The sequence below is a fragment of the Platichthys flesus genome, chromosome 8 (assembly GCF_949316205.1).
Source record: "Platichthys flesus chromosome 8, fPlaFle2.1, whole genome shotgun sequence".
In the NCBI taxonomy this organism is placed as follows: Eukaryota; Metazoa; Chordata; class Actinopteri; order Pleuronectiformes; family Pleuronectidae; genus Platichthys; species Platichthys flesus.
In genome coordinates, this window is record NC_084952.1 from 10,380,923 (window position 1) to 10,440,315 (window position 59,393).

Sequence of the window (59,393 nt, forward strand, 5' to 3'; positions counted from 1 at the left end):
TTATGAAGAGGGTTAATCATCTTCAGCCGCCGCTCAGCCTTCCCGCGAGTTCAGGGTCGGTGACTTCATGGCACATTGTGAACGTCAAGACCAGCACCGCATCTCAAATAACACATGTAGATAAAACCAAGAATTTCAGTTGAGATGAGGTGTCTTTTTTTATTTGTAATCAACATGATAAAAATCTTGACTACATCAGTTTAGAATAGATTTGAACGTGTTTATATGATAGATTGTTAATAAAGAAGCACGATGTGTCGCTCACTAATTAAAAGCAAATTTACTGGATAAATAAACACCAAGAACACCCTACATTTCACTAGTTGATTTCAAACAAATAGATCAGATCAGATTAGATTAGATTATGAATGTGGGCATTGACATATTGACATTATCTTCATTGGTATATACATTTTTTAGTGTAAAAATATTATACAGTATTTCCCGTTCCAACGCACAGAATGGAACATAAACAAGATATAATGTGCAGTGTGAGGCTTGACTCAAGGTGTAACATGTGCTGTGTGATACTAACATAAATACACAAAAGTTTCTTGTCTTTTTGTTTTGCTGTGTCGCCTCGTGAGGAATCTGCTGGACTGATGTTGTTTTCTGCTTTCCCCTCCAGTCCTGCTATTTATCTTCTGCTTTGATAATTTTCTGTCACAATGAACAGGCTACAAGAGACTTTGCCCGGGCAGAGTTTTAAAATTAGAAACAAATTACTTTGGTAGATTTCAGATTTCAGGTACAGTGAAGGCAGCTTCACCTTTCTAATAATTCTGTTTTTTATCTTAGCAACAAACCTATTTATATTTGCGACCTTAACATAAAATAACAATTACAAAAGACTCTAAATAAGGAAAATAATGTAGCTCATTTTCCTGTTAAAACAAGATTAAATCCGGAATTCTACTAAGTCAGTAACTGAAGTGTGACCACATCCCGAAAATAACCTGTTAAAACAACCTGCACTAACATGAACAACACAGAGAGCATTGCTGTGCATATGCAAACATATTCAAATCAACCCGCCATCTCGCCCTGCAGGAAGAGAGCATTTCACCCCAAAACTCTCTCTCTCTCTCTCTCTCTCTCTCTCTCTCTCTCTCTCTCTCTCTCTCTCTCTCTCTCTCTCTCTCTCTCTCTCTCTCTCTCTCTCTCTCTCTCCCCCTCCCTCAGTCTTTCTCTCCTGTAAGTCATTTGCATTCAATACGAATGGAGGTAATTATGTGCGTTTGCAGCGCTGATAGAGAGAACAGATAAAACTTGTCTCTGCTTGATTTACATTGATTTACATCTATTTCCTGAACAGCGTCTCCCAGCATTCTGGTGCCAATCCTTTCTCAATAATGATGAGAACTGGCAAGTATCTGAAAACGTTTTGACATGAATTTAGTGATGAGAACATTTCAAACCTCATGAATAAAATTGGTATAATTTTGTGTGTGTGGAACTCTTACACTGTCCCCAATTAGCTTTCCCCTATTTTCTGTCTGCATGAACAGCTGAAAATAGAACAGTTCTTATTATGATAAACACTAACTCAAATTACATGATGAAGGAAGATTCATTAATTTAATATTTCAGTAATTGTTTTACAAGGTATAATGTTCCTCTTTTCAGCCTCTGTCTGAAACACTTGGACGCAGCTTCAATCTCTTTGCTCCGGCTTTACCTCACATCCTTATGCCTCTTTTATACCAACATAAGAAGTTGTGTGCAGGTTTTTTAAATGTGGGTTCACTGTCTAAAAAAAGGCTGACTCTTTTCCCATTACCAAGTGAGGAGATTTGCTTCTTTATCTTTTTGTTCAGCCAGGAATGGTCGAAAAGATAAAAAAAAAAAAATACAGTTAAGTACTTTGACGCCGCGCCCTAAAGTCTAATATGTATCATAGAGTCGTGATGGAAAAAGGTGCAGCATCTGCATCGGGTGTTTCCATCACTGCCAATCGGAGCTGGAGCCAATAAAAGCTTTTGACCCACGAGTGAATGACAATTGTATTCATCCCAGTTGAAGAGCAAATGTCCCCAATTTCTACAAAAAGAACCTTGTCGCTCCCTTGACTGCAGAGTTTGGGCTTTTTAACTTTGCCAAGCTTTTACCTTCACAATGAACCACCAGAGGAATAAAAAAAATAAAGTGCTTAATTTGTGTACCCTAAGTTCTTCTTCATCTTCTGAAATATGGAGCTCAGTGTTAGTTTAGTAAGGAAGACTTAAAACCCCATTCAGATCAGCTGACTGCGGGCGGTCCTAAATAACGGGAATGCCCATGGGAGGGCTTAACCTGTATGCGTCAGCTGATCGTAGGTGTTCCCAATCATCTAATCAGGCCCGCGCTGTTTCCTTCAGCCAGTCACACAGCAGCTGTCAAACTTTAGAAATCCCTTCTCTTCTCTTCCTCAGCAGTGTCAATGCAGTGACTCGCACAACCCCTCCTCCACCCCAATCTCCTCCAGTCCCGAGAAGAACATTCATCACCTCTTCCGGATCCCGATGACAACCGATCACGGACTAAGGTGGCAGCTGACTGCCTGACAACAGACTGTTACTCGTGGCATCCATTGCACTTCTGTCCATCCTGGAAGAGGGATCCCTCGCATGCGGGTCTTCCTGAGGTTTCTACGTTTTTTCCCTCAAGAAGGGTTTTTTCGTAGTTTTTCCTTACTCTTGTGAGGGTTAAGGACAGAGGATGTCACACTTAGGAAGTCCAATAAGACAATGCTCATATATGGACCATCTAAACAAACGATTGACCAATGAACCACCACCAGTGTCTAGACCCCTGGGGGGTATTCCTGTAAGACGTTCTGCTACACCCCCTTCTAATCCTGATGACATCACACAGGGGTCTAAAATGCCAAAGACTATAAATATTCGCATTCTCTTTGCACTGTAAAAAAATAAACTCGTTAAATTAAAAACCAAGTCTCTCCTGATTGAATTATCATTATCCCTGGTTGGTGTAGCAGTGAGCGTCGGGCTGCACTTCACACTCCTCAACCCTTTTCTCCAGTATTGCTGTTGAAGTAGCTGCCTTACACCCGCTGAGCCGGAGCCACTAACACACCCTCCTGCAGCACAAAGGCTTTGCAGATGTAACCCTCCACTGTGCTTTGATACATTTTGACTCCGTCTGTCTGTGGCCTTCAAGGTCTGATCCTGCGTTAGTATGTGTGGGCATGCAGGGCCGTCCTCACATAAGGTCACTGCACTGGAAACAAGGTTCTCATTCAAATGCATCCTCATGGTTTGAGTGTTGGGAGTTATTAGAAGAACAAATGCAATCACGTGAAACAAAGCGTGTGTTACATGGATATTGTGAGGTTTGAGTGAGGGACTGGGGAAGTGAGAGAGATCATTGAGAGCCGAGCGGCCGTTGGGGGTTTGTGTCACGACAGACACACACATTGTTGATATGACAACAGCCACTGAAGAGCAGCTTGTTTTCTGTTGAATATTTCTGGATCATTTTCAGTTCTGTTAGCGTGGTTAATCTCTCAGGAAAACAGTAACCGGCCTTAGTAAAATCCACTTTGACTAATTTGGATTTTGAGTTTAGTGTCACAAGTCTGTTCCTCTCGGTGAGTGGTAAATGTTAATGTGTGGATCCAAGTCATTTCAGCTCTGGTCAGGTTTCTTTTGGAAAATACTGAATGCTCACTTTGTAAAATAACTGCAGCTAATTGTTGTATCACAATAAGTTGTAAGTTTACCAATTGCAACCATTTTATTATACTTTTAATGAAAGTCATAGCTAATAAATGATTACTGCATTTGACCCACTGAACTTTTTGTTTTACATGCATGTTTTCAATTGTGAAGCACTTTGTGACTTTGTTTTGAGAAGAGCTGCATAAATACAGATATTATACTGTTATTATTTCTTTTTTTTCTTGTGACAATGCATAAGTGAGTCCTTAAGTGTTATCAGACAAACAGTAATATAATTAGAGCCTCTTTGAAAAGCTGTAATTAAGACTATTTGTGATTACTGCTGTAAGAGGTCCCACTCTTCTCTTTTCCAACTCAGTGGGAACAGTGCTGCAGATGTTCTGGTGTTGAGGTTCAGGTAAGAGGTTTACCAATACATTCTCGTTTCAGCAGTAACAAATTTAATATTGATCAAGTGTCTTACTTTAAGAAATACTCAACATTAGACACATCTTACACAGCAAAAGAGAGCTGAAGCTAGATTATTGCTGCATTCACAGCTGCAGGGGTCAGAGGTGTTGACAGGGTTCATGAAATAAGTTATTGAAGTATGTGTCAGGCTTTTAGCTCTACACGACAGAAGCTGCATCTAAATGGAAGAGCCTAATTACTTTTAAGTGTCTAAGAGGTTTGAGACAAAACACACACAACTCCTGAACACCTGCAGAGAGAGGCACGATGAATGTGAGTCAGAGGGATAAAAGGCATTTAAGAGTGTAAAAGTCAGTATAAGTATAAAAATAACGTGGATACAGATCCATTATGAGGACAGCAGTTCAAGGGCCTCCATTGGCAGCTCCATATCTCCCCAGTTAGCCAGGACACGAGGGTCTGGCAGGACTGTGACCCTACCCTGCTGGATCCGACTGATCCACACTGCACCCACACGATGGACTATCAGCATCACATCAGCTCCAGGACTGTGAATCGGGGGCTTTATTTTCTAGCAAGGAGAGAATGTCACGGAAGTTTCTCGCTCCTCTTTCTTTCGCACACTGCTCTGGAAAAGCCTCCCAGGTCCACATGAGATTCAGCAGGATGATGCAAGCCCTGTCCACACTGCCACGTCTCATGAGGGAGATGGTTGCATCTCATTTACAACATCACAACGTTAAAGGCCACGGCAGGATCAGAGGAGTATGATGAGAGACGGACACTTTTGTTGAAACAAAACGTGTACGTTTGCAGATTGTGCGAGGTCTTTGAACGGGCACACAAATAAAAAGTGTTACAAGAAAGCTGGACGGAAGTTTCTGTTTGGCGGTTACAAACAGGAAACGGTAATTTCACCAAATGTTATTCAGTTTGCGTTCACTTTGATCCTCTTTGTTCAAAGTGTCATTCTTCTGTTTGTCACCTTCACATGAGACCAGAGGATTCTGTTTCCTTCTTCTCTCATCGCCTCCTCAGTATGGAGAGAGTGAACGTTCCTTTCAAAGCATGATCAATTGTCACCGTGCAAAAGCGAAAGCGGCTCATATTATTCACACGTTCAACAACAACACCTCCCGAGCGCACACACTCACCCACTTAGGCGAGCGCGCACACACATGCACACACACACAGGCTACAGCACATTCATACACTCCTTCGTAGATAACATTAAGTAACTAGCGTGGCAATTCTTTGAATGCTCAGCATCTGCGTTTATTCAGTAGCCCACGAACGCTTATATAACAAGTGAGTACGTGGTCTTTTAACACAATAATCAAATGTTTGACCAGGTTGTAATAAATATTATTTTAGTATCAGACTCTGCTGCTCACTACAGAGCTGGTGTGCGTTTACCTCTCTCTTCTCTCGACAAGCACTAAATAAAAAATTGATGAACTTCTAGGACAAAATAAGAGCTGTCAATTCTCACTCTGAACAGAAGCGTTCATATGACTGGTTATTCACTGAATAGGATCCTCGACTGATTATTGGCCAATATTTATTTTTAGTCTTGATGACCACTCAAGCACTTTACAGGAACGTTTTCTGCTATTCACACAAAGTCATACACTGCATCTATGGGATGCTTACCCAAGAACAACTGGGATTGGAAAAAAGGGATTAAACCACCCACTGGTTAAAGGACGACCTGCTCTAACCCCCGAATAATGTAAATACATTTGCATTTGCATTTATACCATAAACACAATTTCACATCCTAGAGAACACTGAATGGCCATCCACACAATCAAAGAAGATCACATTTAAGACGTTAAATTACTTCTCCTACATTTAAGCAGATGAGACACGGATCCAACTAAACATTGCTTCAAGAAAATGTCTGTCATTTTAGTTAGTTCTCATCACACTGTTACAACATCATTTTCCAGTTAGTTAGATTTTTATTAGTTAGTCGATGTTGTAAATACAGGGTGAAACGTCATGATTGACAGATTAGATTAACTCGCAGTTGTTTGAGCCTTGTATCTCTGAGACCTCACGTCCACGGCTCCATCCCCTGTTAGTAATGTGAAGACTGTGGCTCAGGATACAAAAGTGGCAGAAAACAATTTCAGGATATTTTGGTTTAATTTCTTTTTGGAGGAAGTGGTTCTAGTTTCGATCGTATTGATGCTCACATAGTTATAGTTACTGGTATATTTCTAAATGTGAACGACCCTGACAGCAAGGATGTGGGTGCTCCACTAGTGATACCATGTAAGCCTAACTCCATGTTCTTAAATATACATTCAAACATTATTTCACATTTATCATCATCCTTGGATTAGAATTCTTATTGTTGTGTCGCTGTCTGTGTACGTTTGTCTCTGAGACTCACGTCAGTGGAAAATATATTCATACACATCAGCCTACCTGCAAAGCAGCTGCTAGTTTGTTCCCGGGACTGGCCGGAGCTGCCAGAAGGACTGTGGCAGTGGGGCGGATGTTGAGAGGATAGGCCCGCTCCAGACCGATCACGCCGATGCCTGAGAGAAGTGACAGCAACATTCTAGAGTCAGAGTAAACGAGGAAATGTAAAGGCCACTGTCGTCTTCCTGGTGAAATATTATCAGAGCAGCCGCGACTTTCTGATGCACTTGAAACCACGTTTGTGTTAAATTCACAACAATCATCATCTCCTGACAAAAACGCTGTGACACAGAAAAGTGACAGTGGAGATGAAGAACCTCAGAAATGATCCCAGAGTTTGTCCAAATCACACTACACTAATCAACATGCAACAAAAATTTGGAGATCTTTTCCGAGTATGAAAACCTGAATTCAAACCCCAACATTAAAATAATGTCACGAAAATCATGGAGGCTTTCATCCTGGGTTTTAAAAAGAGCCATTTCGACTATTCAAACTATTAGAATCAAATTACACCTAAAACAAATTGTTTGATATGAAAAACAGCCAAAAATAATTAAAAAGAAAACACTGAGGCTGAAACATTACCTTGCCAGAGAAAATGACTAATGAGTGTCAAATGAGTGGCTGCTTGACAGAAACTGACAACTACAGCAAGAAGATTCTGCAGCTGCAGCCATGAAGCTAAAAGTACTGAAATCAGGAGAGACTGTTCGTTCTCTGCACGTTTGTTTTCATTGCAGAATGCACGACGTGGTGAGAGCGAGGGATGAAGAAGACGTAAAGCCAACATCCAGAGGGAAATAAACACATATTTTTTCATCCTCCTCCGTGTGTACGCAATCTTGCCTTTAGCTTCATTTCAAACCAGGTAATTATTCCTGTTTTGAATGAGAAATTATTCCCATCTCCCAATTCTCGCTGTGTAGCAGGCTGATGGCTCTAATTTATCATGCTTCATTTAGCCAGCGGCATATAGTGCTGGTTATGCAACCTGCTCTTTCAAACGTCACAAGACTCAATCAGTGAAATTAAGCAGCATTATGTTCTTATTTGGCCCCAACTCCGGCTGATCAATGGGCTATTAGTCATTAAGGGATTTCAGCAAATTTTCTGGTAAGCAGGAGAGCACAAGGATATTAATCAGTGGATAAATATGTGACCAAAGCAATCGAGTTAACCTTTGGTCAGTGGACTGTTAATTTATCACCGTAGCAGCAAATGTTTGTGGATTGTGATCACATAACTTAAAGCTTGGAGCAGAAACCATTCGTAATAAAAACAACAGCACAGACTCTGTGCTCGCTTACACTGGTAATTACAGGAATGATTGACACAACGAAAACTGAGCTGTTGAAAAGCATAACACGATGACACGTGAAGCGATTTCAAACATCAATTTGCCCAAATCGGAGTTCAGTCAATTGATATGAGTGATGTGCCACCTCTGCACAGCGCTGGCCCGCTGTGACACTCAGCACAGTGCAGCTCTGGTTTAATGAGACATCACAGGAGACAATGTCCCTGAAGGCCTGAACCCACTGAAACAGAGACATGATAACAGCGGGGTCAAGATGAGAACAGACTTCACAACACTCAGGACAAATGCTGGGATCATACACTGGGATTAGAAACAGCATATTTGTCTGAGCTGCCACAACAACAAACTGGAGAAAAAGAAGGGTTCAACTAAATGTTGTATTTGACAGATCACCCATGAGAATGATTGTTTGGGTCTGTCACGGACGTATATAACGATGGATGACGGATCCCGAAGGTGAAGCTAAGTGTTATGATCGTGCCCTGGCTGTGGTACAGGTCAGAAACCTTGCCTTCTCCATGGTAATGGAGGTACCTTTGAGCAAATAAAAATCTATCTATTGTTTTAGAGAAGCTTTATGTCACTATAAAACTTTATTATCACTCTGACGTAGGTCCAGTTGTTCATTTTTCCAATAAATGTTGTTTTAATTACTTTTTTGATACATTATGAAACTGACTCGTGATTGGTTGAGTGAGGTCCATTTCCCAATCACTGCTGTGCGATGGGAAAAGACGTGATCCGAGATAATTTGGCTTCATTTGTGGATAGTGGGAAGAAGTGGAGACATGTCGTCAATGTTCAGGGAATCGGACAAGATCAAAACTGAGATCACTGGTGTGCAGCAAAACAAATAACAACAATTGTATCATCTTGTATGAAATGTATAATATATGAAATCAAACAGGTTTGAAATTGAAAAAAACAAAGACAAGGTACGACTTCAATTCAACGAAAATGAGTGAACCACTGATACCATGTGATGCCACAGACAGCATTGTGTCACATCAGATGGTGTTGTGTCGTGTCACCTATGAGCGGAGTCATGGCTGAAGTGAAGACAGAGCTGCTCTGGACCATGAACGTCACAGCAGCTCCCACGCACAGGGCCACGTATCCCGTCAGCCACCCGAACAGATAAGACAGGTCTGTTGAGATAAAGAGTGGAGAGAGCGAAATGACCCATATGTCCTGAATGCAGCATCCAAACAGCCTCAAATGGCTTTTGGGGTTTCTTGCAGACAACTTCTGTATATGCTACATGCTGGAACGCTGAGTAAAATCTCTCGCAGCTCAATGTAAGCCCACCTGTGATGATGACCTTATGGATGACCTTTGCTACATGGCCTTTAAGGAGAGTGTTGAGCAGCTTGACCAGGAGCAGCAGACTGGAGCAGAGGACAACCAGGGAGGCTGCGAGGAGAATCTGCCCCACGGTGAGGTCAGACAGCGGGGTGGAAACAAAGAGATGCCTACCTGCAGAGTGATAGGACGAACAACCATCAGGATGTTACCCCACAGACAACAGTAACATTAGTGATACCACAATATGAAGCCTTAGGCGACATCGTGTCATATCATATCCAGAAATAGATCATGATAATGAAGAGGAAGGGTCACCATGTCACTGTGGAACTCACACTTCACTGAAGGCTGCATGGACAAGTCAGGGCTGTGACCACAGCTATCACTGCTCACACTGCCTGTGGACTGATGAAAGAAAGAAAGAAGCTATTATGTAGAGTGACAGCAGACACAGGCTATGAGGTGCCGGCATAAGACACTCGGTTCGGACGAGTCAGTACCGGAACGAGGTCAGTCTGGCACCATTCTTTCACCAGGTCTCCTGTTCCTCAGGTCCTTATTTCCCAAGGCAATCCCTGTGATCACACACCGGTCCAGCTGAGGATGGAAGCGACAATATCTTGTTCAGCTCTCAGGTTAAAGGAGTGGAAAGGTTAAAAGGACAAAATAACACTCCTTTTAGCCAGATGCCCTGGGTTCAACTCATTAACCTCATAGACCCTGGCTGGCCCCTAAGCTGCACGCCTCTTACTGGTGGCTATGTCGGTCAAGTTTTCTGTTCTGGCAGATTTACCACTTTGATTCATTTCAGTTATCAAACCAATGGTTGAGTCAGAGATGGACAGATGTAGTTTGTCTTTTCTGACTGATGAGTTCATATTTGTGATCTGAAGGGACAACCGTCACTACTGTTACCAGATGTAGCTACCATAAGTGATTGACCTTATTATTATAAGTAGACTAAAAGAAGGAACCTTGAAAGGCATTCAGTAGAGCTCATACCTCGGCCAAGGCCCAACATTCCCCTTAAATCCGATCAAGCCTTGTAGCTAAGCCAATGAAAAAAATGCAGTTCATGACATCACAAACACCGTTCAGGAAGAGTTTCAAGTTTAAGTTCCTTCTTCTCCCATTTCCCAGCTTTCCACCAAAGAACCTGTTGACAAACCAACCAACCAACCAACAAACAAGCAAACCATCCAACTAACCAACCAGCCAACAAGCAAACTGACAGGGGTGAAAACACAATCATCTGACCCTCTTCTATAACAGGCTATATATAATAGGATTATCTTTATAGATTACACTGATGAACGTGTAGAAATGAATAAAAGGACGGATGCTAACACTAACCTATAGTAGCATCCATTACTGAGTGATAAGCCTGGTGACCGGCTCGGTGAGGACTTTGAGAAGCTCCAGTGCGTCCCCTCCAGGCCGGAGCTGGAAGCTGGTGACCAGCAGGTCGGACAGCCGGGTCATGAACCCCCTCACCGCCTCCAGCGGCAGCAGGACCTGCACCGACAGCCAGTTGAAGCAGTCGTGGATTGTGGCACCAGCGAAAGGCACTAGACAGGGTCACAATCATTTTCAGTGATAAGGTCAGCCATCAGCATGATCATCTACTCTGAATGATTGCTCGGTAATCTGCTTTTCATGGCTTAACTCTTTGGGATGTGTGTGTGTGTGTGTGTCTGTGTGTGTGTGTGTGTGTGTGTGTGTGTGTGTGTGGGAGTGTGTGTGTGTGTGTGTGTGTCTGTTTGTTTGTGTATGTGATGCAATGAGCATTTTACTGTGTTTGGCTATTATCAAAGATTAATAAACCTTGTTTATTTAACCAGATGCAGATTCAGTAACATGCCATCTGCTCGGTGCCAAATGTCTTCATGCCAAAGGGCCACTGGTTTGGGATCAGGGTGATTCTGTGACATTATTGCCACTTTAAAGAATGTAGACTCAAATGGAAGCTGGAGAAGAGGCAGAGAAATAGCTCTTTGTGTTTTTCCTTCACCCTGTCTTCTTTCTCCCCAGCACTTGTATCACCGTTATCATTTGTTCCTCCATGTCCCCACTTATCCTCTTCACTTTTCCATTTCAATCTCAATTTCTCCTCTGCTTCTCCACCTCCCCTCGTCCTCCACCTGTCTCCACTCACCGCTAAAACTCGGCCCTCCCGGCTGCTTGCATCATGGCCACTATGGTGTTTGTGACCCACGTCCCAATGTTGGCGCCCATGATGACTGGAACAGCCGACCTCACCTCTAGCACTGTGGGGTGACACCGCAGAGAGAGATATGATACATGATGAAAACATCATTTACCAAACATGATCTTCCACATTTCAGATGCACCATGAGTTGTTTTTTTGGTGTGATTGTGATTTGCAGGAGAGCGGAGGTAGTTTAGCCTCAGCACTGTGCAGGTGGGGGAGGGGGGGGGTCTGTCTGTAATGATAATGACTCAGAGGACACACTTACACTGAAACACATCCATAGCAATGCATGTTCCTCTCTTTGATAATTACCTATTGTTTCCTTTTTAGCTCTCCGACAGAAAAGCTTTGCAGAGGCAGGGTACTCCTGCAGCATACTGATTCACTTTAACCACATCCAAAAAACCTGCATGGACATGTTGTGACCTTATAAAGCCGGATGAGACATATAAACTGTCGACAACGGGGGGGGGGGGGGGGGGGGGGGGGGGGGGGGGATTACAGTGTGTCAGACAGTTGGATTTGATTATCTGTCTGTTCCCACTCTAAACTGTCGGATGGTCATTTACAGGTAAAAGAAAAAGGAAAGATTAAATAATTGTTTAAATCTAATGGATAAGGTTAGTTATAGATATATTTCCTCACTGCCAAAAAAATCTTAAAAGGTATAAACTAATAAAATATATTGTCACAAAGTATTTTCTCTCTCCTATGAACCCAATTATGTCCCATAGGGCTCCATGGTCATCCACAACAAATCATCCGTCAATGTTTTTATGTTGTCGTTTGCTTTTATGACTGTCTACCACTGTTACTATATTTTTTGATTGTTTGCCCTCATGTTGTTGCTTTTTTATTGGTGAAGCCAAAGAAAATTCTCCACTTTGATAGACAATTCTGTTTTAATCTACTCTATTATATTCTATTATATAATTAATGAGTGACAAATTGCTGTAGTTTCATATCCTTCTACCGGACATGCTCACAAGGGTGGTTAGTAAAGTCTTCAGAAACCATATACCTGGGTTCCCAGAGAGTGGACATTAGACTTAAGCACATATGGATTATTATTTCTTTGAGTAGCCAGCCAAAGATACAAATACTGTTTGAGTGAAGTTTACAAAACTGTTCTTTGAGAAATTAGGTTGTTTCTTAAGTTGTTGATTCTCTGAACAGTTTGGGGGTTTGAGGCAATGACCGGGCTGTGAACTCCAGATATTGCTAAATGACAAAGCAATGTAGATGTGATTAATACACAGTGATATTGGCATCAGCTTCATCCTGTGGTATGAAAAAGCCATTCTGGGCTCCTCACCTGCTGGTTTAATCCTCTTGACTGCTCGAGTATCTATGAGTACATGTACATTAACAGAGCTGCATCTTTAACTGTACTTATACAAATTAATTTGCTCACATCAGTGCATTCAATGAGCTACATTCATTAACTTGTTCCTCGAAGCTGAGCAGCAAAGTGATAGCAACATTTTCTGTATCCTCCAAAGGGAACACAGAATGAAATTGTGCTGGGAGCCAGAAGACTCAGATTAAAACCATAAACTACAAATTAATTAGATCTATTTGTAATTGCCACAGATGCACCATGGGAGTCTCCTGTCTTTTCGGTCTTCACTGCTGCGTCTCTGTTTGTCTGCGTCTTTATATGCAACACAATGGCCTGCAGAGGCTTTATAACTCATAACCGAGGCTGGATGAGGCTGATTCTTGTTTAAAACTCATGCTGCAGGATGGTTACACACACACACACACAAACACACACACTTCTATGTGCCTACTCACGTCCAGAGGCCACCAGACTGACGATGATAGAGGTGGAGGTCGATGAACTCAGAACCAGCACAGTAACCAAGATGCCCACCACCAGCCCTGCCACGGGGTTGGACAGCAACGCGTTGTCCTGGAAAATGTCCCCCGCTACTATACCTGGTTAAACATGCCGCCCACGTACACACAAACACACACACACAAACACACACACACACACACAAACACACAAACACACACACACACACACAGAAGCACGCCGGTCTCATACACGATAGGGACGCCAGGAGCAATGTAAAACAAGAGACCAGCCAGTCGTTTCTTGAAATCTAAAAGGTCACCAGACTAAAACGTTGGAGTAAATTATACAGCAGGGGCCCAGTAGGACAGTGTGAACCCTTCTGCAGTGAATCATTTATTTAACAGACATCAACCGGCTGACTCACTATCAACCTGCTGAGGGGGCAGCGAGGTCAGAGTACTTACCCCCTGCTAACTGGAAGGCAGAGCTCAGCGTGTCCAGGGAGCCAACAAAGAGAAAGAGGAGGAAGAGGAGGAGCGGGATCTTGGACAGACCGATAAGGAGCTGGCCGATCGTAGCTGTGCAAAACAAACAAGGAGCAGGGAGACGGTTAGGCGCACAATGTGAGAGCTGAGCTGACCTATTTTCAACAAACGTATCAAAGATAACAAAAAGCGGTTGGTTTCTGGCGGCAACACAGACCTGTCTTTTCTTTGTTGTTTTTGTGAATTTTTTTTAGGTTTCACGATGAGAGAAAAAGCCTCAGAGCAATTGGAACATGACGAGAGTGAAGCCAGGCAACACATTGCATTACCCATACGCAGCCAAACACTGCAGGAGTTTGCTTTTATTGCCCGGATCCTACTGGTTTTATGTGTCGTTTGAGCATGTCCTTATCTAATAAGCACGAGCTTCAGCCCCTAGTGTTATTATTTGCCTTTTAAAAGAGATCAGAGCCACTGCCTCGATGATGAGCTTGTGATTCTCCTCTCCATGCCCCTTCGTACCATTCTCCGAGGGGAGTGTGTCAGCCTGTGGTGGTGAGGGTTCGTTTGAGTGGTGATCGGTGTGTTGGTTGCAGCCCTCTAAAGCGCCGCTGAGGTCAAGGGTGGAGCGGAGGCCAGACTCCCTGTCCTCCTCCAGGGGGAGTTTGGGCTGCGAGGAGAGCCGAGCGCCGGGCAATCTCATCTCTAACAACAAGGAAGAAGAGCGCACCTTCATGTGTGGGAGGTCACCTGGGACACGTTTCACAGATTGAATCGAACGGAAACGAATGGGTTACCCTGGTGGACGAGCCCCGTGCTCCTTCCAAAGGTCACAAAAGTTATAAACATGGTGCTTTGAATCCTGTGTGGGGACATGCATTGTCATTAAAGTCACCGGATGACACCCCTGCACAGGGAGCCAGTGTGAGAGTGAATGTGTTTATCAGGCCCCTGCAGCAGTAAGAGAAACCAAATGAGGCCGACACGTCTGTGGATGAGCCAACAGACGAGCAACCGGAGGAGAATGAAGGTGGCTGGCGTGTGTTTGTAATTGGCAGCTGACTTTGATTTGAGATCACACCGCAGACGAACCCCTTGTCAGAATCAATAAGGGAACATCAGCATCCGTGAAACTCGTCTCCTCCTCCATTTCCTGCAGCTGCGAGTCATCTCCCAGGGGGACCAAAGGGACAATCCGCCTTCTACGGAGCAGCAAACTCCCCATCAAAGGTTTTCACGCTCTCGGCTTAAAGAGACTCTTCTCTCCCCCTTTTCATGTCAGCCACTTTTCACGTATTTTGGGGACTCCAGCGGAGGAGGGAGCACTAATGTGTCTCTCAAATGCAAAGAGGAGGGAAGTGAGTTCAGTAATTACAGCGGGCGAGATTATAGTAATTACAGCTGCTGCAGTGTTCTCTTTGTGCGCGGCCTCCTCCCTGCAGGTTCTCATGTGCACGGAGGCGCTGGGAGCCTATGTGCATCTGTCTATACGTCCCACAGACTGCAGCTGAATAAACTCTGTGAGTGTGTAGGAGTGTGTGTTTGTTTGTGTGTGTGTGTGTGTGGGAACCGAACGTTATCCTCTAATCCACCTGCCCCACGCTCATCAGTTTATCGTCTGCCCCTCTTTCTGTTTTGGCTCTGCTTTGTAACTTTGCCGTGTTTCTGTTTGTTTCATGCATCATGAATGAGATTTTTTTTTAAGTAGTTAAAAACAAAGGATTAATGGAGGCTGCATATGTACTAATGAGAAACAATTCATTATTTAGTGGTAACAGAAAGCTTCAATGACGATGATAGTGGCTTTGGACACATGATATTAGCACAAATAGCCATTTATCGGAAATATAAGACAATGGTATAATCAGCGTAGTTTATTCTTACCTTGTGTGAGGTGTTGTTTGTGAGCCCCTTGACAAAAAAACATGGACGTGTAAATCATCTTTTAATAAGCAGGAGGTGTCAGGAGGACGCCTCATCCCTCGTCGATTATCCTGCCCGATCAACAGAGGCCTCAGAGTTAATCAGCAACGCAAACCAAGTGACTTAATGATGCATTGAGTTGAGAGAGCATGTTGTGTATTAGCTGATGAATGATGTTTACACAATCTGCTGTTTTTCACCTGATCTGGGGCTGGATAAAGATTCCAGGGTGCAGAGGCCTGTGTGGTGTGATTAATGACCCCTGTTGTTTGAGTCTCACATATTCACATTTATGAGCAGGAGAAATCTGACATCTAGTGGGAGGTGTTGGAAGAATGCATCATGTCTGCCCTGCTTCTCACGCAGGCATCTTGATCCCGTACTGTCGCCCCGGCAAAAGGTAAAAGCCGAGGCATTAAATGATCATTTCTTCCTCGAGATAAGTCCGTGGAAGTATTTCAGATATAGACGGTGTGTAATCTGCTGGACCTGTGCAGGACGATCAGGTGCTTAGCCGCCCTGCCAGGATTCAAGATCATGTTGGATTGGAAATGAACTATGAGGGAGATTATCCTTGCACACCCCGCCGCTCACAGGCGATCTCCTCCTCAGCGCAGGAGAACGCCTCGACGGCCTGGGTTGTGGAGCACTTATTAATAATTAGATGGGCTAAGGGTTCTGTCGGATCTCCACCAAATCGGCAAAACCTGCTTACCTCACATCCATGAACTCCGAGGAGCAAAACTTAATGACCCCCCCCCCCCCCCCGCTCCAACTGAGCTGTTGCTGCCCAAACTACTACGAGAGCTGAGAGAGAGAGATAAAGGCTGTGTTGTTGTTGTTTTTGTTTTTGTTGTTGTTAAGGCAGCTGGAGCTGGAGCTGCTGCTGCTGCTGTCAGGGATGGCGAACACAGAAATCCTTGAGATTTTCCAACTTCATTAAGAAGTGGAAAGATAAAAAGAGATGCACACTCACATGAGGAAAAACACATGTAATCAATTAAACACACACACACACACACAAGCAGTGCCTAAATCTGTGGCCGGGCTCTGGATCTCCATGCTGATGCTAATCCTCGCTCCAGATGTGCAAGTCGAGGCGATGCCACTGTGCAGCCATGGGGATAAACCAGGCAGAGGCCAGCAGGTCGGCAGAGGCCATCCTCCCTCTCAGGACACCTGCCAATCAACGTACTGTAAGTGCGCAGCGTTAGTCCCGTCCTGTCCTCCCCACCCCCCCTCCCCAGAGAGCCCTGTTATCCTGTGTTAATCTTGCACTGGGCAATGCCAGATGATGCTTTCATTAAGCTTTCCAGTCTGTTAATCAAGGGAAGGCGATCAGAGGGACATGTCGCTTTGTTATCCCTGGACCTGTGGCGAGTGATGCACGTACATCAATAACCTGCTCGGTATATGTTTGTGTTTATTATTGCGAGTATGAAACAGGGTTGGGAGGTAAAGTAATGATGTCAGGAAACTCCAGCTCTTTGGCTTTGGTGCAAAAATGTGGCAATTTGGAAATAACTAATTTGAAATAAAAAGTAGTTTTTTACATAAAGGTACAAGTATATGCATTGTAAACAAAAATTGAGCTGCCAAACATACTTTTATCAACCGCATTACCTGATATTGTTTTGAACCACCACTTGAGTTTGTCTAACAGTATAAAAAAAAAAAAAAAAATGCAAGAACTGCTTCACCCTTGAGGAGAATCGAAATCTTTAAACTTATTTTATCACATTTATAAAAACACATTTATGAAACTATATCTTACATCAAACTTAAGGTTTTGTTTCCTGAGCTAATCATTACGCACATCTCTCATTGCCTTAGTTTGAGACTACGACCTCTAGGAGGTGCTGCAGGGCCTTGGGTCATCATTACCTCCATGGTATCTTATAGGGTCAGTGTGTAAACAACAATTTGTAAAATTTAGATGAAACGCACAACTGAAAACATCACTAGGATTATTTTATATTAAATTTCTACCAATACATCCCTGTCACCTAAATCTTACACACTGGACCTTTAATGAATGTTAGCTTTACATTATGTTTATGTTGCTATCAACATGTAAACAGGTATAAAGGTAATTATATAACAATGTAAAGAATTGAGTTATACAAATATTAAGAAGCTGCTGCTGTTACATGTTGATAATGTGCTGTTTTCTGTTTTCAATGTGATCGCAAAACTTCCTCATCAGGAGGTGGTTCTATCACCATAGCAACCAGATGCTAAGATTTGAAATAGATTATTTTGATTGACAGGGACAGTCTCTCAATGCCTCCTTTGATGCTGTGATGAACAGCATCAAAGGAGGTATTTTTATAGGAGACCTCTGATTGGCTGTTGATTGCCTTAAATACTGTTAAAGTTTAAGACAGTTGCTATTGCACTCTGACCTTGACTGAGGTAAGTCATGTCTCACTCGCTCACTGTATTTACCCAGCATGCTAACCAATACAATTCAGGCTCATTATTCAAGTTTAAAATGAAACCACTGTATATTATGAAGTTGCTGCTGTTACATGTTGATAATGTGCTGTTTTCTGTTGCTTTTATGGCAAATGTGGGAATATTGTTGCTGGCTTCTTTTGTGTTTTGTGCTGCTTCTCTTAATGAGTGATACGTTATAACGTGATGCTAAGTAGGGTTAGGTCGCCAAGGCCAGGCAGAGCGAGGCATTGTGGGAAAAACACCTGTAGCTTATTCTACCAAACAATGTGATTTATGTTACATTGGGAAGATTAACCTTGATGTTTAACTCAAGCATTTAAGACAAAGTAAAAAAAAAAAAACTGCCATCACTGCCAATCCAATACAGATTCAAATCAAAGCGTATGTTTGCCATGGTGATGGCTTTTTTGGTTAATGTGGAGTTTGAATGTGTTTAAGGACAAGTTGACGGGAGCTTAAGCTAATGCTAGGAGCACATTACATGAGGTGTGTAGCTCCTTTAAGGAAAAAAACAATCCCTTTCCATTGGGTCTAATGTTATTTCAGAGAAAACTTTTCTGGAAGGAGCATCAATTCGCATAACTCGCTCCCATGGTCCCATTTTTGTACTCTATTTCAAATATGTCTGTATGTCCGGCAAAGTCTTGGAATTCTCAATGTCTTCATAGGACTTATAGTTTCCAAATTATAGTGGTTTGAGTTGTGCACTCAGAGTTTAGATTTCTCTCTTCTTTTCTGACACTTTCAGTATTTTTGAGTAATAATTGATTTGATCCTTCTGATGTTTGATTGTATATGACCTCATTAGATCATTAATACTGAGCATCAGTGTGTAAACATATGTTTGTTGCTACAGATGAAGCAATTGAACTCCTGTAGAGTTTTCATGAACAGTGGGTTAATCTGATGGGGTCGTGAAATGGAGATGAAGGAAAAATTAAGTTCTCAATAAAAAATCATGTCCGTTTTTTGGACACGTCCCTTAATTTGTTGTCTTCTTATGTTTTCTTTTCTGAATAAATTACTGTAGTGAGCACACACACATTCACACAGCAGGATGTGGGTTTGTCAGTTTCACATCACAAAATGATGCTCTTTCTTTCAGACACTTTCAGTATTTTGAGTTTTGCAGTAGTTTATTCCTGGTGTGAGTGAGAACAGATGAGTAATCATTTTATTCTCAAAACACATTCAGTGTGGTATGTATATGACACTGACAGTACAATGAAGACAGCATCATCATGGCTTGTTTACATGCGATTGTCTCAGATCGTTTGTGTGTTTGTTCAATTTACCTTTTTCTTTTACAGTTTCCTTTATCAAATTTTCACTTCCTTGATTTTCTAATGTAGTTCGCTATTAACCTCAATATTGTGCATGTTACCTTGTGCACATTATTTACATTTGTATACGTGTATCATGTTGTTGTATGATGATCTTGTAGCTTTTATTGTCCCTTTTATTTATCACTTTCTTCGGTGGAGGACGAGGGTGTGTCCGAGCCATCGGGACACTCCTGCAACACAGGGAACACGTGTGTTTATGCTTTAACTGTACAATAATAGCAACTAACCAGAATGACACAAACTCATATCAGTCCCCTAAACTTGCCAGATGTTTTAAATCCAAGAGTTATCAACTATTCTCTGAGAAATCAACGAAAATGTGGAAAAAGGTCTTATCTCGCTATTTCAAAAAAAGTGAAAAGAATTTCTTGGCTTCGTCCCCTGATCCAGATCCAGACAAAAATTGAAAGATGTTTCCCCTGAGCCATACTACAAGTTTCCTGGTAATCTATTCTGGAGTTTTTGGGAAGCGAGGTAGGGGTACAGACACTTCTCGAGCACTGACATACGCTCACCTTCACGTTGTCCAGCTCTGGTCTGCCTGGGAGGGATTTTTGTGAGGAGAAGGCCTGTGAGATGACACAGGACAGTCAGAATAAAGATCTGATCAGAGGCTAGAGATACTCAGGATGTTTGGACCTTGGTGCCGCTGCTCACCTTCTTCGACTGCTGCATCTCCTCCGTTGATTTGGACCTGTTCTTCATGTGCTTCTGAGGAGAGGTGGTGTTGGAACTCTGCAGAGATGGATGCTCGTGTTAGACACGGCCAGAATGACTCCAGTGTTTTGCATGTCAGTGTTCCACTCACCTCATTTGTCTTCTGCTCCATGGCTGAATTATTTCCCAAGCAGACGTTCAGTGCTGACGGAACTTTGAGATTGATGATGTCCTTTGGAAGCTCTGTCTGTAAAACTGAAAAGACAGGAGACAGAATAATGAGGAGCTACTCAGTCGTTTGGTTGATGTGCAACAACGCCATTTAAATACCAGACATTTCACACAAAGCCTCTCAGACAGGACGTACTTGGCGTGAAGACCAGGTTATGAATGCGAGGTTAGACTGATCCCAGATTGATCTCGAGCTCCTGACGGACACGAATCAAGCGAGCAGAGGAGACTGCAGTTCTGGTCTCTTTTCAGTAGATGGCGACTGTGACTCACATCACTGATTTCAATGTTTTGTTTTTCCCTCAGTGGTTTCACCCTGGTGCTCCGCGATTATCTCATGCACACTGAACCTTTAAAGGCATATTCAAAACTACCATGGCACTAGGAAGGGGGCATACATAAAATAAAGTGAATCCATGGAACCTCCCAGGACTTATTGTGTACTCTCTTGGCCCAAGTCTTATTTCCTGAAGTTTTGTGGAAATCTGTTAATAATCTTTGCGTAAACCTGCTGAAACCAAACAGACGCTGCTGAAACCATAACATCCTTGGGGGAGGTAAAAAAAAGTACAACATACTAAAAGGAGGCAGAAGATTTCAACCCCCAATGAGAAGAAGGACAAAAACCACCTCCTGCAGCACTGAAAGGTCGAGTCCACAGCTGGTGTCAGGAGCCTCAGCAGCCGGGGACAAAACACCTCAGGGTCTGGGTCAGTCGCATAAGACTGATATTTGTCCAGTGATGTGATTGGTGCTTGTCCATAGCCGCCTCTGTCTGATACCAGACCAGTTTGATCAGATATAAACGTCGGCTTTTCGACACAAATGGGTGGTTTACTGGTTTCTCATTCTGCCTGGTTTCTAACAGATGGGACTGTAATCACAGAAGAGACATTGGGGAATTTGGAAGATGTGGTTGAAACCTGTTGCTCATCATGAAGCCATTATATAAATTTGGTATTCAGTACAAAATAACCGGGGAGTCTGAATAATATAAACACGCGGTGCACTAACTAATCTTTCCGCCACAGAGCACGGCCTTCATCAACCACACGACATCTGAGCTGTTGTTGTCCAGAGCTCCTTCCATCTGTGGAGGCCACAGGACGTCGCTGAAAGATTGGAAACCATCTGTAAGAGCATCTTGTGGTGTTTGCTTTTCTTTTGTCATGGTACATCATGGTTAGAATTATGCTTTAGGACTTTTTAAATATTGATTATGCTTGGGTTTTTCATGCAATTGTCATTCGCATATGTATTTATAATGGCAAAGTCACCTGAAGCAAACCACAGCCTCTGATGTTTCCTAATTTCTTACATTTAATTTGCTCAGAGTAAAAAGAAAGAACCAATCGGAGTAAAAAGAAAGAATCAATCAGAGTAAAAAGAAAGAACCAATCAGAGTAAAAAAAGAACCAAATAGAAAGAAAATCTCCCCTAATCTGCCTGATCAGGACTGTGTGGAAACTGTTCAGTCTGATTCATCCTCTCTTTTTCCGCAGGAGCTGTTTTGAGCTCATTTCCACCTGGTTTTTAATTTGTCTGTTGGGTGCTTAACAACATCTCATGCACACATCACTGAACTGGGATTAATGGCTTAATCAATTGGAGTAGACACTTGGACTCTTAAGCATAAATCAATGAATCTGTTTATCTTCATGATAATATAGTACACAGATTTTTACCATTTTACTATTTAAAAAACTAAAATACAATGATTAAATATTGTTGCAGTCGCTGAGTTGGAGGCCCTGATCGGATAGTATGAGTACAAATGCTCAGGGGACAGTTCAGTGTCCAAATACATCTGTTATAGTCCTTATTGGTGTCTAGTGACACATGTGCGGAGGCCACAATGTCAGACCAAGACTTAAGATTGACCCCCTGGACTGGAGCTACATAGTGATTAGTGGACCCGACAGATTAGAAACCATCTTCAAGGTCTTTATCGCTCAACCTGGGGCTTAACGGACATTGCCTGTCACTTTCATTACTGCTAAATGATCAAATGAATGGAAATTAATGATCTCCAGCAGGTATTTGTTTGATAGGTGTTTGTCTGTCTAGCGACACCAATGACGACTGCACCACAGGTCATGCATCAGGCCTCCTGTCAAATCAAAGCCCATGTCAAATCATTTTTTCTCAAAGAAGGTTTCTGTCATTTTAGATAGTTCTTATCATACTGATGTTTGTTTATGTGCTTTGTTTGAGTTATTAGATACTTCTGAGACTGACTCACGATTGGTCGAGCGCTTGTATCGCTACCGTGGCTCCACCCCAGACTCCAAATGTGCAAGATGGCAGCGTTGGTATCGGGATATTTTAGCCTTATTTGTGGAAAGTAGAAGGAAGTAGAGACGTGCTGTCCACCATAGACAATCTATGGTGGAAACCTTTCTGGTGAAATGTACAGAATTTATATAACTTGGAAGGGAATGTATGTTTTTGTGTATTCTATAGCCCACTGAGAAGCTATGATGATGAAATGATTTCTTCCCAAGATGTGAATTCTTCGCGATCCCTCCTGCCGAGCAAAGACGTATCAAAAAGCTGATCCATGGACCACCCTGCTCCCTGCTTCAGCCCGCTGCTCCACAGGAAGCGTTCAGCTCATAAAGAATGAATGGGGACTGATCGACAGGAACTCACTCGGCCCCTGCGACGGTTGACGTCAGTGGAAGCATCACGTTTGATGCTGCTGGGAACTCCATTGGAATGTCCCAGTTGGATTGGATTATATGTGATATCCAACAAGACCCTACCTGCTGGACCGCATTCAATGACACAACTGAATGCCCAGAGGGGCTTACCAACTGGAGTCCTCGCTACCTTCACACGAGGCCTATTACCACATTCATGATGGTTCAGTTGGCACACCCAGGGCTGGGTAAGGCTGTTGTTCTCCCTGCACTTAGTTTCAAATGTGCATTACAGCCCTTTGAGGAGCAGAGCAGGCTAATCTGAGCCCTGATGGCTGGGCAGGGTTTCACTGAGTCCTGAGTGCTCTCTTTCTCTCTGACCAGCGCCCGCAAGGAAATTACCTCACAGAGAATGAACTCACCTCACCCTGTTTTTCTCTCTCACTGTCTACCTGTCTTTGCGTACATGAGAAATCCCTCCTTGGCAGACCCCAACAATGACCCAACGCAAGATTTAAGGGATGGAGGCGACACAGGCAGGAGCTGAAGCTGCAGGGAATGCATCTTAGCTGCTTTGAGAATCACTTCTCCACCAATTAGCACACATGGGCAAACCAACCAAGTGACACGCCCGACAACACGCACAAATGCACAAAATGCTCAGACGCTATGACGTGACCACATAAAGCAACAAAAAGACTTTGGACTTAAAAGCTACTCAATTCTTAATGCAAGGGTGGTCAAAAATAATATTTTGCCTCCCAGTCTTTCCAAACCTTTCCTCCTCCTCCAGCCCCATCGCTCTGACTGACACACGACAACAACAGAGGATTTGTTCTATGAGATTGTGAATATAATGCTGATGCAAACATCTGCTTCATATCAGCAGAAATTCTGCTCCTGTGATTTAAATCCAGCAGCAGAGACCATTAGCTCAGTTTGAATGTTGGGTCAGTATTAATTAACTCCCCAACTGAGGAGCTGAATGTAATAAGAGCTTCTCAAGCCTAATCTCAGTGGGTGTGGGTGTGTGTGTGTGTGTTTCATGAGAAAAGGAAAGATATGACGGAGCAGTACATCCAAGTTATACCTACATCTTCACTCCTGCTGTCTTCTTACACTTAGTCACCAAAACGTCTGCCCATCTATCAAACAACTACCTGCTGGAGATCATCAATGTCCATTCATTCGATCATCTAGCAGTAATGACTGTGACAGGAAATGTCCCATAAGCCCCGGGTTGAGTGATGGAGACCTTGAAGATGGTTTCCAATCTGTCGGGTCCACTAATCACTGTGTAGCTCCAGTCCAGGAGGTCAATCTGAAGTCCTGGTCTGACATTGTGGCCTCAGCATAATCTGTATCTGACATCATCTCACATGTGCCGGATGTGCGCACTCGTAGAGGTTGTATACGTGCACATGCATGCACACACTGGTGCACAGAGGTGTGCATGTTGCCAGGAGCTGCACCAGCCGCTGTCCAGAGAGCACATTAAGACGGCTCACAGGGGCAAGGACATAATGTCCTGTAATTGATGATGATGGGCCGTCTGTTCGGCCACGTTCAGGTGTGACACATTTACACACACACACAATGCAACCCCCCCAGCTGGATGGATTTAGTCTGGAGACGCCCGACACAGCTGCTCCCAGCCTGATTCGCAGCTCAGGCATGTGTTTCTCATCTGATAACTGAGACAGTGCTAATGAATGCACTATCATTTTCAGTTCTAACACACTGAGCACAAACTCCACGTCCTTCACCGGCTCAGCAGAATCTGTCCATGCACAGTAGATGTGTGAGCACTGATCTGATGGATGGCTTTTGTTTTACAGCACTTGTGTGTTCTCCCTGCAGGAGTCTCAAAGGCACGGTGAGAATCTTGCACTGCTCCCATTAGAACACTTTTCTTAAAAAAAAAAAAAAAAAAAAAAAAGGTATAAAAAAATCTCTTACAGGCTCAAAATGAAACAGAGAAGAAAGAGCCGGAGCGCAATCTTCATGAAAACGTTAGCTCAATGAGATTATCTCAAGAAAGCATGAGACAGACAGGAGGGGAGGATGAATGATGGGAGTGACAGAGGGAGAGAGGACAGGCACACTCATCTAATGACAGTACAAACACAGCGATCGCCCCAGATGAATGATATTGATGAAATGCTTCAGGGGGTAATTCAGCCACTCACCTCCCTTCGTCTTCCCTCTTCCCTGCTCTCAGTTCAGCAGACGTGCGGTGGAGTGGACGGCACTCCTCATCTCACTGCTGCTATGGTGTCTGCGAGAGCACACCCCTCTCTGCCCATTCATAGGTCTGCCTACGCACCACTCACACACAGACACACACACACCAGGTGTGCCAATCATAGCTGTGCATGACAATGTCTCATCAGCCCGGCAGTGGGAAGGACAAACAGGTGTTGAACTCTGCACATTGATGCGTCCAAATACAGCTTGGTTCTTTGTTTCAGGTTAATAACTTCAGTGACTATTACAAGCTGATACAGACAAGGTGGGCGAGTCACATGCCTTTTGGGAAATATGGATGCTGCTGACATCATCTCATGGGGAATAATCCATCTATGACTCAGCTAATTTGTTTTGTAACCCACACAATGGCTAAACACTTCCCACATAATAGTATCTCTCAGGCTCCTCAACTGGAAAACACCTGCCAGCAACAAGTCTGCAGACACAAGAGGCGAATCATTGGCCAAAAACTGATCGCAAAGAGCCAATCAGAGGGCTGCGATGGTCCCCATCACTGTGCAGAAATGACATCAGTTCATGACAAGACTCAAGTGAAGGAGGCACATGGAAGCACGTAATCAATTGAAGAGGGTTACAACTGTACTGACTGGTCTGACACTGCATGACTCATACAGCCAGGGTCATTGGGCTCCGGCTGCACTTTGTATGAAATCAAATCACATAACATTTATCAAACCAGAACCTGACCTCAGTGTCAAAGTAAAGGTCCCATCTGAGGATGTAAAAAGGTGAAAGCAAACGTTTTCCCTCCCCGAACTGCAAACACGGACAAAAAGGATCACGTTCCATCATGAAACATTTTAATTCTTCGCATACACCCTGTGATATTTATCGGAATCACTCTCTATAAGATCACTTTACTCATAAAACAGGTATGGACCCTGATGTACAGTAGAATATAAAGTGACAGGAAAACAGGTCTTGACCAGGGCTTCATGAAGTGCCATCACTGCAAACCAGTAGCGCAAACATTCATTTCACAATCGCAAGTATAGGCACACAATATGAAAACAACAATTCTAAATATTAAAAGCTGTAAAAGCATTACAAAAATATTCAATTCAGAAAACACACTTCAAAAAGGCCCATCTGGACATTCACCGGTTCCTGCACAGAAACATGTTTTAGCTTAGAGTTTGGAGAAAAGCTGGAAGAAACAAACTCACACTGTACAGCATTAAATATCAAAGGAACACTATTCAGACACTGTTATCAGGGTGAATCTTGAGACTTAACTTCTTTTCTTACATTTAGGGGTTGCATCAAACAATTCATAGCATACATACCCAATCAGGGTGTGTAGTGTTTTTTAGATGACACTATAAATGCTTTCCATGATCTCTTCTTCCTCATGAGGCCGACATCAGCAACAGAGCTGGTAGCTCACTACTGTCTCAGAGCTTATACGCAAACAGTCATAAAAAGTGCTTAACAAGTTGGGACTCAAATTTGTTTGTTTTCTGTGATGGGCAACTTTGTCTGAGCCCATCCCAGCACATGGATGTTCTTCAAACATCAGTTTCTCTGCATTCTTTCGATTCAGATTCAGCAGATTCAGGGACTCTCTTCGCTGCTCCGGCTGGATGCGGAGGCAGTGACGACTTGTTCCCCGATTTCTCTCCGGGCTCTGCAGCGGGGGAGCTGGTTGCACCGCGCTCCTTCGACTCCATGTTGGGTCCCTGGTCTGAGGGCAGCTGCAGAAACAGCGGCACCTGTAGCTGCGCTTTGGTCAGGAGGCCCCGCTGGTCGTCCACCCTGCACTGAGCTCTCGTCAGCATGTCCAGAAACCCTGACGCAGACGGAATATCATGATCATCCCAACATTTATCTTAATCAGCCTGAGATATTCCAATTTTGTAGATGAGAACATGTTGTAGTAAGCTTAAAACTTCCAACGTATTCTTGATCAATAAAGCAGAATGTCAGAAAAAGAAGGTTCCATGTAAGAACTAAAACCCTTTGTCCTGACTAGATACTAGGGTTGGGTGATATGGGTACAATCTTTATTGATAAAGATTAAGTTGCCATATTGTTTTATGTATATCATTTTAATAATTTAAGTTCTTTGATGACTTTTGATTAGAAAAGCTGACAAAACGGTCTCACCACTTGTTCAATTAAGTAGATTATAAATTTGTATATTTTTTTTATGTAACAAATTACTATAAAACTTGATGGAAGGATGTGAAATGGGTCAAGAGAGAGAACAAATCAAAATTTCTGTGTGGATCTGAATCCAGAGCTGGATTTAGGATGTGTTTTCCCTAATTTCTTTAACATTGCAGTTTTTGCTTCCAAATCAAAACCTTGATCTGGTGAATTTAAACGTGCTGTCATAAGGGGACTGTTGGGCCTTGACAGAGGTTTATGCACTCCAGTGATTCCATTCTGTTGTAATGCTGCTGTAATCTGCTGAACGACATGTGATGGAAGAACTGCAGCTTTTAAATGCACTTTGTGGTGAGACTGCTTTGTAAATATGAACAAACATTTGAGCAGTGTCCACTTCTTTTGTGTTGTAGGAACACAATACAAGGTCAAGAAGACATTTCCAAACTGAAAACCAGATTTTTCAGCACATTGATTGAAACCTATATACTCAATATAGTAATGGCCGCTTCATCGAGGGGCTGTATTTTTCTTGATCATCTTTCAATACGTGCTGCCATATTGCCCAACCCTCCTTGCTACTGCTGAGCATCCTACCATCCATCTCGCGGTTCTTACTGGGCTTGGGTTGAGTCCTGACTCGGTCTGTCGATGATCTGGCCTGCACGTCACCTCCGCTCACTGCTCCTGCCTGCAGGAGCAGAACAGATTCCAGTAGTGTTTACATATAGAACAACATTTCACAGGTTTTAAATTTCAAGAGACTAATATGAATTCTACAAATCACAAAATGTTTAAACTTCTTACGAGAACTTGTGACGTCTAAGCCTTAAGCTTCGTAAAAAAGAAAAAAAAAAACACGATAGTGCACTGTATGTATTGTCAGCGATCAGATTTAAAGGTTCAGTGTGCAGAATTTAGGGACATCTAGTGGTGAAGTTGCATGTTGCAGCTGAATACCCCCCACCTCACCCTCCCCTCCCAAACATGTGCTAAGTTTCGTTTGTTATAAAAACTCAAAAAGGTGTTGTATAAATGATAATGAAGGTTATTGTCCCTTCTTCACACAGCCTTGGTATTAAAATAATAACCTTCATTATCTTTATTTAGGTAATAGTAATATTAATAATAAACAAAAGCATCTCAGCAGCCTCACCTGTGTGGCTACAGCTGAACCACTGCCCCTGGAAATGTTGCTCTGCTCTTTTCCTGTTCAAACCACAAAAATAAACTTAATGAGTTTAGTCTGTCCTGGTACAGAAACTCCTCAGTGGTCATGTGATAATGGTAGGGAACTTAAACAAAGGCATTAGCCAAATAAAAAATAATCTTGACTAGAAACTGGTGTGATTCAGCCCCTCTCCTCTCTCAGTGCTGCGGATGTGAGGCGGGGGGCATTGATCCGGAGTGAAGTCGGTACTGGTCTCTCAGCGTTCGGGGGAGAGCAGTGGAGTGAACTCAAAGTGACACGGCTCTCAACAAACAAAATGGTCTCTGACATTTCAACCCACAGAGAAGCACAAAACACACAAATACACAAAGAAATCAGAGCAGGAAGAAAGGAACGTGCAGGCAGTGACGCAGAGGGAAAGAAGAAGAAAACCAACCAGGGCAGTGAAGTGGACATGACAGGAATTTCTCTTCTTCCCTGCTAAACATGCAGAAACACTTCAGTCACTCTCATCACACACAGTGTACCGGTATCCATTAAACAAGTAGAAGGCACAGGCAGGGTTCAGGCAGTATTCAGAAGAGGTCACACAAAGCGTAATCCCTCAGGTCACCCACAGACAAACAAAAACGCAAACATGGATTGAAAGATAGTATGTGCCTCATCATGTTGTCCACATTTGCTCTTTGGCCAGAGTTTATTTAATCCTCTGCTTTGAAGAGCAGTGTGAGCCCCTAAATGTAAGAAAAGAAGTTACGTCTCAAGATTCACCCTGATACCAGTGTCTGAATAGTGTTCCTCCGATATTTAACCCAATGAAATATTTTGGACAGGTGGGGCACGACCCGAGGAAGAACCTGGTAAGTTTTGCTGCAGGTCTGGGTCGTAAAATCTTCATCAGTTTTTGTAATATTTTTAAACATCTTTGATGATTTGTCAGAGTGATTTATGAATATCAATAAAACAAATATCAGACACTTTTAGTGGACTGATTCATGAGTGTGTAACTTGGTGCTGTTCCAAATAAAAACCCAAACAGGGTCAGGGAAGAAACTTTAAACTGTATCAGGATGAGCAGGAGGAACCAGGATTTGTTTCTTTAATATTGTAAGATAGACTTCTTTCAACATTTTCATCAATTTACCAAGAATAATTCATGGATCTTGATGAAAATAAAAAAATCTATCTGGCACATGTAGTAAACTTATATCTATGGGCGTGTGGAATTTGGTGCAACTTGATTGGATTTAAGGGGGCTGCTGAGCCTTGGAGGAGGTGTGTCCTCTACTGATATTCTAGTTTATATCAAAGTAAAACAGTCTTGTTTTAAGTTGACAAGAACATTAACCTTTGGATTTGTCAAGTCGCAGCGTCTTATTGGCCAATCGGAACACGGAGCTGCTCATGTTCACAGGCTCATCGCTTCCAACCTTCAAACAGAGAAGAGAATAAAACATTGAAAGGGTTCAGTTGGACTGACACACAATGAGCTGCAGAGTTTTGTGAAGATCAAGATCCACCTCATTACTAAAATTATGTCATCTAATTACTTAGACCAATAACTAAATGGTTTTAAACATTCCCCTTTCAGTAATCAAATTAAAATTAAAGATTTAATAGAAATATTAACATGCCCACTGACATGTAATCCGTTGCTGATGGGACAGACAGAACACATTTTGAAAAAGGATTATATTTTAACAAATGTGAAACACGGTTGTGAGTCATCGATGTGAATTTCTTTTGTGATATTTCGTAGGTTGAAAATATCAGAGAACTTCTCTAACATGCTTGTATTATTTTGTGTCTATTCATGAGCTTTAAAAAATGCTCCTTCCTGTATAATTGACGAAAGTGATTATCAGGGGAACAGGCTGCATACTATGTCTCATTCATTCAGAAACACTCACCATGGTGACGAGAGCCTCTTGTGGCTTTAGGTCGTGCTTCTGCATCACCACAGAGAGGGCTTCCTGCAGCGTCTTACTGGACTTCGCCATGATCCCCACTGTCTTACCAGTGAAGGCGATCTCCAGCCTGAAACATGTATGGACAAGTCAGATTAATCACACACCCAATGTTATCTCAGAGGGAAATCCAACTATAATTTGACGCAGAAACGTCTCTAATTGCATATAGTGCAAATGATGACTCAAATCAAAATTAGGCCGGCTAGTCAAATGTCTCTAGAACTGGTGTGAACACAGGGTCTTCCCTCCAACATGGTGACGAGTGACGTGCTGCAGTGGGTGATGTGTGAAACCCTGCAAGGCTCAGACAGAAAAAAAAAGGAAGCAAAGGAAGTGACACATTTGACTCACGCAAACATCACCCTGAGCTCGAGAGAGACCTGCTGATCCCTCAGCACGGAGCAGTCCTGGTCCAGAGATAAGGGCTGCTGCAGAGACAGAGCAACGGTGTTACAGACAGAGACATCACAGAAATCAGCTCCAACCTGGAACACTTGAGTCAGACAGATAGTCCAACGTGAAAAGTAGCTTTGAGGGATGGATGTATGGACAGGAAGGGCATAGTCTATACTTTACAGTGTCGTCCAGTTGATATTATTTCTTAAGGGTTCAGTGTGTAGAGTTTAGTGACATCTAGTGGTGAGGTTTTGTGTTGCAGCTGAATACCCCTCACCCTCCCCTTCCAAACATGAAAGAGAACCTATGGTAGTCTTTACTTTTCATAAAAACTCAAAATGTGTTTAGTTTGTACGGTCTGGGCTTCTGTAAAAAAACATGGTGGCCTCCGTAAAGAGGATCCCCCTCCTGATCTAAATATAAAATATTTAAATATAAAGCCCCCAAATTAGGATAAATAAAAATGTTTAGATGAAAACACTTGATTCAACCTATTTTATATGCAATTTATACCAGTAGATCCCTTTCACCTCAAATCGTACACAGTGGACCTTTAAAGCTGTGACCGGCCGCTCACCTTGTCCCTCTGGTGAAGGTAGATGATGACATCCTTCAGTGGGAAGCCTCTCTTTTCACACAGGCTGGCCAGCATGTCTTTGATGGGTTGGCCGTTCCGCGTGGGGGCCAGGGAGGCACTGCCATCGGGCAGGTAGACACAGCAGTAGCCCCCTTGCACCTCTATCCGACTGCCACCTCCCTTGGTTGGAGAGCGGGGACTTGATTTGCCGTTCTCCAGAGAGAGAAGAGAGGAAATGACCTAGAGTAAGACATTTCACATATGTACATTCATGTGTGCCTCACTGCCTATAACCAATTTCACAGTAACCAGCTACAGCTACAGAACAAACCACAAACCCATTGCCACTGCACTGACCTCCATCTGCCTGCAGAGGGAACCAAGCTCCAGGCTGCTGGTTGATACGGCCGACACATGGGATTCCTTCCGGGAGCCTGCACCCTGTGTGCTGGATGCATCTATTGGAATTAATGGCAAGAAAATAGACGTCAGCCAGGAATAAAGTTGCAGGACGGGAATTGAGGCCTAAGCATTCGACAGGAACTGTACCCCCCCAGGATCCTCCGTTTTGTCGCGGTTTCTCTGAGACAGCCCAGCCCCCTGGCAAACTGTGAAAGTCTGACTTCTTGTTCTGTTTGAGACACAAGTTCTTTCAGCAAAATTAAGAACAGAAATTGTCACACCCCCCCCCCCCCCCCCCCCCCCCCCATCCCTGGCCATTTCCTCCCCAGCAATCTACCTTTGGGTCACTGAACGACGGGCTTCTCGTGGCCATGTCCTCACAGGATCCCAGGCGGAGTGGCTCATGGGAGGGCTGAGGTTGAAGATTTCCTCCCAGGGTGCAGCTGTGGTACAGAGGAGAACGCACAAAGCGCCTGTAGCTGTCCATCTTCATCAGCTTGAATATCTGACGCAGAGCGGGGACAGTGGTACAAGCGGTCAGCCGAGGCACCAGCACTGGGTTACTCTGCTGAGAACGGACTCTGAAACCGACCTGTGCTTGGGCCTTGTTAAACATGTCGGGTGTGGGCTGCTCCAGGTCCTTCTCCTCCGTCCTGGCGGTGTCATCGATGTTCACAGAGTAGGGAGCGCTGGGGGACAGGTAGGTGTTGTAGATGGAGCGAGCCGCTGTTTTCAGCTGGAAATGCAATAGAGGTCTCAGACCAAATCATCCTCTTGATACCTAGACTTTGTTTGATGCCCGAGTGACACAGTGAACCAGTTTCCCTTTCGATTTCATCTGACTGAGTGTTTTCATTTGGTTGGTGTCTTCCGTTTTGAATTTTTTTTTTTACATCCTGCACCAATAACAATGAAATCCACGCTTTCCATTCGTCAACTGGAAGTCATGCAATCAATAACTAACTCAAATTTGATTTGTTTCTCAGAGAAATGAGAAATGGCAGCACAAGAGTTGATGGAAGCTTTTATGCTACTTTTATTTGAGAGCTTGCTGCAGAGGTCTTTGTCTCAAACAACTTTATATCACTGACGTCAACAGGAAATGTATCTGTTCTGGAAAATGCTGCGTAAACATTGTTAACATCATAGAATCACACATGGTGGCTGCAGATCCCTACATGGATTTGTTTAGAGGAACAAAGCAGCTCAGTTCACAGTCACTGTAAATAATCAACTTCTTGTCTAAAATAAAAAAACACAGGAATATTTATCAAACCATGCAAATGGTTGCAAAAAAAAGCGTCATCTACCTTGTCCAATGAGGTGGGTGGTGTCTTCCTGAACTTTTCACAAGCTTGCCAGAATAAAATGTTCTCTGCACTCACCTCAGACCTCAAGAAGGCCTGTGGAGAAACACACACTGCATGAACACACACCTCTAGCGAGGGGTCATTGGAAAGCTTGTACGCGTGTCAGGTGAACCTCACCGTGAAGTTACGGACACCGGACGGGTCGTCCAGCAGCTTCTCGAACGAAACGGCCCAGCTCAGCACGCCGTTAACGGGGCCGGCCTCTCCGCCCGGAGTCCCCGGGAGACTGGAGCTGCTGCCTCCACAGCTCCGTGCAGACATGTTCAGCTCTACAACACATCCAGGCACAAAACACACCCAGCTATCAGCAAGGGGAAGCGTGACCAAGAATGAGACTGAATCAGGTCTTCATCGGTCGTGCATGGACATGTTCAGATTGTAGAAATACAGGATTGCCAGTGTGCACGTCGGCAGTTCACGCTTACCTCCGTCTGACACCGCCTGGCTCTGTGAAGAGAGAGATAAAACACTTAACACAAATTAAAAAACATCTGATCAGACTGAATACAAGTCGTCATGGACGAGTGGGCGCTTGTGTAACGTGACAAATTCCTGTACTTCCAAAGAAACTTTCCTCTCAGTTCAACGGTCACTTGACTATTGACTGAAAATCATAAAAACAGTAAATGTAAATTCATAATAATATAACCAATCAGTCACATGTATTCAAAGCAGAGAGGCTGACATTAAGGAAGTGAAAAGTTAACAGCAGCTGCATGTTTCTTTGTAGAGTGGCTCAGTGCAATCAGGCTGGGCTGTTCTCACAGGAAGTGGTTGTGACACTGAAGAAAATAAGTCATTCAGCTTTCAGAGCGCATAACATCCTCTTCACAATTGAGTGTGAGAAGAACCAAAGTACAGATCTGGGACGGATATCAGACCAGCAGGTTAACTGAATCCGTTTAAAATGTGTTTATACTTATATTTGCTAACTCAATAGGACCATGAATAGCATGATCACTGGCCCTGTTCAGATTAGTAGACCACATGGGGGCCGAGGCCTGGTCCTAATGAAGTGAATCATGGTTTCTGAGCTCCTGGGTAACATTTGTGGTAAGAAGTGCATTGTGGTGAGGTTAAGGTTAGGTATGGATTCAGAATAGCTGCGGTTAGGAGGTATTGGTTTGGCTGTCCACAATGAATGGAAGTCAATGCAAAGTCCTCATGAAGAAAGCTGCACAAACCTGTATGTGCATGTGTGTTTGAATGTGTTACTTCTGCCGAGTACACACCAGGGGTAAACGTTGGTAAAAATAAAGTAGGAAGTAACACTTTGTTTATCAAACTCTCAATGTTCTACTTTCATCAATGTTGCCTCACAAGTCGTTTAAATGTTTAAATTAAACTTCTGCTGACCTAACTCTTCTGTTGGTTCTTCTTGGTTAAATTTTCATTCTTCATATTCATTCTCCAGTGATCTGAGCTGGACATGGCACGGCTCTCAAACTTGGACATGCAGCTTTTTTGATTTGAGTTTTCCCGAAATGCGAGTCATGGTTTTCACAATTTTTTGCTTTAGCCAGAATCGATTGCTGAGTCATACTGACAGATACGTGTTGGGTTATTAAAAACGTGTGTCTCTCTCAACATCAGCTCATGTCACACAAAATGGTAAAAGCCAAAGGCCAAATCTAGCTCTGGTTTTTGAAGTAACGCAGAATTCCTGGGAATCAAAGTTGCAAGTTTTGTCGTCTAAACTCATTGTTGGACTAAGGCCGGAGTGTAAGAAAGTACATAAGAGGAATGACGCAACAAAACGTTTATTTATAATTTTGCAGGAAAATCGTACTGAAAGGTCCTATAGTCATGGACCTTTCAGTCTGGGGATGCCTTGGTTCAGGGGGTAGAGAGGGTCACCCGTTAACCGGAAGTTGGTTTGATTCTGGTCTCCCCCAGGCTGCTTGCCAAAGTGTCCTTGGGCAAGACACTGAAACCCAAATTGCCCCTCATAATGGCTGCACCGACTGTGTGTGAGAAAGTGCTGCACGTAGATGCACTGTATAAATGTGTGTGTGAATGGGCAACTCTGTCCAGTATAAGCACTTTGAGTGATCATCAAGACTAGAAAAGTTCTATATAATATATATTTTCAGACCTTTGACCAGTAAACAGCAGAGAATATACGACAGGAGTAGGATTCCCCGCAGAAGATAAGTAAACATGTTCTGTGCGATTGATCATTGGAACATCCGTGTTCTCTCCACCTTTTATGAGAAATACATCTCTCACCTTTTGACTTTGAGTTAAACCCTTTCCTTAGAAACCTAATGGTGTCACGTTAAGTAGCCCAGAGCCAGCTTGGCCTCCACCTGACAGCTTGACGTAGTTGGATGGCTCATTTACCGCAACTGACTCAGTAGCTACCGACTGCAGCCATACCGCTTCATTGGTTCTGGCACCGCTGATAGGTGGATACTGGATTTGACAAGCCACCACAAGAATACACCACCGTCACACAGTCTGCACTCAGACCTGGATCTCAGCTCGATCGTGTCAGAAAGGCAGATTGAGAAAGTACCAGAAGACTTTTGTAAGACATTCCTGTTCTTTACAAGTATACACACCCGACACCGGCTCATTCCCCTTTGACTTTACACACTCACACTTCTAAAGCTCCACTATGTCGAGGCTGATTAAACGTCTTGTATTCTAAAATGGATGAGTCGGATCCAGCAGGAGCAGCTGCAGAACCAAACCCATCCAGACAAAGACCGGTTCCAGCTCACCATGTGACCGACGGGAATCCTCTGAGCGTTGCTGTTCTTCGCCATGACGGCCCAGACACCAGACCACGAGCTGAGCTCCTGTGCGACGTGCACACTCTAAGGGGACACAGCAGAGTGCTCCACCCAAACATGATGCACAATCTTCATACACACACTCAAAAAACCCCATCACTTTGTGTTACTTCCTGCCTGTAAGGGAAGTCTTGCCATAGCAACAAGCCGCAAAAGAGGAAGTACGGTTACACCGATCAAACTGTTCTCAGCCTACGTCTTGAGAAATACTCTGATGTGGGAACACGGTCCAGGCAGATGTGCTCATTGTGCTTTTGATGCACTGCAAGAGTCACTCGATGCAGCTTTAAACCGGGACACACTGTCAGCAGCAGATTTACGATAGCTCTTCTGCGTCCGGGACCTTCTACAATGTGCACGTGTCGAGGAAATCTCTGAGATTTAAGCAGAAAACCTCTAAAATCATGAGATGCAGTAGTTTCAGGAAAGTTAGAATAAAGTCAAATTTATGTTTTTGTTTAAACGTTGCTAAACTTCTGAAAGACGTACGAATCATGACAACATTTCAGCTTTCAAACAATTATGAGATTTGTTAGATTTTTTACACAAATATGACAGGAACTAAACCTTGACACACTTTAGGCCCACGTACCGACCGACAACACCAATACATCACATACAACAATAATATACAACCACATGTACGATACGAAAACTAACAGAAACTCTTAAAAATATAATAGAATTAAATAAAATAAAGATATTAAATTGATATTTAATTTTACATTATTAAGTATCAACAAATAAAAGATCTTCAAGAGGAAGGGAATTTGTCACTGTATGAGTATTATTCTTTAGCTAAAGCAATTAAATGATTGTTGATTAAATTAAACATGAACAATTCCAACATCAAGGTAAACAACTTTAAAGAAGTGCTCCCATGAAACCAGCATGCACACATATCTCACCAAACCCTTCTCAGGTGGAATTCCCTCTCATTAACTTGTGTGAAATCATTGTCGTACCTCATCATGCACAATGATGCCACCGGCTGTGCTGCACCATTTCTCATATTTCTTGTTTTGCGTTTGGGCCGCAGCCTTTGCCAGGCGGCAGATCCTGCGATAAAGTCTTCTGACAGTGACCATCCTCAGGGGAGCGAGCACGCTGCTGCGAGTGGAGAGCAGGGAGCTGGAGAAGTGTGACAGCTGAAAGCTCTCACTCAGGCTCAGGGCTAATGAACAGGTCTTACCTGGGTGTCCTCAGTGAGGCCCGGCACAAGCCAACGAGCCAGCGCGCCAGGTGAAGCAGGCCGTCTTGATTGAAGGTGCACCGTTGCTGTCACGGCTCAGATGTTGTCAGTTATCGGTCGAGGTTCAGCAGCTTCCCTTGCCTGGATATAAACATGCAAAGTGGCCGCGCACAAGCAAAGCAGCTGTTTTCACATGCAAATACTTATCGGCTGGTCTGGTGCTCCTGGGAATCATTGTGTTATAGTGTTAAGATAATATGAAGAACTTGCAAAACAGATCAACCTTACTAACGATGTAGGTGAAGAAATAAGCAGTGTCACAAGAAGAGGAAATGTCAAGGTGTTACTTCAATAAACAAACATCTCCACAGCAGCACTTTTTAGTTTGTGTGTGTGATACTGTTACTTTTCACACCTGAGTGTTCAGTACGATGAATTTGTGTAGTCTGGAACATTTATTGCAATTTTGACTTCAGCGACTTATCCCGATATTTATTTTACACACTATATCAACATATTAATAATATTAATCCTGAAAAGAGGTTTTCTAACCACAACAGGGGAAATAATGGAGATATCTCAGTCAGAGCAGACATGCTCCAGCTTTTAGTGTTCTTTGTGCCAAAAAACAAAATTTTGCCTGATTTGATAACCTGGGACAGGTCACTTTTTAACAGGGACACGTATATTAGGCTGTCTTTGCTTTTCACAAAGAAACTCATCTTCAATAAACAAACCATAATATTCATAAAGGTGTGTAGCATAAAAAAAAAAATCAATCAACAGATCTAAAACAGATTATTCATTCAGGAATTCATCATTGTATTGAGGCGACTCGAGGAACAAACAGTCCGAGACACGATCATCATCTTCTTCTCCACATGGCCGCAGACCACAGGACAGAAACTCTTCTCTGTTATCGATAGTAAATGACATGATAATCCTAATAATGACAAGAACAACAATCATTATTAAAATGTATTATAATGATCACAAAGGTTTTTATTATTGTAAGTACAAACCATAAAAATACAAGGGTAAAAAAAAAATAATTCATAAAAACCACTGCCATGTGTGACAACCGCTTTCTAATAAAAACACGACTTCCGAGGAGATTCAACAGACGTCTTCAGCAGCAGGTGACACTCACATCCTGCCAAGTACATTTAACCACATCCTAAACATATGTGGTAGTTAAACCGTTTCAAAGCCACGGTCCAGGTTCACTGTGCATTCTTCAGCAGACTGACAGCATCAGCATTTTTGGATACTCACTTTATACTCATCTTAGTTCCGATTTTCTCTATAACACTAACACAACATTTTTGTTTTTTTGTGTTTTATATTTTATCTTTTGTATATATTTCAGGTGTGCATTTCACTTAAGCCACATGAACCTTTACATTTCATATATGTTTTTTGTATTTATGTGGTTAGAAAAGAAACATCAGTTTTCTCAGGGACTCACATTCTCCAGCATCTCATTCACTGACGATCCAGTATTGTCTTTAATACGTTGGGATAAATAATTTGTCTGTAGGCGGACATAGTCTTTTCAGTTATTCAACCTACAACACGTCAACAACGACAAAGTGTTTACAGGCGGACAGAAGAGGTTTCCCAAACAGTGTCTAATTACTTAGGGCTAGTTATCCTGCTCAGATAAAAACATTTGAAAAGTAAAAGAGGTCTTTCTTCGTTTCGGTTTCAGCTGTATGCACAAAGTCTTACCATATGAACCTTGAGTGAAATTAAACTAAAATATAAAATATGAATAAAATAAATATTTTCTCAAATTGTATAAAATGTATGTTATATATAATAATACAATTTAAAAAATATATATATAAAAGTTAAGTAGCGGGATGGCTGATCAGCGGCACCCTCTACTGGCCACCTTCCTGAACACACACTATGCATGAAGGCCCTGCATGAAGATTACAAACGTGTTTCCAAGCTTCAGTTCTTCAAATGAAGGTGGAATAAGAAAATATTCTGAGAAAGATTATCCATAGTTTGAGTCTCCTTATGTGATGAGTGCACAGGCAATGGACATTTAGCATAAGTAAACCACACTACTTCTCTCCTTCTCTCTTTTCTCTTCTCCATAACAAATGTGGACACGCCATCATTTTTAACTTCAGTGTCACTCAGTTAACACGCAGTTAACAGCAGCCTGGCTATCACAGGTAGCAACGCCCCCACTAACACACACAACCGTAGTGTTGTTTGTTCCGTGAGCTTCCAGGAAGAATATTGATTTGCATCCGTATCAATGTTTATGATCTGAATTCTGCCGTATTTTTTCCAATGCAAAGACCGTAGACAGAGCAGAGCAGGTCACCACTCGGCTCGGTGTGACCAGACGACACCACTGGAGGTAAAATAAAATAAGGAACATTTTAGCATTGTTGTGTTTATTTTTTTTAGACTTCTGACGACTTGTAGTACCTCATGTAGTGCAGTGATGTTTCCTTTTTGTCTTTGCTTTTTGTGTGAATTCTGTTGATCTTATTTTTTCAGCTTTTACTGATTCTGTTGTTGAACTCATTCCCAACACAGAATCGTTATGAGAGAGACGTTTCAATATCTACTGCTTGGTCTTCTCCTCATAGGTAAGCATTCTGAGTGAGTGTGTGCGTGTGTGTGTGTGTGTGTGTGTGTGTGTATTAACATGTGTTCTGTTATTCTAGCTGCTGTTGGCTCTGCCTGTGTTCCTTTACAGTGTCTGAGATGTAACCTCACAGACCTGACTCAACCAGGTACAAATAAGAAAAAATCTGTATTTCTATCTTTATAGACGCCTTCTGGAGATATTGTATTCATATGAAATAACTGTGAGGGAAGATGTAAAGGGAAATATCTTGATTAGTTATTTCTTCCACCTCTGTAGGTAACATCTCAGGCCACCAACCGTGGAACGCTTCCTGCATTCAGGGTCTGTGTCCTCTCTCTTACATCATATATATATATATATAGAGAGAGAGAGAGAGTATTTACAGAACTGTAATTGGCAGTGAGTTGTCGTAGAATAAGGTTGAGCCAAGGTTGAGTCAGTCTCAGCATCAATTAAATAATCAAAATCAGAACCACTGAAAAAAAGAACACTTAGAAATTAGTGTGAGTGTATAAACTACACTGCAGCCAGCCACCGGGCGGTGAGATGTTTTGGCTTCATTTTTCAGGGAGCAGTCATATCGTCCATCTTTATACACAGTTCATGAAGAAAACAGGTGTCATGATTATACTTTACTGAGATTTTATTCATTGATTTTCCCAGACAAAAAAAGCGAATAATTTTTTATCTTAGAAAAAGCTTTATGAAAACTTAGGATGTGTCATGAGTGATGTGTTGTAAATGTAATTCTGACAGTGACTGAACTCCCTCTGTTCCTCTTTACTCTTCTCTCAATACATATATGCAGATGATCTATATGCAAATATTTCATCAAAATTCAAAAAAGGTAACGTGCCACAATATTCTGATTAGTGTCGCTGCACTGAGACACACAAAGTGACTTCTGAGTGATTATGTTCTTCTCCTTCCTTATTAAATATTCCCTTCAGACTTAAAGGTCTCTTCCAACCGCAATGAAACTGAAATTGATGAGGGCAAAGACATCCAGCTGAATTGTGTCCATGACCTCGAAAAGCTGGTGTCGTTGTCCGGATGGAAGAAGGACGGGGAGGAAATCTTGAAGAAACAAAACAAGACCACGTTAAGCCTCAATAAAGCTTTGGCGCATATGTCGGGCAAGTACAGCTGCTATGTGAAAAGCCCATGTGGCGATTTGGAGTCCGAGCCACATGATCTCAAAATTAAAAGTGAGTAGACGTTTCTCTGCTTAAAACACACAGCCACGGATTTTCTTTAGCTTTAAAATATCATTTAAATTCAAAATTAAAAGCACAGGAGCCATAAATGTTAACGGTTGATTTGTACCCTGACAGCATGTGTCTCTGTCTGTCTGTGTTTCTGCCTCTGAAACTGTGCAGACAACAGCATGATCCTCCTCCTCGTCTGTGGGATTTCAGCTTTGGCCCTGGTCGTGACTATGGGACTGGTGCTGAAGTACAAGCTGAAACGAGACAGCGGTGAGATCTCAGCTCAGTTTGACCGACAAATTAGAGAGAAACAACATATGGCCGTTCATTTTTTCTCAAATACATTTATTTTAAAATACATGATGAGGTCTATATCCCCCACTGATATACGCTTAATGACATAAAAATCATTTTCTTCAAATCCCTGAAAACCGAGATTAAATGTGAACCTCAGAGGGGCTGGTAGGTCTTCATGTGTTTGATTATCAAGTGTGGCACTGATCTTCATGTTTCTCATTCTGCAGCAAAACACAAAGAGAGGCTGGAGATGAGGAACCAGGCGGCGAGGTCTGGAGGTCCAAATCCAATCGGGCCGAGGGTCTAAACTCACTCTTTCAAAATGAATCAGTGCTAATACTGTTTCACAATCTGCTATCATAGTATTTCATATAGAAATAAAACTTCTTTAATCCCCGTCTTTGAGGCAAACTCTGTGACTCTGTGTGTGTGTGTGTGTGTGTGTGTGTGTGTGTGTGTGTGTGTGTGTGTGTGTGTGTGTGTGTGTGTGATCAGGTGAGGTCAAAGCTTATGTAGGGCCCTTTTCCAGTCCAGTGTGGATCCATTGTATAACACAGCGTTCATGTTAGCCACGCCCACTGACCAGCAAGCCTCTCCGGTTGAGGGAAAGAGCCCAGAATCGTTTTAATCCAGACACAGGACAGACTTGTTCAAACTAATCCCGCTGAATGCTCCATTCACACGAGCGCACACGACACCGAGCAGCTTTGCGGGTGCTGCCGTGTAATGGATATACGGGCCGATAATGCTTTCCACTCTTCTACAGGAGAGGGATGGACGTGGGATTTGAAAGTTGACTTATGAAAAACAGAAATGCAAAGTTCCCCTGGTTCAGCGGCGCGATATAATCCTCTCTGAAGTTTATGCATTAAAGGTCACACTGTCAGTCTGCCCTCGGCCTGTACGGCGAAATGTGTGAGGTGTGTTTTTCCTCCTCGTAATATCTGTGTTCGAGAGTTTGTCAGGAGGGAGTGTTTGTTCAGTTTCCTCCCAGAGCAGGTGGCTAAGGGATAATCCAGGTAAAGCCACTGCAAAGTTGAGATGGAGGGATGGGCAGAGGGAGGCGGGCGGGGGAGGGTGGATGGGGTGGCCTTTGCATGGACAAGGGCTAATTCTGGCCTCCTAATCCCAGTCCCATCCGCCCTCCCCCTCTCCCTGCCTGCTAACTCCAAGGCGACAGTGGGGAAGCCATTGACGCCCAGGTGGACATCACCACCACATTCACACCCGTTCTACTGAACCCACCCAAGTTTACTGAGGTAGGAGAGGGAATAGAGGAGAAGCTGCTGGGACCTGTTGTGCCTGGGCGAGCCGGGCAGCTGACACACCTGAGGGAGCCTCACTGGAGAATGTAGCTGCAGCCCTCCAGCCGACCCACAGGACACACGCCACCATGGGAGAAACTCAAAAGGTAAGAGCATCTGATCTGGAGCAACGGGACTTATGAAACCTTTGCTGTCTACTTGATGCAGGAGATTTCTAATGTTTTGTAGATGCAGCTCTCAGCCATGATGGTTGGATTTTTAAATTCTTCAGCTTCTCTAGTTATGTTCATACCATATAAAACTATAGTTATACACCTCAGAGGACCCTCTGATACCATTGGATTTACAATTAATCACATATACGCTCCAGTATCCATCACCTTGATTCAAATATGTAAATCTTCAGTGCGTCTTTAGCCTGCAGTTGTTCAAACTGGCCTCAGACCAATCCCAACAAATGGAGCACTGTCATATAAAATATAATATGAGCAGAGGCAGCCGCGCTGGAGCACCAGAAATCAGGGCAGGCGATTGGTCGTTGGGTGGGCGGAGCAATAGGTGTGTAAGGGGAGCTTTGACCTCAAACTGGAAAGAGGTCATCAGGCGCTCGCTCACGTGCTCTCATTTCCCAAATCCAAATATTACAAACTTTAAATATCCAATGATGACTGGCCTGTCATGATATTTGTTAGATTTCCACACTGAGATAAGCATTGAAAGTATTGAAAGATGCTATCAGTGAGCGCATGGGTGCTTCCCTCCTGCAGGGCTTACTCTCTGTCATTGAGAAGCTGAAGGGATCCACTGAGCGGGAGGTCAGGATAGTGCTCCTGGGCCTGGACAACGCCGGCAAGACCACCCTGCTGAAGAGCCTGGCCTCTGAGGACGTGAACACCATCACACCAACGCAGGTGAGGTGACATGTTCACACTCACACACTCACACGTCAGGAGCTCATGATGTCATGAAAGTCACACAATAAATCAGAGACTGCACAGAACTGTCCGCCTTCAAACACCCACCGTCTCAGGAGTGCTTTTAATCTTTGAGTATGATGTGGGTTTGGGATGTGTATTTAATTATTATTGTCAATTGATTTCATTTGCTTTTTATAAAAAATAGTTAATCTAAAGTATTGTGTTTTTGAGCATTGTTAAACGTATTGTACATACAAATTATTGTTCTTATTATTGTGATTATATAATTTTATTTCTTATAAGAAGAAGAGTGAAATGAAGAATAATAAGAATATGAGTAAGAAAAGTAATAGGGTTCCTCCATGTACCACAAAAATATCATTTTGAAAATACTTTGAATTTCTTATTCTACTTTGACCCAGCGTAAGAAGAGGCAGAGGGATTGGATCTAATCTTGCTCAGAGTAATGGGGTTCACATAACCTCTTCTCTTCAGACACTGTGAAATGAAATGATTGGCTGAACAGTATACACACTGATCGGTTAAGAAAATGACGCTGAGGACGTCAGATGATCTTCTCACTTCTATTAAATAACCTTTCATCTTTAGATAAACCGTGTTCTCACGTGACCTTACGTTTGCTGCTCCCGACGTGTTTGCTGAGTAGATCCACGCGAGGCTCCTCCTTTTGGTTAACGCCCCCGTTCGGATAGGACCTCTGATATGATTATCTAATGCTCTCACAAGAGAAGACATGGAGCAGAGGCAGGGCCAGGTTGAGTGTGACAGCTCATCAGACATCAGGCAGAGAGGACGCATTCCCGTGCAACATGGCAAGAGTCACCACAAAGCTAAATCAGACCTGACACATACACAACACGTACACAACACATACACTGCACTTGATCCTCCCAGTCTTATCCTCAGATTTGCTCCTCGGACGGCCCTCGGGATAAGTTGTTACACAACCTTGCCAGCTGAAACAGAAAGGAGCTGTGTTATGAAAAACACAGATTAACACTGTGACCATCTCCATATAAACACTTGGACTCCTGCTCGCACGTAATGAGAGTGCAGCTAAGAGCAAACAAACAGAGATTCATTTAACACGTGTGTTCAAGTCCTAATTCATAACCGATAGCGAGGTCGTCCACGGTGTTATCCTGAAAATGGTGTCGTGTGCATCACAGTGACTTCAGCTCTGTGTTTTCACCTCAGGGCTTCAACATAAAGAGCGTCGCCTCTCACGGGATGAAACTCAACGTTTGGGACATCGGAGGACAGAGGAAGATCCGGCCCTTCTGGAAAAAGTATCTGGAAAACACAGACCTGTTGGTGAGTGGCCTCAGTCAAATCCATTCAGACTGAAACAAACTGCGGTTCATTCTCAGTTTGGATCTTTATTCCAAATCTGCTGCTTGTCATTGAGAATATAAAGAGAACACGATAGAAGCAATAAACAGTCATCTCACTGAGGCATGATGGGACATTTTACAGAGCAAAGAGCTGATGCATTAATTACTCAGGACAGGAGACAAGTTAAACACTGAACAATGATCTTGATATTTATTTTAACTTTTTTAACTCCACAAAAGAGGTTGTGTTTTTGTCCGTTTGCTTGTTTGTTAGTTTGCAGGATTATGCAAAAACTGCTCAACAATTTTCCTTAAAGTGTTTGTGGAAGGGTGGGACATGACCCCACAAATTAAATCATGGTGCAGATCAGGGTCAGGGGGCAGGATCGACCTCTAAGATAGTGAGATGTTTTTTCTTCCCACCTATTTCCCTGATTTCTCAGATAATAATTCATTGATCTTGATGAAATCAGTCTGGGTGCAACTTGTTTAAAAATCTGAATCCAGTGAACTTTTCATATGGGGACCGCGTGTGACAGGGTGTGTGCTCTAGAAGTTAAAAGGAGTTTTATTAAAACTGACAGAGCAGCTCCATACTAAAAGAGTCACAAACCTGCAGAAAGAAAAATGTTGAGGCCAAAAAACAAATACTTCAATCCTGACTTTACTTGTTGTAAATAAGAGTCTGACTTCCCTGTTGTGTTTGCTCTTTCAGATTTATGTTATTGACAGTGCAGACAAGAAGCGGTTTGAAGAGACGGGCCTGGTGAGATTAATACAGCAAACACATTCTGACATCACACCACAGCAAACATAGCTGCACACATTTACATCATAGATATGCTAATATACATAAATAATTGTTTGATGTCTTGTTAGTCAGTATCTTTATTAAATGTCTTTGCGTGCGTGTTTGCAGGAGCTGTCTGAGCTCACTGAGGAGGAGAATCTAAAGGGCGTTCCCGTGCTCATCTTTGCCAACAAGCAGGATCTGGCCACAGCGTCGCCGGCCAGCGAGATCGCCGAGGGACTCAACCTGCACACGTACCGGGACCGCGAGTGGCAGATCCAGGCCTGCTCTGCTGTGAACGGGGAAGGAGTTCAGGTCAGTACCCAGCAGGCTTCCTGCTTCAGATCAACATCCTCTTTGACTTGCTGAGGTTTACTTTCAATCTTTAAATAGATTGAATTTGATTAAGAATCCAACTTGACCAGTTTGGTTGTCATTTCTCCAACAGGATGGCATGAACTGGATTTGCAACAACATCCTGAACAGGAAGAAGTGAACCAGCGGCGACACTGACCACAGTCAAACCGAGAGTCGACATCTACTCATTCCATTCAAGGGAACCAAGATATTTCACCTCGTTTCAAATGAATGCACCTATCACAGATCCTGCGCCGCTCACAGATCTGAACAATGACGTTGTTTTTACGATTTGTGTCATTTTTGTGGAAATATTGCGAATGTAGCTCATTTAAATGTAACCTTTCTAGCTAAGATAAGTGACTGAAGCTCTGACTAAACATTGTTCGGCCCTAAACATGTGTTTGTTCCCTTGATCCCAAAAACCCTTGTCTGGTGAATCTGTGTGCTTTCTGGAAACCAAGCTGAGTGTGTAGCCATGTTTAACTTTTAGTGTTTATCAGTTTCTTAGACATCCGTTCAGTGTGAGTTTAAAGTTTGTGTTTGAGATTTATAATAAAATAACTCGTCATTTCTGCTACTTTGCTTCATTTGTTGTTGTAATCTGGATTTCCGAGCATGCTCATACCAACTTGCAGAAACAACAGGAGCAGGCAGATTAATGATTAAGTCACAGTTTGAATAAATTGTCTCCTAAAGCCCACGAGAGTGTCTGTAAAGGCCAGAGCTTCCCTGAGTGACGTGAGGAACAACAACAGGCTGACCTGCCGCTGCTCAGCTGTCGTCTGTCTTTATTTACGTCCCGTGACCACGAGCTCTTTCCCTGTACGAGAGAGAGACAGATGAGAGTCTGCCACTTGTGTGGCACAACAAGATATCAAATCCTCCAGGCCCGGCAGAACACACTGTGCAGGAAATTACACGCAGGAAGGCTGACTAATTTTCAGCAGGGACACTTTCACTGAAATTTTTTGTTTTATATGTTAATTCCGGGGCTGTTACACAACACACAGTCCCTGCAGCAGAGAGGAAGTTAGCAGGCTTACTTGTTCACGCCTAGTTACATATTCACATATTCAAACTCTCACGTCCAGCTGGGAGAAGATGAAATACTAATAAAAGACTTTGTGGGATCAGCTCTGAGGTAGAAATCCCTCAAATAAAACATGGTTCTTGCGACTGATTCGAGATGACCTCCTCATTCCACAAGACTTTCAGATCCAGCGATAAGTCACTGGGTCGTGAAGGCCCTCTGCTCTCTCCTAACACTTTGGTCCTGTATGGCGACCTTGGGGGACAATCCTCAGTTCAGCCATTTTGGCTCCACTAAGCTTCAGCTGGATTTAATGGCTCTTTTGTTTCTATTGTGTGGAGCTGTAATTAACCCACTGAATATTCTCTGGAATCACATCAGCTCCTACTTGCCTACTCCACAGGAAATTATGTCAATGAATATGTTTTTTTCTTTTGTCGTCTCTGGTTTTTATTCATGGGGTTTTGTTGGGGTGGGGTGGGTAACAGCTTCCTGTCCTTCTTCCTCAGTTTTAGCAAAACGACTGAATATAAGCACAGCAATTGAGTCATCTATATGGCGACTGAAAGCTGGAGCAAGATCAGAAACACGTCTGCAGGAAACAGCCCCCTGATGGGGGAGCGCAGCTCAGGAGCCTGTGATGAGACGAGCTGGTGTTCTGTCGTGTGTTGTTCAGTGTTGTTAACCAACAGGTGGCAGCATTGGAAAGACTGTTGGATCCGAGGGCGCTCGTCACACAAAAGGGATTCGACACGTCTCAATTTTACAGATTTTATTTGATGCTTTTGACTCACACTGGTCGGGCCATGCATTGTGTAGTTAAAACACTGAAAGTGTTTCACTGCTCTTTCGCCTGTTTCAAATCCCCTGATATCTCCGTGTGTGTATTGTAAAACACATTCTTGAGGCTTTATGACATCAGTTTCATATTAGTGGCCCTTCAGCAATTGTTGCCATGGCAACCATGGCTCCCTGTTGTTTGTGGTCCAGCAGCCTCTCTCATTCAGTCCAGCCCCCCCTCCCCCCCCTCTCTGTGGTCCTCCATTGCTCTCATTTTTCCTGAGCTCTGCTCATCAAGACACGCTGCAACCACTCAGTCCAGGTAAGAACAAATGATTCAGAGCTGTCAAAAGACTGCTCATCTTTGATCCAGACAATTAACCAGCTGCTTTTTAAAATACCGTATGGAAATATGTTTCTATGTTTGAATTGTTTTAATAAGCTTTACATTGCTAATTACTGTATTATGCTGAGAAAGAGACAAAACCTTATTTTTAATATCACGACTGTGTTAACATGAATATTGACTTCAACATAATATAAACCAAAGTAAAGGATGTCTCTCTCCTTAAGGATCAAAGACAAAATTCCAACCCACAAAGGACACACATCGTCCCATCATGCCGGAAGTGCCCCCCCTGACCTCCATGAAGCCTCACCTGCCCGCAGTGACTGCACAGCCCAGGTTCAATGCTACATCATTGAACCTCGGCGCCCTGACCACCACCACCCAGCTCCCGTCGGAGGAGCTGCACATGCAAGTGCACACCATCCTGATCACTGTCATTTTTTGCGTGGTCTGCCTGCTGCTGCTTCTGGCCTTCGCGTACACGTTCTGCCTCCACTGCTCCATCAGCCCGTCGCCTAAAGACTCGCACAGAGCCAGCGGATGCAGCCCAGAGCGTGAGGACGCCACCTTCAAGAGAAGTTCATCAGACGGCCAGACAGTGGGGAACGTTGTCTGAGTGGGAATCTGGATTAGGATAACTCATATTTGCTTTATGTTAGGATTGTTGCTGTTCTTGGCTTAGCATTCATGGCCCGTGTGGCTTGACATGATATCTATATGAACCTGTTTTAACCTAGGAACACGAGGCGATCACAAAAGCTTAAACAAAAGGACATGTATCTTTTACCAGGCAAAGTTGACTGGAGTTCAAGTAAGATGGGTAAACACATGCATGCAAATCATGACACACAATAAATCATGTCCATGTATACTGTACACTGATCCATGGAGAAATGTGTTTAATAAAAAGAAATGTAAAACATATGCAAATGTTAATGTGAGTATGGACGCGAAAGCCTCGGAGTGACAAGACAAGACAAACAATAACGAACGGAACCACAGGCAGCCTAGCAGTCATCTCTCTTTATTTCCAGTGAGCTGACAAGCGTTTACATTGTGCCGGGGCCGTGGATGTGACGAGACCGAGAAAGAATAATGAATTCAGACGCGAGGAGGGCGAGGGAGGAGAGGGACCTCTTTTCTCACGGGATGAAAACACGATGTCAAACCTCTGAGGTACAGCAGGACAAACAGTGCAGGAAATTACCAAGCGGGTGTCCACGAGGCAGCGAAGACTTTTCGGTGCTAAAACAAATTACAATACGGGTGCACAGCAAAATCTTTCAGTGGCGATCGCCCTGAGGCAGCTGCTCCAAACAATCACAGTGCAAAGTGAACCCTGATTTGTGTCAGTATTGTCCGAGCTAAATGAGCATGATCTTCACTGTGCAGTTCTAACGCCACACACAACCACTAGAGATCTAAAGCTTTACGGTCTGGTCCATGTACAAACAACATGTCAAACAGAGGTTGCCATGAAATCACCAATTTAAAAAACAAGCCTCAGAAAAAAAGGCAAACAATAACAGCTAAATCCCTGCATTTCTATCTGGTGTTGGGCCTAACGTTCCCTGCTTTGAGTGAGTTGGACAAAAAGCGCTTCAGAAGTGGTAGAATTACTAGCGATAGCATTAGCTAGCCTCCGCTTGGGTTCACGACACGGAGCACATGGCACTCTTGGAGGAGTGGGAGTCGCAGGAGCTGGCGTGGGACTCCGCGATGGAGTCTCGGCCGTCAGACTCGGGCGAGTTCCGATCCAGGTGAGGGTCCCTGTGGCCGTCCTGCAAAGTGTCCTTGTGGTGGGCCTGTGGAGGGCACAGTTCAGGGAATCATCAAATGCGCCATTAAGGCAGCAAAGCACAGAAATCCTAGAGAGCAACATATACTCCCTCCCACCTTATGACCGGACATCTCCTCTTTGCGGCCCTCCTCCATCTTCTCCTCCGCTGAATGGCCTGAAATCTCCATCTTGATGCGGTGAGAGGGAATAGACTTGGCATCGTCCTTGCCGTCCCCCGCACCCAGAGGAAAGACCTGCAGGCAAAGACAGAGGGAGACGAGAGGATTCAGAGAGGATGATGGAGGCAATAAAACCATTCAAGCACATCTCAGCCTGATTTCTTTACCATTCCCTCCTCAGCTCGTTTGGCCTCGGGGGCTTTGATGTTGGCCTTGCTGATGGTCTGAATCTCAAACTGCGGACACGCCGCCTGAGCGTTCCCGTCCTTGTCCCTCTTGCCTTTCAGCCAGTACGTCTCGATTTCAACATTCCCCTAAAAGTGGAGCGAACAGAGGAAAAAAGTCAACGTCGGACACACACGAAATATTCACACCGCATCCATTGCTGTCATGGAGGATGGTGGAATGGCAGATGGCGACTTTTTCTTTAGTCGAAATTCCCTGATAAAAAGTGAGTCAACATTGGGCTCTTGAGATCGGCCCCCTGTAATCAGCTGCCTTAGAAACCTCTGGGAGTCACTTTGCTTTATCACTGACTGTGCTCCCTCAGAGTCAGACCCGCTGATAACATAGAGTGGCAAATCAACAAGCGGGCTGCCAAACACCAGCTCTGAATACTGAGTGTGTTGACTCCCCAGAGCCAAAACACTGCGTTTTATTTTCAATGTTTTCCACACTCTGGAATGTTTATTGTGTGTGAGAGCTGATATGCAAATCTTTCATTTACACAGATTACAGCCTCAGTGATGGGCCCCACGTAGGTTGTGTGGCGAGAACATGCATTTACTTTTGAGTGTTGACACACACTTAACACTTACAATACACCTCCTTAGCACAGCCATTAACAGGTTACACACAATACACTGAGGATAAACACAAGGTATTTTAATTGAATTTAAATGAACAACACTAAACTAAACTAAATAGAATTAAATAAGTTGCGATGGTGACAGCTGGGATCCTTGACCTTGATGGTGATGATGCCCCTCCTTTCGAAAATGAAGTGGCTTCCTTTCAGGTGCTCATAGGTGGCGCTGGTGAGCTGAATGTGCATCTCCTGATTGAGACAACAATCACAGAGAGCAGGTTCAACACTTCAGAGGGTCAAACCATAAATGTAAATATTCTGACTTGACTTAGCCTTTATTTGCCTCTCATGTGTCATCAACGTTACTTTCACCAATGTCCCCATCCGTACCTTGCCGTTGCTCTCCATGGCAGACGCGGTGTGGACCGTGTCCCCGTGCAGACCGTAACGTGGCATCTTATGTCCAACCACACCTGCCACAACCATGCCAGAGTGGATCCCTGCGCACCAAGCAGATGGTTGGGTCACCCAGTCAAAAACGAATATAAACACACTTACAAATTCACACAATTTCTACCCACCAACACGAATCTGTATGTGGTTGCCGTTGGAGGGATCCTTCAGGTGGTCGATGGAGCGCACCATGTCGAGGGCCATGTCACAAATGTTGTGAGCGTGGTACTTGGTTTTCTCCGGAGCCCCAGCCACCACCATGTAGGCATCTCCAATGGTCTCGACCTGGGGAGGAACACGGCGGCGGCTCTTACACGGGATCACTACACACGTGTGAACTGAATTACACAGAGGACAAACTTAAACACGCCAACCTTGAAGACGCGGTGCTTCTCGCTGAGCGTGTCAAACAGCGTGTACATGGTGTTGAGCATGGAGACCACCTGCATCGGGGTGATGTGGCTGCAAATGCGGGTAAAACCCACAACATCGCTGAAGAGAATGGTCACATCTGGGAACACCTGGGGGGAAAGACAAGATAAGATAAGATCATCTTTTATAAGCCCCACAATTAAATGGTTGAATTTGGTATAAATGTTATATGTACAGCCATCACAAAACATGCATCAGTAAGTAATAACTAACATGCAATGCTAAAGTGTAAGAAATAGAAAAAAATATATAGAAAAATATGAATGTGAATTTTCATCAATATTATTATAACAAGGTCAATATACACTAATATTATGCTTTTGCAATGTGCAAGTCCATCAAGGAGACATAACACTCATAAAATGTTTTTAATTTTCTGCCCTTAATCCTAAATGAAACAATAATGTGACTTTTGTCTTTCTAATTATCGATATCGGGTGATACAATATATATATATATATATGATTTTGTATTGCTCACCTCTAGATCGTGTTGTTCTTGGTCCCAAATTACTGGGCCATATTAGATGTCTACACTGTACTGCATGATCAAGAGCTTTCTATCAATCGTCATTTCACAACAGCAAAAAGTCACTTTGGATTAAATTAAAACTCAGAGAATATTATGTGATCATATTGGTACGGCTCTCATGGATAAATATGAAGCTATGGCAGGCAGTCAGCTGAGTTTAACATACAGATGCAAAACAATGGGAAACGGCCAAATTGACCAGCTACTGTATGTTTACTGTACATTCATATTGTGTCAATCATCTCATCTAACTGTAAGAAACCTAATGCACATATTTCCCTCAATGTTTATTAAAACCTATTGTTCCCTCCGATCCAAGAGAGGACTGATATTATTGACTGTGTGCCATTTGGTGCAGATTCAATTAAAAGTCAATTTCAAGTGAATTTAGATGTTTCTTAAATGGACTTTTGAGCCTTGGTGGACATATTTACTCTTTGACTTTAGTTTTAAATAGCAGTAAATAAAAAAAAATTAGATACTTATTTCTGTTGTTATAGGCTCTTGCAGTGTAAATTCAAAAGTGAGCTGCGGCCTGTATGTGGCGCAATCTACAATCCTGACCTCACAAGTGTTCACAGCAGGCTCTCCTTTGCGGAGCCTCTTGGCCACCGGCTTGGGAATCATCCTGTAGAGAAGGTCATCAGTCTTCTTCATCTCATAATCCAACATCTTCATGCTCTCCTCCAGCTTGCTGGACTTCTTCTGCTCCTGTGCTCACAATGAGGAAGAAGAGGGAGAGAGAAAGAAACCCTGTAAGTGTGAGTCTATTTCCTTCCCCTTCACCGGGTGGAAGGTGATGTGGGGCGGCTGGACTGAAAGAAAAGGGCTTCAGAGACACTATACATAAAGCAGAGTGACAAGTGAGATGATATCAAATGCAGCTGCACTTTGGCTCGGGGCACCTGTATGAGAGCTCTCTTCAGCTCCTCTGACTGCTGAGTCCCCGCCAACACCAGGTCCCTGCTGGAGTCGTGCATGCTCAGGTCGTTGATGTACAGGCCGGTCCTGAACATGGCACTCAGGCTCTCCATCCTGCACATACACATACACACAGGGAAAAATTGAAGAGTAGTTACAGTGATTGATTGAATGCAAATAAGAGTATTCAAACAAAAGGAGGAATATAAAGGCTTTATAATTCTGAGAGGCATCTCATGTTTTCTCATTAAATAACATGCAAGTTTTGACGATGCCGGCATGAGGGCATTTACTTGCAAAAACAAAATGTTTTAGATGAGGGGGGAAATGTTTTGGTAATGTACTCTGTGGAAAACACTCTTGCAAATTGGTTCCCATTACGCTCACAAGAGCTGCACTGTCTGATTACAGACTAATTAGCAGCTCATTTCATGCATGGTAAGTGCTGTTTGAATGGGGCCCTGATTTGATTCACTGCCCGGGCTTTTATTTCCAGTCCAGTAATTCAGTTTGGCTCTCGATGCTTTTTAGAATGTTTAACTTTTCAACAGCAGCATTTTAATAAAGATCTGTGTCTATGGCAGCGTGTGTTGTGTGTGTGTGAGTGTGCATGCCTTACACAGGAGTTCCCAGGAAGATGATGGACTCCCATTCTGGCATGTATCTCATTTGTCCTTTTAGTTTCAGGCAGCGTGTCCCATCGCCCCAGCTCTCCATCGCGTTAGCGCTGTTACCGTCTAATAGAGGAGCACATTCAAATGCCAAAAAGAGACAAACATCCAGAGAGATGTGTGAGGTTAAACTTCAGCAGTAAATTGTTACAGCGTTAAAGATGTCATCTGAATGGAAGCAGCAGTTTAGCATTTTTAAAGTGCAAGTTCAAAATAGGGCTCTTTGCTTTCTTGCCAACAGCTAGGCAAGAAAATCAATACCACTCTTTTATCTTCATGTTTAATATGAAGCTCTAGCCAGCAGCTAATGTGTGTAGCTAAGCATAATGAAGCCTCTTCTGGCTTTCAGGAGGTTATAGGGTGGATCTATTTCTTAGGAGAAAACATTGACTGTATATAAAGATGGACAAGGCCTCTTCAGTTCCTCCCACTGTCCAGAGATAAAGCCAAAATATGCTAGTTGTGTGTGCCGCCATCTTGGGCTCTTTAAGTCATTTGGAGCTAGGGTTGCTAGTGGAGTCCCGACCAATCGTGAGTCAGTCTCAGCTGTCAATGATGACTTTTTATATAGCATCAAATTACTACTAATAAAAACAAACCTAACAGAAAAATCAACAAATAAAAATACATCACGTCCAAGTCCAATCCGCTAACAAGGAGGGGGTGGGGTTTAAAGCCTATACTGCAGCCAGTCACTGGGGGCGTGCAAATGATTTGGCTTCACTTTCTGAGCGCTGTCATATTCATCTTCATATACAGTCTATGTGTGGAAGCAGTGACTTCCTGGAGTCTCTGCTTGTTGCCAACAGGAAAAAGAATCCTCTATAACATTATTTTCATTAGTTAAGTTAAACAAATAAGATACAGAAGATGAACTAGGGAACTTAAAGTTGTGGTAGTAGTTTCATTTTTGGACAGTGCCACACTAGCGTATTGCTCAATGACGCAAACTAAAGTTTTTAAGCTGCGCTGGCACCAGCGTCATAGAGCACACAAACATGACAGTGCTCAGCATAATCTCCTCGAGTCAACAACTTTCAACAAAAAATCGAATATTTCCAACTTTAAACTATTCCTTTAAAGTGAGAGTGAAATGCATTTTGCATCACTTTTTATATCTTTCATCTTTCATATATTTTTATTCAGAAATGTTTATGTCAAATAAATGCTACTTTGTATAAATATTGGAAAAAAGTGAGTAAATAAGAAGTATACAGTGAGTAAATATATACTGGTTTCCTATTTTTTATTGCTTTTCCTATGTATGTTGTATTTATTGCGTTTTATGTTTCTATGTTCATTGTAAGCACCAATAACCAGAGCAAATTCCTTGTAGGTGTAAACCTACTTGGCAATAAAATACTTCTGATTCTGATTCTGATTCTGATTCTTTGTTCGGTTTATTGGCAGGTGGCCACCAATGTCGAGGTGCATCACCGCCACAAGTGTGTCTGTGTCTATTATTAAGTTTCATTTTGTGATTAGAAAGCCAGACAATTTCAATGCTTATGTCTTTCTATGGTCTATGACCATTTATCTAGGTCATGACCTTTGTAATCATCTCCAATGATGGACTGGAAAGCCATGAGCTCCACATCGACGTCAGCGGTACGATTGGCATTTTCATAGTCAGTATCTGAGGAAAAACAAGGTCGACTGTCAGAGCCACAAACATTTATATTCACCCCCTCCCCCCGTCACAAGCAGGGCAGAGATCTGTTCCGCTAAATTCAATCAATTTAGGTTGAATCAAGACATCAAACAATTCAATTTTCAGCAACTGTGAGACTTAACTCACCACTTTAATTCAGCTGCGTTTTCAAAGTTAAATGTTAATGCTCAAGCTCTTGGGGCAGAAGATACATCCAATTACCACAAACCTGCTCTTTTTTTAAATTAGTGAAAGTTAAATTGAGCGGAGTTTTTTTGTCTGACTGCTTCTAAATTGATCTGACCACACGTCTGTGAGTGCTCACCCACTAGACACACACACACACAGACACACACACACACACAGACACACACACACACACACACACACACATACGCTCACACTCACAGCCCTGCAAAATGTTAACACCACTCTTACTTTGGACTCGGTTGTGAAGGTTCCTCTCTCTCTTCACTGGCTCCTTGGACATGATCTCAAAGCCGTTGTTGGGGTGGGAGATGATCTGTGTGCAGATTACAAAGTCAGTATCCTCACCTGTTTCACGGCAATATTTAAAGATGCATCGAGGAAAGTTTAATCTGAAAGTGGCTGAATAAGATTCAAGTTGTCTGAAATGTGGACGTGGGATCTCTCACCATGTTCCAGTTGAACTCCACTAGGGGGCGAGCGAGCAAGAAGGCGTCTGTGATTTTCTTCCCATCCAGATCAGGGAAGACCGTAGACAGGCCCGAGCCCACGTTGTGCACCACCATGTCCTGGAGAAGAGAGGGACTGACCGTTCATTCACTTAACACTTTGCGTTGTTCATTAATTCCCCTTGGGAGGCTGAGGTGAGATTACCTGTCTGAAGACAATATTGAAGGGGAAGACCTCAAAGAAGAAATCTGAGGTAATGGGCAAAATCTCCTGCTCTTCCTCATCCTCCTTCATGATGTAGCGGTAGGCTGAGTTGTCAAAGTTCAGCCTGCATGGAAACACGGATCAGTATTTTAAAGTAGAGTATTAACTATGTTTACACGTCATTAAGGTTTATAGGACTGATTGTACAGTTTACTGTTCTGAGGACAGTTAGTTTTAACTTTACAATGGCTCTTCTCCCTCAGCCACAGCCGCCGAAGCACACAGTTGTGTAGGTTTTTTTGTATCTGTAGTCTCCAGGGGTCGGTCACAAGATACAACAGATCTCAGGGACTATGAGACAAATATTTGCACATTTTGGTCAATTAATGGGTAATTTCTTAATTTTAGGTCCCATCAGTTATTCAAACAAAACCATACGTAACTGTTAGAGGGAGAATTCACAGCAAACAACTCATACACACTAAAAACTGATAAGCAGACTTTATTTATTGTAAAACATATAAAAATAAAGAGTTTGGTAACCTCTGGTTCCAACGTCATTGAATTCTGTTGTGGACCTGGATTAGATCAATTTGCTTAAGTGTTAGATTGTTGAGATTTTTACCTTTTTCTCCAGAGAATAATTCTTGATTCTTGATGAAATAAATCAGACACATTTTGTGAGCTGAGATCTACAACTGTGTGAAAGTTGGTGCAGCTTGATTGAATTTAAGGGGACTGTTGGGCCTTGGCGGAGGTGTGCGCTCCACTGAGTGACCGTCTAATGTTTTAATGTAAAATCCAGATCTGTAAATTAACTAGTTACATTCGCTGCCAAATAAATATATCAAGTAAAAACCTCAATACTATAGTACTTGTACTTGTTTACTTTTTCTAGGAATAAAAAAACCTTGTTGTGTGTGTGTGTGTGTATGTGTGTGTGTGTGTGTGTCTGTGTGCGTGCGTGTGTGTGTGTGTGCGTGTGTGTGTGTGTGTGTGTGTGTGTGTGCGTGTGTGTGCACGCGCGTGTGTGTGTGTGTGTGTGTGTGTGCGTACCTCATGGTGACGTGGGAGTAGTCTCCGACAATCTGCTCAGACATCACCTCCACTTGGATGTCCGTGTCGTAGAACTGCTTCCCCATCTGCCTCAGCTGACCCATGGCATAGTGCAGGTAGCCTTTACGCTTACTCCTGCAGATCAGAGAGGAACAACCTGAAAAGGTTCCTGGCACAGCTTTCTGCATTTTCTGCTCTGTTCTTCTATTGTTACATGTAATGCCTGATTCCCCATCAATCTGACCCACTCCAACCCTCGGCCCTCCTCCTCTTCTCACTGTCTCAGACCTGTAGTGCAGGGTGACTCCAGTAGCAGACTCCTCCTGGCAGAAGAAGGTCGGGGGCTGCACCTTGGGGTAGCTGAAGCGCAGGTATTCATGGAGGTTGTCGAGGCCGTTGACAAAGTCACGTACATGGCGGCCCAACACCTGAGGGTACAGACACGGGATGTCATTCTTCATGAAAGGGAAACACTGTAAATCACTGAAAACAATATTATGATCTTAGAGAACAAAACAATAAGGGCTGGACAGAAAGGCTTATAATGAAATGGTAAATGAACTGTATTTAGATATCACTTTTCCAGTCTTATCGACCACTCAAAACCCTTTACAGCAAATGTAACATTCACACATTCACATACACAGTTTATGCAGCGCTTTTATCTATCACACACAATGACACACCATCGGTTTCAGTATCTTGCTAAAGGACACTTTGCAAAGCAGACTCAGGACATCATGTTTAAGTCGAAAAAACATCACTCACAATAATTTCTTGTCTCTGAGCTGAGCGATTTTTGTTTTGAAATGTCAGCAACGAAAAATAAGACACAATAAGAGATATAAGAAACTATGCTTTTGTTTCATTGTCAAAACAACAGTACTGAGGATACATGCAGTGGTCTCACTGTGTATTTGATCATTCTCTCACACATCACATCCTCCTGAAGACAGAGTTTTGAGATCTTTCCTCACCTTGAGGATCCTGTCATAGCCGTACTTCCCCACAAAGCCCAGGAAATAGACGCCCCAGGAGTTCATCAGCTCATTGTAGGGCGTCCCTGTCACTCCACTGGCTGCCTTCGCGATACGGGGTATCACGCTCTCGCTATACACCTGCAGATACACGTGATCAGACATTTTCACTCAGAAACCTTGATTTTCTTATGATATCAAGACTGTGAAGCTGAAAACCAAACAGAGTGGCACATCTCCCTGTAAACGCACATTATTATTATTCCTCACACACAAGCAGTATCATTGCACATTGTACCTGGTGGGTGACAAAGGAGTGCAGCCTGACATCTGCTCTCTCCCTGACCAGCTTCCACACATCATCTCCGTACGACTCCTTGATGAAGTCGTGCAGACTCTCGCACAGCAGCCCGTACATGATGTCTCGCTGGGTTGAAGCTCAAAGTGAGCACCGTGAAGACAGCTCTCCCCGACTGATTGACTCGCAGCGATCCTCCCAAAGGCACCTGCAGGCAAATCAAAAAAATTCAGACTGATGATGACTCCTCCAGGGCTGCAAGCTGAACTTTAATTCAGGGTTAAGCTCTATATTTGAAAAAAAAAAACTGCCTTGTCCTGCTCTCACCGCGACCTGGGAAGTTTGCGGGCTTGCTCGGATTAGCCAGCCAAGTAAGGTTTCATCTGAAGGCGAGTGGAACAGACTGTTTTACAGGTGCCTAATTACCCAAGCCCTTGTGTCTGAACGGGCCTCCATTGTTCTGGTGTCAGCTGTCAGCGCCTGGTGGCCGTGCTCCCCCTCTCCATGTGACACAAACACACTGCAGAGGCCACCTCTCAAACACAGATGACTCCGGTCATGAGAATTTGTCCTTTTTTTTCTCCTCGACAGGAAGACTCAAAATCAAACGCTTTATAATGAATTGTTATCTGATTAAAGTG

The 59,393-nt window shown here is 43.2% G+C and overlaps 4 protein-coding genes, 1 long non-coding RNA gene and 1 pseudogene across 9 annotated transcripts; 2 read left to right on the top strand and 4 right to left on the bottom strand.

Moving 5' to 3' along the window:
* Positions 1–1,603: 1,603 nt before the first annotated feature.
* LOC133959304 (sodium-dependent phosphate transport protein 2A-like) lies at positions 1,604–14,356 on the bottom strand (annotated as a pseudogene).
* Positions 14,357–19,151: 4,795 nt separating this feature from the next.
* LOC133959028 (uncharacterized) lies at positions 19,152–25,322 on the bottom strand. Its single transcript, XR_009921760.1, has 5 exons — positions 25,100–25,322; positions 20,189–20,292; positions 20,038–20,115; positions 19,896–19,949; positions 19,152–19,550 (listed from the first exon to the last, which is right to left on the bottom strand). It is a non-coding gene; the product is annotated as an uncharacterized LOC133959028 (long non-coding RNA).
* A 637-nt stretch (positions 25,323–25,959) lies between these two features.
* Positions 25,960–37,201, bottom strand: LOC133959027 (regulator of G-protein signaling 14-like). Of its 5 annotated transcripts, none has more exons than XM_062394095.1 (16): positions 36,940–37,201; positions 35,903–35,998; positions 33,602–33,623; positions 33,294–33,445; positions 33,117–33,209; positions 32,399–32,542; positions 32,144–32,311; positions 31,954–32,035; positions 31,762–31,862; positions 31,405–31,644; positions 30,783–30,859; positions 30,372–30,498; positions 29,810–29,891; positions 28,447–28,499; positions 27,909–27,981; positions 25,960–26,970 (listed from the first exon to the last, which is right to left on the bottom strand). In XM_062394095.1, exons 1-16 carry the CDS (start codon positions 37,060–37,062, stop codon positions 26,690–26,692), a joined length of 1,914 nt encoding a protein of 637 aa, XP_062250079.1. In that variant the 5' UTR covers positions 37,063–37,201; the 3' UTR covers positions 25,960–26,689. The 5 variants fall into 5 exon arrangements, with proteins under 5 accessions (XP_062250079.1, XP_062250078.1, XP_062250080.1 ...); XM_062394094.1 differs by having other exon boundaries at positions 27,888–27,981; positions 36,940–37,195; XM_062394096.1 differs by having other exon boundaries at positions 27,888–27,981; positions 31,405–31,617; positions 36,940–37,192.
* Positions 37,202–39,403: 2,202 nt separating this feature from the next.
* Positions 39,404–41,679, top strand: LOC133959052 (uncharacterized). The gene is made up of 8 exons (XM_062394133.1): positions 39,404–39,546; positions 39,729–39,781; positions 39,860–39,928; positions 40,060–40,104; positions 40,592–40,630; positions 40,734–40,991; positions 41,163–41,261; positions 41,516–41,679. The coding sequence occupies exons 2-8, from the start codon at positions 39,736–39,738 to the stop codon at positions 41,593–41,595; spliced, it is 636 nt and encodes a 211-aa protein (XP_062250117.1). The 5' UTR covers positions 39,404–39,546; positions 39,729–39,735; the 3' UTR covers positions 41,596–41,679.
* A 774-nt stretch (positions 41,680–42,453) lies between these two features.
* Positions 42,454–46,552, top strand: arl3l1 (ADP ribosylation factor like GTPase 3, like 1). The gene is made up of 6 exons (XM_062393902.1): positions 42,454–42,699; positions 43,321–43,464; positions 44,689–44,805; positions 45,541–45,591; positions 45,745–45,930; positions 46,064–46,552. The coding sequence occupies exons 1-6, from the start codon at positions 42,682–42,684 to the stop codon at positions 46,109–46,111; spliced, it is 564 nt and encodes a 187-aa protein (XP_062249886.1). The 5' UTR covers positions 42,454–42,681; the 3' UTR covers positions 46,112–46,552.
* Positions 46,553–47,762: 1,210 nt separating this feature from the next.
* Positions 47,763–59,181, bottom strand: LOC133958398 (soluble guanylate cyclase 88E-like). Its single transcript, XM_062393158.1, has 19 exons — positions 59,080–59,181; positions 58,753–58,960; positions 58,455–58,595; positions 57,766–57,905; positions 57,478–57,612; positions 56,422–56,545; positions 56,217–56,336; positions 55,999–56,083; positions 55,459–55,545; positions 53,858–53,975; positions 53,223–53,352; positions 52,882–53,028; positions 51,729–51,875; positions 51,483–51,639; positions 51,292–51,401; positions 51,061–51,150; positions 50,261–50,407; positions 50,031–50,168; positions 47,763–49,939 (listed from the first exon to the last, which is right to left on the bottom strand). Exons 2-19 carry the CDS (start codon positions 58,870–58,872, stop codon positions 49,787–49,789), a joined length of 2,289 nt encoding a protein of 762 aa, XP_062249142.1. The 5' UTR covers positions 58,873–58,960; positions 59,080–59,181; the 3' UTR covers positions 47,763–49,786.
* Positions 59,182–59,393: the final 212 nt, after the last annotated feature.

Coding starts and splice junctions, on each gene's coding strand:
- LOC133958398 (XM_062393158.1), bottom strand. CDS start 58,872: ATGTACGGGCTGCTGTGCGAGAGTCTGCACGACTTCATCAAGGAGTCG. Junction 55,546..55,998: donor CCTTCACAACCGAGTCCAAA/GTAAGAGTGGTG, acceptor GTTTTTCCTCAG/ATACTGACTATGAAAATGCC. Junction 51,151..51,291: donor CCATGGAGAGCAACGGCAAG/GTACGGATGGGG, acceptor TGTCTCAATCAG/GAGATGCACATTCAGCTCAC.
- LOC133959027 (XM_062394094.1), bottom strand. CDS start 37,062: ATGGTCACTGTCAGAAGACTTTATCGCAGGATCTGCCGCCTGGCAAAG. Junction 35,999..36,939: donor GCATCATTGTGCATGATGAG/GTACGACAATGA, acceptor GTGTCCCCTTAG/AGTGTGCACGTCGCACAGGA. Junction 27,982..28,446: donor GTTCAGCTGTAGCCACACAG/GTGAGGCTGCTG, acceptor CTGCTCCTGCAG/GCAGGAGCAGTGAGCGGAGG.
- arl3l1 (XM_062393902.1), top strand. Junction 43,465..44,688: donor ACACCATCACACCAACGCAG/GTGAGGTGACAT, acceptor TTTTCACCTCAG/GGCTTCAACATAAAGAGCGT. Junction 44,806..45,540: donor TGGAAAACACAGACCTGTTG/GTGAGTGGCCTC, acceptor TTGCTCTTTCAG/ATTTATGTTATTGACAGTGC.
- LOC133959052 (XM_062394133.1), top strand. CDS start 39,736: ATGAGAGAGACGTTTCAATATCTACTGCTTGGTCTTCTCCTCATAG. Junction 39,782..39,859: donor GCTTGGTCTTCTCCTCATAG/GTAAGCATTCTG, acceptor CTGTTATTCTAG/CTGCTGTTGGCTCTGCCTGT. Junction 39,929..40,059: donor CACAGACCTGACTCAACCAG/GTACAAATAAGA, acceptor CCACCTCTGTAG/GTAACATCTCAGGCCACCAA.